The sequence below is a fragment of the Rosa rugosa genome, chromosome 2, assembly GCF_958449725.1.
Source record: "Rosa rugosa chromosome 2, drRosRugo1.1, whole genome shotgun sequence".
Lineage (NCBI taxonomy): Eukaryota > Viridiplantae > Streptophyta > Magnoliopsida > Rosales > Rosaceae > Rosa > Rosa rugosa.
The window spans coordinates 68,848,165-68,911,311 of NC_084821.1; the positions used below are offsets into that span (position 1 = coordinate 68,848,165).

General features: G+C 37.6%; 3 protein-coding genes, 1 long non-coding RNA gene and 3 pseudogenes across 4 annotated transcripts; 4 read left to right on the forward strand and 3 right to left on the reverse strand.

The window, feature by feature from the left end:
- Nucleotides 1-1,920: 1,920 nt before the first annotated feature.
- Nucleotides 1,921-2,412, reverse strand: LOC133729698 (uncharacterized). Its single transcript, XM_062157261.1, has 3 exons — nt 2,285-2,412; nt 2,113-2,200; nt 1,921-2,034 (listed from the first exon to the last, which is right to left on the reverse strand). Exons 1-3 carry the CDS (start codon nt 2,335-2,337, stop codon nt 1,921-1,923), a joined length of 255 nt encoding a protein of 84 aa, XP_062013245.1. The 5' UTR covers nt 2,338-2,412.
- A 14,037-nt stretch (nt 2,413-16,449) lies between these two features.
- LOC133729695 (UDP-rhamnose/UDP-galactose transporter 2-like) lies at nt 16,450-18,403 on the forward strand (annotated as a pseudogene).
- Nucleotides 18,343-19,246, reverse strand: LOC133729697 (uncharacterized). The gene is made up of 3 exons (XM_062157260.1): nt 18,853-19,246; nt 18,628-18,725; nt 18,343-18,477 (listed from the first exon to the last, which is right to left on the reverse strand). Exons 1-3 carry the CDS (start codon nt 19,057-19,059, stop codon nt 18,441-18,443), a joined length of 342 nt encoding a protein of 113 aa, XP_062013244.1. The 5' UTR covers nt 19,060-19,246; the 3' UTR covers nt 18,343-18,440.
- Nucleotides 19,247-21,000: 1,754 nt separating this feature from the next.
- Nucleotides 21,001-24,339, forward strand: LOC133729700 (uncharacterized). Its single transcript, XR_009856475.1, has 4 exons — nt 21,001-21,125; nt 21,281-21,348; nt 22,044-22,067; nt 22,338-24,339. It is a non-coding gene; the product is annotated as an uncharacterized LOC133729700 (long non-coding RNA).
- An 8,729-nt stretch (nt 24,340-33,068) lies between these two features.
- On the forward strand, nt 33,069-36,459 carry LOC133734139 (nuclear pore complex protein NUP205-like). Its single transcript, XM_062161775.1, has 6 exons — nt 33,069-34,236; nt 34,453-34,619; nt 34,799-34,915; nt 35,008-35,194; nt 35,433-35,601; nt 35,742-36,459. The coding sequence occupies exons 1-4, from the start codon at nt 34,164-34,166 to the stop codon at nt 35,122-35,124; spliced, it is 474 nt and encodes a 157-aa protein (XP_062017759.1). The 5' UTR covers nt 33,069-34,163; the 3' UTR covers nt 35,125-35,194; nt 35,433-35,601; nt 35,742-36,459.
- A 6,032-nt stretch (nt 36,460-42,491) lies between these two features.
- LOC133729694 (UDP-rhamnose/UDP-galactose transporter 2-like) lies at nt 42,492-45,838 on the forward strand (annotated as a pseudogene).
- A 6,099-nt stretch (nt 45,839-51,937) lies between these two features.
- On the reverse strand, nt 51,938-55,501 carry LOC133731385 (uncharacterized; annotated as a pseudogene).
- Nucleotides 55,502-63,147: the final 7,646 nt, after the last annotated feature.

The window sequence follows — 63,147 nt, forward strand, 5'->3', positions numbered from 1 at the left end:
TGAAGAAAAATGACTAATTACAACCACATCAACTTGAAAGGTATCAAGATTTTGTTACTTTGATGAATATTTTGACATAATTTAGCATCTAGTTCAATATGATAGCCCGCAATATCTATCTAGTTCGATCATCTTGTTATTTTGATCGATATTTTGACATAATTTAGCATTGAGGAGTGGATCGAGATTCATATAGAGGTTTGTTTGTATGTGTAACAAGATTTCAGTTGCATGCTTTTAGATTCATTGAAATAATCTGGGTACTGGGTGAAATGGGCTTCTAAAATGCAGTGATTGCTGAAGAAATGTGTGCATAGAGGTAGATAATTGAGTGTGTCGGATGTTGTTCCTTAGGGGTTGGATACTTTTGTTGGACATTAATTAAGATAATTGATAAAACATAGAACTATATATATGATGGGATGTGCCCTAAGCTATACACCGGGATTTTATCTTATATGTTCAGGGCGGTTACCAGAATTCAATTTTCAATCCCAAACATACAAGTTCGTGTTACTGTTGAGATTCTATTTTCAGCAGGGACATATACGAACTTATCCTTACCGAGAACAATCTATAAAGGACCCTGCATTTTAATGATAGCAAACTTGGGCATCTCGTTGTATGGATTCATTCTTTTCATGCATATTCTTTTCCTAGTGTTGGATTTCCTGCACCGAAGGCAGACTTTTGTTAGTTAAACAGATATGTCGTCTACTTTTTTGTTTCTCCAACTGTGCTTTTTATGGGTCTATGATTCTCTACTTTGGTCGGTTCCTAGAATTTTAACTGGATTCACGTTTCTTATCTTGTGCATCCATTAGAACTATCTGTGTTTGAGTCTTTAGCTGGATCTGTGAGCCCAGAAATCTGGGTATCAGTTTGCATGGAGGGTGAGGGTAGAAGACTCTGTTCAAAGAAGATTTCCACCGTGGTCATTATAGATGTGTTTTGGTTTTGTTGCATTGTGGGCGTTTGTGTAATTGAAGCTCATTACTATATAATATTTTTCAGAGATAAGAGGCAAATTTGGGACCAATTGGTCAGGATAATTCATGAAAAAAACAGGACTTTATCCGTTGCTATATGCAGGGATTTTAATTTGATGATGTCCATGATGGTTACCAGAATTCAATGTTCAGTCCAAAATATTGAAGGTTCTGTCACTGTTTAAAATTCTATCTTCAGATGCGCTGAACGACCTTATCCTGGCATAGAATACATGCATGTTTACATGATAACGGTATTTTAGCAAACTTGGGTAAATCATGTTTCTTTGCTAGAAAAACTTGTGTAAATCATTGTATGGAGTTATAATGCATTTTCTGTTTTCCCACCATGCTTTTTTTGGGATTCTTGCCGTCTACTTTGGTCCATTGGAACAGTATGTAATTATGTATATCTGTTGTCTTTGGTCCATTCGAACATTATGTATATTTGTTGTATCATAATTAGATTGAAACTTACTCAGAACTCTTAAAGTATATGTCAAGGCTGGCTCATTTGGCCCATTGGCTGATTTCCTGCTGTCCTGATACAGATATGATATACTTCTTGCAAAAAACAGAAAAACAAAATGCTACTAGACGGGAAATAAACCGAACAGCAGTATTCGACGGATAATATAAAACACATCTGACGCAATTTTACAGCAGAAATGCAAGTTTGTTGAAACTATTTGAGAAGTGTCGATAGAATATGAGCTTTAGTTGCTGGTTGTGTCGTCAATATTTGACCCCAACATACACACTTCAGAAGTGAATAATCACATATTAGAGATCATACCCCAAAAAGGTTAATATCACATCTTCATTCCTATCCAATACATCTAGGATGCAAACACCAGTGGCCCTCTATAAATCTCAAAACACACCCTGCCCAACATGTCTATATCCATCCCTGAATGCCGTCTGGTACTGTTCACTTCCCCGCTATTCTTGTAACCGTCACCTGTAATCTGCTTGGCTTCTTGCAAAACTTGATAGAACTCAGATCTCTCATGTATGGCATCTTATGTTTCCTCTTCTTCTCATTCTGCAGGTGGCTGAAAACAAACTTAAAAGATTTTATTAAAATTTATGGAAAACAAACGTAACTGAAAACAAACCTAACCTGAGAGGCACACACCACCTCCGCAACCATGTCACTGAAATCCTCTCGCTGACTTCGCAGCTTCTTCTCCCCCCTTGATTGTTCATACCTGTGGAAAACATTACAAATCACAAACTGGTTCTCTCCTGCTAAAAGGCAAAGTGGAAAAATTTGAACCTCAAGTTACACTTACTTTTCAGGCAAGACGTTCTCCATAGCTTCTAACTCTTCAGGTTGTAGTGACATCCACTTTATATGCTTTCTGACCTCTCAGAAGATCCATCCTTTTAGAGTGCTACCGACAACACGTGTGAGTCGTTCCCATCAATGTCCCTGAAACAATCCTTTCTTCTTTCTCTTCAACTACCTTTGCAAAACAAGTCCGAACAACAACTAAAGAGAAGAAAAATTGTGCTGGAAGAGAAAGTGTCCATCATTGTACTTACTTGGTATAAAGGTCTTTCAGGCTCCTTTCTCTGCTGATGGTGAAGGTCAAATGACATCAGGTTTCTCATTGCCAGTGGGAGTACTGAGAAGGAAGTGTGGAAGTTTGTTAGAAAAATAGAACTCAGAAAATTAACTTTAAGTGCAAAAAGACCCAAGGAAAAAAGAGTTCTCTCAAAACTACCAGCATATTAAACTACAAAGGGAACTACAAATTAAATAAGGAACCTTACAAGGATATTAAAACAAACTGAATTGAAAATGGGAAATAAACAAAGATATACCCTTGAAAGGCTATCTACAGATTCAATACCATCCTCTAGATGTTCGTCCTCCATCGGTTCTTCCTCTCACTCTCTCCAAATCACCCTAATGATTTGTCTTATCAACTGGCTCTTCCTAAATTTTAGAAGGAACAGAAATGTTACGTTAATGATAGATCTAATGACAATTACAACTTCGTAGGCGGCATTCTACAAGTGAAACCTGATTGTTCGAATCGCAAGCCATACCTCATATAATTAGGCTGATCTTGTTGCTGAACACCAAACACGTCGCCATACAACTGTTGGCCATAGTATTAAGAAACCAAAGAAAAGTGGTTAGTAGAATTAATTGAGTAAAAGAACCAATAATTGAATAAAAGAAGTTTAAAACATTGGTTACCAACACCAGAGGTATATTCTTGAGCAAGATTAATACTATTGAAGCACGAATAATACCTCAAACTCTTTCCCTTTATGGTACAGATCACCAAGTGTTGTACGTGAGCTCTGGCATGGTTCGGTACTTAAAAAAGGCATCATGAAGAACCTAAAACACAGATAGCCATAGTCTCATTAATAAAACATTACATAATGCTCTAAAATAAGAGACCATGATGCCAAATATATATATTAAAGGCAAACCTGATAATCAATATCTGTTTTGCCCATCTTTGGCTGCATATATACATTCTCGTTGCTTTTGCTTCGACTTCTTACTATCTTCCTTTTCTGTTAATGTGTATGCCTACAAACAAATATCGAAGTTAGCGTCCTTAAAAAGTTCAACCCTACCAGACAAAGAAAGGAAAAGCACAAAAGAAACCACAATTATATTCTAGCATGTATGCCAAAGTTGCCTAGTTGTTGAATTCACAACCTAGTAGCAGCTTCCAGAAAATTCTTTAAAAAGTGAACCCCATCAGCAAAAATAAAACCATTTTACATTTCAGTACCCTCATAATAACAATTGTTACGTGGCATGCCAATTCATCCAAATAATTGAAGACTTTAACGGAGCAGTTTATTTTTTATTTTTTTATGCCACTTTAACGGATTAGTTGTAGATTTGGGCATAATAAGGAAGAGAGAATCTTGCGTAGGGCACCCGCATGGGACACGTGTTAGGGAGGACCAATCACTACCCAACAGGGGGGTGTTTTGGATATTTCACTTTAGAGAACAGGGACAGTTTCGAAAAAGATGGAAAATTTGCTTGCTTCTGATTGGATAGCCGTAAGGCCGCGTGGTGGGGAAACCCCACCTAAGTATTTGTCAATAAGGAAAGGCCCAAGTACATCTAAGGTATGTGGGGGCATCTATATATAAATGTTTAAAATCCCAATAGATGCTGGCAAGAATGACAATGTGGTCAAAAATTTTCTCTCTCTCAGAGGCCCGTGCGGTGGCGGATCCCTCCTTTCAGGCAAAGGTGCAACTCGCTGTGAAAGCCGCAACTTGTGCATCTTTTGCCTACTTCTTTTGTGGGACGGTCCCGTTGATCGTACGCGTCGTCAAAACGGAAAGGGAGATCACCAAATATGAATATCTTCTTTATCATTCATTCATTCTAGATCTAAATCTCTTTCCTTTAGAATTTCTGATAATTATTATCAGTGTTTTTTCAATTTTATCGTTTCTTACTGCTGAATTGATCTATTTTTGTGTAATCACACGCAATCTTTAGTTTTCTCTCTTCAGCGGTGGCCTCTTGTTGTTGTTGTTGTTGTTCTGTATTCATATATTTTGGCTGTTGATGACATTGAAATTGGGTTACTGTTTTACTTAGCTTCCATCAAGATTAATACTGAACAAAAAAGTTTAAGAGAAAATAGGAATGATTAAAGGAATGGACAACCCTAGGACCAATCGATCTTCAATCCGAGTAGGTTGCTAAGGCTCATATAAGAATCCATTTACTATGTTGAAAATTTAATCATGTCAATTGATAAATGAGACACCTTGAGTACAAAATATCTATAATTTTCATATGATGAATGAGAGACACCTTATGCGATGTAACTCTTGCTCTCAATCCTTAGCAACTGTATCAATTCTGTTGATTTTTAAACTGTTGCTCTCTCTCTCACCCTCCCTCCCCCCTTCTTACCATTGTTTCTGGTTTTATTGCAGGTCCGGGCCAGCCTTTTATTTGAAATGGAAACTGAGTGAAGAGGAGGAAACTGAGTGAAGAGAAACAGAGGCCTTAAGCATCCAAGTGAATTTTATTTTGCTGCTTATATAAACTTTAATTTAAGGGTGCCCTTAATCTAATGTAATATGTGAGTAGTTGTAATTGTTCACGTATGTATGTTAACTGTCTAATGTAATATGCGAGTAGTTGTAATTATTCGCATATGTATGTAACCGTATGTCTTTAATGGTCTTATTTTGAGACTCTCAAAAGTATCACTATTTATATACTACTGAATGTTTAAGCATTAGTCCCATATGGAGGTCCTGCACCTATTTCTTTGCAAAATGTTTTGTGTGAATGGAAGTTCCTGCAAGTCTCACCAGATCAAAAAAACATCACTATTCATGTCACAAAAGAAAGAAAAAAGAGAGGTAAACTGGAAAAGCAAATAAAATGAGGAGTACAAGAAAAGAACATTCTCATTAAATCAAGTATGGTTGTTGCAAACCAATCTGTAACTGAATCAATAGAGGGTTGTTCAATCTGCTAAGTAGCAGTGCTGTTGTTCAACTATCGATCAAGGTAGAAAAGAGAACAGGAGCACCACACTGCCAATATTACCATTTATCATGTTATAGTCCAGAGGTATTTCTGCACAATTAATCGATCCATTCCTAGTTGGAAGAGAGCGGGTACAAGTGTTGCTCTGCTACACTGAGAGAAGAGGTCTCTATACACTTTTAAGGGTATCTCCCCTGATCCTACCTATCCTTTTACCTATTACTTTGATCTCTTCATTCTATTGCTAACATACTATTGTTTTCACAGGCTGTTGTGCTTGGTCAGGGACTTGAACCTGATGGTTGTATCTGACATTCAAATATATTTGGAAAATCTTATAATCGTGGGCTTAGACAGAGGTTAATATTAGAGATATAAGGTTTGGAATGGTTTTCCCTCTGTCTTGGGTTTTGGATATTCTGTCGAGAATTTGTTCGAGAGTGTCTTACTTGTGTCTGTGATTTAGTCCAATCTGCTTGCACTGGGATGTCAAAATATTGAAATTAGCATAAGATCTAGAATTACTCTAGTTTTATTAGAGTTAAGGTCTTAAGGAAAATGTTGACAACGTACTGATGTCTCTTGTCATGTCTTTTCTTTAACATTTTGTTTTCCCAATTGAGATGATGATTATGCTACCAATTGCTTCTGACGTTTATGTATTGCATGCTGAGATTATCAAAGGCATCTTATTGTTACTCTTCTGCCAGTCTTCTTCCATGACTTCACAAAAATATTTATCATTTTTCAAAAGGAATCTTCTTCTATCATTGATATGGTACTATGGAAGCAACTCTAAATTTGTCTCAAATGTCACCGTGATTAGTTTCTTTTGATAAAGTTCACAATTACTGTCATTGTTTGATGCACTTTTAAGGAATTTTATTGGTTTTCATTGTAGGAAAATTGCTGCTCATCATTTCAGCTTCAGGTAATGGCAGCCGGAAATGATCCAAATGTTATGGGCTTTATCATTACCATAAGGCCTGCTTGGGCTGCACACTTGATGTTAATACAAGATGCTCTTATTGGAAGGGATTCTATTTCAAGTGGTTCAACAAGTGATTTGGGTTATCTACAGTTGTGCTTTTGGAAGTGGTTTTTTCAAAGAACGTTTTCCAGTTTATATTAGATAAAATTCTTAAAACTGCAGCATATGAAGCTGGTTCTTATGCTCTGAATACTGTTTTTTTTTTTTATAGTTGCGTACTTGCGTCAAGTGCTTAACCTGTTGCTTCTTCTTCGTATCACCTAAATCCTAACCCCGGTGCTCCAGTTGCAATGTCATAATGTTACTCAAGTAGCCTTCCATCTAGTCCCATTGAATAAGTCGGTTTTCTATGCTTGGTTAATTGGCTGTTTGAGGCCTTTTAGGGGATTGCTACTCTTTCTGCTCGTGGATGGTGTCAAATGGATTAATCTACAGTATTGCATTTTCTACATTGTTTTCCTTTTGAATAGAAACAACCCTCTATTGTTTTTCATTGGCATTCCTGTAAGGATTGGTGTAACATGTGCAGAATGATGATGAGGATATAAGCTATATGTACAACGCCAATTGAGATGATGATTATGTTACCAATTGCTTATGACGTTTATGTATTGCTGAGATTATCAAAGGCAACTTATTGTTACTCTTCTGCCAATCTTCTTCCATGACTTCACAAAAGTATTTATCAATTTTCAAAAAGGAATCTTCTTCTATCATTGATATGGTAATATGGAAGCAACTCTGAATTTGTCTCAAATGTCACCGTGATTAGTTTCTTTTGATTAAATTCACAATTACTGTCATTGTTTGATGTACTTTTAAGGAACTTTATTGGTTTTCATTGTAGGAACTTAATCGAGAAGAACCAGCTGGCATGGCCTGGGTGGGCCTCATTCTGAACGTTATGTTCTTGATTCTAGAGGTGCTCTTGTTGTACGACAAGCTGTGATTTCCCGGGAAAGGCTCATACTTGGACATTGCCTCGTTTTTTCTGTTCTGGTTGTGCAGACAAGTAAGCAACATGTTTATGGGTTTGTTATTACAGTATAGCATTGCTTTTTTACAACATTCGAAGAGTTGACTCCACAGATGGGATGTTCCAATTTTATGCTTAATGCTGCCTAATTGATGGCTACAGTGCTAGATCTTGACCTTTTTTAGATTACATATTGCATAGAGGACTTTGGATGCATTTTGATTGACTCGATGTGTGTGTGTGTCTATATATATATTGTGTTAAAGTAGTTTTCTGTTGTATTGGCTATATATAGCTTTTGTTGGAATCATATGTATTATATGCTTGTTTGAACAAAACCAAGGATAGTGACGGTACTAAGCAATGACTTTCCCATGCTGTCTTTTGTTGAGACAGTTCATGTTAATATCCTTTTGTTATATCTTGTTTGCAGGTCCAAAGAATGTAAAGGATAAATTTCTCGTTTATAAATATAGTGCTTCTGAACTTAGTGGGACTAATGACACCATAAAATGGCAGGGATGTTTCATCCTTTATGTTGAATGATTTACTTCTGCTTCTCTTCTCGCAAACACGATTTTATGTGTATCCATTTATCAAGTAGTATGTTTTTGTCTATTTGTGTTTGCTATTCATATATTTCACGTTTTTTGCAGATTACATTGTCTTCTTTTTTCTTTCGTGATCACTTTCGTACCAGACACTCAGAGTGCAGCACCTGATAAAGCATCTGTCCTGTCCCGGGTGCCTCCATTCGACATAAATTTCATGAAATTGTTAAAAAAAAAAAAGATTGTAGTTTTTCCTTCTTGTTGTTTATGAATTTTGTGTTTGGAAATTGCTGCTCATCATTTCAGCTTCAGGTAATGGCAGCCGGAAATGATCCAAATCTTGAGGGCTTTGTCATTACCATAAGGCCGGCTTGGGATGTACACTTGATGTTAATAGAAGATGCTCTTACTGGAAGGGATTCTATTTCAAGTGGTTCGTCGAGTGATTTGGGTTATCTACAGTTGTGCTTGGAAGTGTTTTTTTTTCTTCAAAGAACGTCTTCCAGTTTATATTAGCTAGATAGAGTTCTTAAAAACTGCAGCATATGAGGTTGGTTCTTATGCTCTGAATTCTGTTTTTTTAATAGTTGCGTCAAATGCTTAACACGTTGCTTCGTCTTCGTGTCACCTAAATCCTAACCCCGGTGCTCCAGTTGCAATGTCATAATGTTAGTATGTTACCCAAGTAGCCTTACATCTAGTCCCATTGAATAAGTCGGTTTTCTATGATTGGTTAATTGGCTGTTTGAGGCCTTTGAAGGGATTGCTACTTTTTCTAGTGGATGGTGTCAAATGGGGTTAATCTACAGTATTGCATTTCCTACATTGTTTTCCTTTTGAATAGAAACAACCCTTTATTGTTTTTCATTGGCATTCCTGTAAGGATGGTGTAACATGTGCAGAATGATGAAGAGGATATAAGCTATATGTACGACGCCTATCTTCAGAAGTTGATCACCTATTCACCCGCTTCTTACTCACCCACTTGCCAGAGACAAGGTCAGTTGATATTTTTCATTCAGTATAAAGTCAATCTAGTTTGTATTAATTTGTTCTACCTGTGTATTTGGATTATTTTGTTCTACCCCCTCCTTTCCATAATTTAGTTTTCTGTTTCAACTCCTTTCAGATCAAAGAATCAAAGAATTAAAGGCGTGCTTAGTCCATACCGCCTGGTTGGGTCACATGAGTTTTCGCATAGTAACCAAACTGCACAAGCCTCTGAAAGTGGTCCTCTACCGTTTGTCTCTCTTTTGGAGTTTGTGAATGGAATTATCAGGTAAGTTTGAACTAAAAATTAAATACCTGAGGGCTGAGGAACTGTCTAGTTTTGTATAGTTTAGTTCAAGTTAATATTTTATATGCTCTTTTATTTTTTATTTATTACCATCCATGGCTCTGCTTTTGCTAATCCGTTGGACCTCATATTTACTTTCTTTTGTAAATAATTTTTTCCAGAAGGAGCCAGAGCAGTTGTCTGGCAATGACGTCTTGTGGACATTTGTGAACTTTGCTGGAGAGGACGATACAAATTTTCAAACTCACAAGGCTCTCTTGAATATGCTGAGTACCTTGGTGTGTGAAGACGTACATGTTTGAGCTGGTTAATACTTTTAAGCATGCTTTGTCACGAAATAGTTTGATGTCCATGATCGTACTTTGATTTCAGGCTTCTAGTCAAGAAGGTGCTGCAATGGTTTTGGAGTTACTTGAGGGCATGCAAAGTGTTTCGTTCTGTTGGGTGGAGCACCTTGTTTGATAGCTTGTCAATTTATAAAGAGAAATTTTAAACAGTCCCTTGCTGGTGCCATGTTACTGGAGTAGTAAAATTATATGCTTTTTTATTTTTTATTTTTTTGATCATGAAGCATCTGTTTTCTAATTGATTCGTTGATTATATAGGAGGTATATCACGATGGTGGAAATGTGCCGGGGAATAGAGATCAGTTAATAACCATGTTACTTCCACTAGTGGAACATGTGCTGAATGTCTTCCAAAGCCATTTTCAGTATAGGTATGTAGGTATGGATCTTATATATCTTCTTCGATTCCCCCCTTTCCCTGCCTTATTTTTTCAATAGAAGGGTTTCTGGTGGCAGTATATGTTGAGCCTTGTAAGAGATTGTATCATTGTCAGACCAAAAATGAAAAAAGAGATCATATTTATGTAGATATATATTCCCATATGGACTTCAGTTCCGACCTCTAATTATTTGTGATTAGGAAAGGCTGCTGCCTGCTGGTACTAATGATTCATGACTATTTGATTTCATTTTGTCCTTGAAGTATTGTTGGTATTGATTGGCAACTTTCTTTGGTTAATCTTACTTTTTCTTTGCAGCTCTTTGGCATCTGATCCCCCTCGTTCTTTGAAGACAATTACAAATGGTGCCAACTGTGGCCCGGTACAATACATATCTTTGTAATCTTATTTAGACTTTAGAAAGACTCTGAGTTACTTAGTGAGGTCTACTAAGTATTATCTTTGTAATTTATTTACCAATGGATATTTCGCCTAGTTTTAGTCTTTTATACTATCTTCTTGGGAGAATTTGTTCTTGATGATATATTATAAATACCATTTTGAAATCTTCCAACTGCCTGTTAGGAGTTTCCAACTTGTTCTGAAAAATAAGATACCGTTGGCCGTTGAATCTGAAACTTTCAGCAGTATGACGAGTAATTGGATGGTGCAGTGGGTCTCAGTTCTCAAATCAAACCTGTATCAGAAGATAGTGATAGAGAGGCCTGTAAGGAAAAACATTCAGCAGTCAAGAGTGTAGAAGAGAAATTTGAAGCAGTATTATCACTGAAGAGGCCCTCTGATCAGGAAACCAGTAAGTTATGGTTCTTTTATAAAGTCATCTATTTAGAAACAAAACTTAAATATCTTAATCTGTTCTTGCTTATCAAAGCCTTTAGCTGACGTGATCCTCAACTTCGGAGGAGAGAGAGGCTCTCGCTTCTCTCTTCCTTTTCCTCAAATCCCTCCGTAGTCTTCTACCCTTCCCGACCCGCTTTCGTGGTCGCTCTCTGCCCCGGCGGTGGCAGGTTTGTTTCTCCTTCGCTTTCCTTCCTTTCTCCCATCACCCATATCTTCCTACCCTTTCGATCTCAGATTACCTATCCCTATCTCTCTCCTAATTTTCAAATCTCTGATTCCTCACACTTTAGGTGCACATCTTCCTCACCAATCAGTATTTTCAACAAAAGTTCGTCGATTCGGTACTCCGAAATCGGTGTCGTATCGTATGTCTTACAAAGGCACGTCGGCGATCCCGCTGCTGCCTTTCTCGATTCCTTTCTTTTTTATTTTTTCTTTGGTTACTATTCTGTCTGGCAAGGATTTGCTGGGCAATCTGCTGATGGTGTTAAAGGATGTTTTGTATGGTTTTGAGATTTGGTTGTCGGAGTCTGAATGGGATCTGGTTTGTTCAAAGCTATTGGTTGCAGTTTTCGTGACGTCTCTGTGTCACGCGGTGGATCAGTTTGTGGCGGTGTCGGCACAAGCTCTTTCCTTCTCCGTTGGGTCTGCAATTGAGCTGAACTTAATTGCTGTGGTGTTCTTGCGTTGGGCAGTTTTGGGCGTTCTTCGGGATTCCGACAAACTGGGTGACGTCTCTGTGTCACCTGAAGTTTAGACGTGTGGCAGTTTTGGCACGTGTTGTGCTTTCCTCCCTTGGAGGGTTTGCTGCCTTGTTGGATTATGATAGGCTGTTAGTCTTTAGAGCAAGTTCACACGTAGTCAAGAAAAGTCGAGGTTGAAAAGTAGAGGCGTCGACCAGTCAAGTTACTGTTCACTGTCACTGGACATGGGTTTCCACTCGTTTTCTTTCTTGACCAGTCAAGACGGTCACTGTTCATCCAATTTCACTGTTCAATTTTACTGTTCAATTTCACTGGAAATTATTAAAGGAAAATAGAAAATTACGTGTAGCGATCTGAGCCATCCAATCCTCCACCGCTAAATCCCAGCCCTTGAAGCAAATTAAGCTTTGTGTATAAATAGCCCTTGATCTGATCAAGGCTCCAGATCACTCCAGAAGCAACCTGAAGCCTCGACCCGTGAATGGGGAGACTGCGACCCGACTCCGCGATCCGGCCGGTGCTCCACCATCAGGCCACCTCCGGCTGGCGCACGGCCACCGATCTTTTCCTATGGTCGTCGCCGTCACGTTTCCGGTCACTGTACGCTCAATCGTCGGCTGTGGAGGGAGAATCGACGGTGAGAACATTGAAACTTTGCCGGGGGGTTCAGCGAATTCCGGCGACTCCGGCCACCGTTTGGGTTGCATGTGGTATGAAAATCGATCTTCTCGTCATCCTCTACATGTCTGTATGATTAGTTTTCGAATTCGATCAGGTTTTAATGATTTCCGTTTCTGGGTTGGTTTCGGCTCCACCGTGTTCTTCAACGCCGGCGACTTCTCTGGCCTTTCTGGGCTTTGTTTCTTGCTGGGCTGCACACATAGACCAACAATTGAGAAGCTTGTTGAGCTGCTGGCGTGAGAATCACCAGTTCATCATCATCCTGGTCTCGGCAAGGAATTCTGGGAAGCAGAATGAGTTGCAGTCGATTCTGGAAGGTAGATTTCTGGGTTGTCTATCGCTGACGTCGGCCACGTCCGGCTTTGGGCCAAGCTGGCGTCTCCTTCGACTGGTCGTAATTTTAGTCAGGGCTTTGCCTTTTTTCTTGGCCTCGGTCAAGGAAAGCCAAACCTTGGCTGGGCAAAACTACACCGGTGGAGGGATGATTTTCCCCTTGCCCGGTCAACACATCATCAATCCTTGCTGGTGCCCGGTCAAAACTACACCGGTGGACTTGCTCTTATGTCTATATTGTTTTGTTTGGTGTTTATCTTGTTCTTTTTCTTTTTGTCTTGTATTTCTGTTTGTAAAGTTTTGCTTATTCAATAAAGGTTATCCTTCCACTGCCAAAAAAAAAAAAAAAAAAAAAGCCTTTAGCTGACAATTCGCTCATTGCCTACTCGAGCTATACTCATTTTAACAATCTAGATCGAACAATATATTATGCAATTGGCCTCAGGAAGTTTGTTTTGCTATCGGAGCCTTTATTCTCCTAAGGTCCTTAGTGAGGTCATCTTTCTCTGTAAATTTCCCCAATTTTATGTGTGAAGTCCGGTTACTATTTCATTCATTCTTTTTTTAATTTTTTATTCTTTATTTTTTGAATAAAGAATAAAAAATAGGGTCCTTGACCCAATGCCCAAATTTAGTTCAAGATACTCCCACTTAACCCAGTAAGAAATTTTTGTTCTCATTCACCCATTTAGAGACAAAAAGTCGATTTTGGGCTCCAATTAATTAAAAAATTACACACTGCCATTCGCTCTCTCTTTTCTTACTCCCAGATCTCTCTCTCTCCTCTCTCTCAGCAACGGTGCGTCTCCTCTTCGAGCGACGCCGACGAGGACAACGTCGACGAGGTCCGAACCCTGACGTCCACGACCTTGACCTCTTCGTCTTAATCCTCCGATCTCCGCCCTGCATTTGACGTTTGAGACGCTGACCTCCGCGCCTTCTACGCTGGATTTATCTAGCTCCGGCGCCCACTTTGAGCTCCGGCGAGTTCGGTAACAATGACATTGATGCGTCAGTGTGTTCCTTGGTTTGGGTCAGCCGCCGAAACGGGTAGCCTAATCTAAAGTTTGCTACTATTCTTAGGTAAAATTCACTTTATGATGGTATTTTCTGGTGATCTGTTATTGTTAATTGCTCCTTGCTTGTTAGATTTGAGCAATTTGAGTCAAATTGCATGCATGGTTGTCATGGTGCAGACAAATTCAGATGGGTGTAGAGGCTGCAGGTCATGAGATGCCCACACTTGTCCAGATGCAAGCAATTCCGGCTGCTTTGGGTGGCAATGCTATTAATGCGGAGGTCCACCACATTGGTAGGCATCTAAATTGGGAGAAGAGGATAGAGCAATTGTGTTTGTATGTCAAGAGAATAAGAACTTGTTTCCAAAATTGATTGAAATTTTAAGATTTTCTGTGCAGCTATACCTAGGTAGCTTGTTAGATCATGGTATACGACATGCCCATAGTCCATTGGCCGAGGCAAGAAGAAAAGAAAGTATGATTAAATGAGTAATGAACTAATGGGGTAATAGTCGTCTATCTTCCTCGAAACGTCTATTGCCTCCCAATAGACGTTTTAAAATTGATATAATTTCTTCATTTTTTTCTTTAATCAAAGTTTTATCTGTTTAATTTTAGGAAGATTAGTTCCTATTCCGGCTACCGAAAGTTCTATTGGGGGGCAATACATGGCTGATAGTTGTCTATTAGGGGGCAATAGACGTCTATTAGGGGGCAATAGACGTCTATTGGGGGCAATAGATGTCTATTGGGTGCAAAAAAAACTTTCCAGTGAGATTTTCAGCAAATTCCGGTGAGCGGTAGCCTGTGACCGGACTCCGGCGGCCGGTGACCGGAATCCGGTTAACGTTGACTGGAATCCGGCGAACATTGACCGGATTCCGGCAAAAGTTGACCGGATTCCGGCGGCCGGTGACTGAACTCAGGCGAAGTCTCCCATGGTTTTTCTCTCTTCCATTTTCTCTCTCTCTCTAAGTAACAAAGGGGTAAGGGTAAAATGGAATTAAAAAACAAAAAAAAAATCTTAATGGGGTATTAGGGAAGACCTCCTTAGAGTGTTTTGGGTAAGAGAGAATTAAAAAAACTTAATGGGGTAAGTGGGAAAAAAATCTCTAAAAATGGGGTAAATAGACAAAAACCCTAAAAAATAAAGTGGTGGTGCTTACGAAAGAGTTTGCTTATAGCTACTGTTGTCCGTCTGAAATCTGATCTCTTATGTTGTTTTCTTGTGCCAGATTGGGAACGGCTATAATGCACGTCCAATAGGCAATGCAGTTTGTTAAGTCTGAATCATCAATTGAGTCGGATCCCAATCCCCTAGATTAATCACCCATAAATTAATCCCCTAAATTAATTCCTTAGATTAATATCCTAGATTAATCTGTTCATAATTGTAATTATTTTTCACCTTAGCTTCAAGCATTCTTGTGCCCTATATATTTGTTCATCGTAAACCTTATCAGATCAAGGAGAATAATTTTCTACACAGTTTCTTACTTGACATCGAAGTACAAATTATTAAAAGTAGCTGGTGTGCGTGCTTGAAATTTTTCATAAGACCTGGTTGATTAATGGTTTATGTTGTGTATGAGACCTTTCATGAAAGCGATGAAACTATGATAAATTTACGCCCACGGGGCCGGTGTTGGTCGTGGCGGCCTGCGATGGGAACAGATCTGGGAGCAATATCTGGCCCCCACTTCGGGCAAGTGGTATGGTCGTATAGATAGAGAGAATCAATCTTGCATCCCCTTAAAAAAATTGATTTGAAATAGTGTCCACACTCCACTCTCTGTGTGCAGTAACAACTAATTAGTGTAGCCACCCTAGTGTTAAAGAAATTGGAGAGAAAACTTTAAAAGTAGAAGGCCTTTGATCCCATTTGTCTAACCTTATATCGCCCTCCCTGGCCTCCATCTCGTTCACAGGTCAAACGGACACTTCTTATCCCCACAATAAATTTCTCTAAATTAGTGACGCACCAATGCAAAGCCATGAATTCATCTTTTTTTTTTTTTTTAAATTATTATTATTATTATTATTTATTTTGCTTTTTTGTTGTTTTTTTTTTTTGGCTAGAGCCTCCAATTTGTTCCTGGTAGATGTTTTGCTTTGATCAACCCGCTGACGAGAGTGGGGAAAAACATTACAAGCCAAAAAGTCTTGGCTAGCATATATAGCTTTATTGAACATCTCAAAATCTCTAAAACTCAAAGCCCAATTTCTCCCATATGCACCAATGCATCCCCTTTTTTATCTCCACCCGTTCTCCACCAAAACCTGGTAATTTTGGCAATCCAAAGACACTCATCGTATACTTACCAAAAAAAAAAAAAAAAAAAGACACTCATTGTATGAGGGGTATTGCCCGGGCCACTGCTTTCACTAAAATCATCTTCCCTGCTATTGAGGGAAATTTTGCTATGCCAATTCTCCAAGTGGTGATCTAATCTTCTTCTTTATTCCTCTTTGTCAGTCTGTCACTGTCACAGTCGCCTCTCATTAGGTTCAATTTAAATGTACTTAAATTATTATGCATGAAACTAAGAGAAGAAAAAGAAGAAGAAGGGTGAGCTACATATTATATTATACGTGTACTAAGTTTCACTCCAAAGTTACATACCAAAAGAAAAAGAAAAAAGTTTCACTCCAAGCGGAGCTGAGCTTCTAAAAATATAATACACCCCCGGCCCACTTCCTTCTCTATGATGGGACTAGGACTCCCTAAAAAATTAGGCCATAAACCCCTAGGAAACTAAAAGGGCCCAACCCAAGACCGTGTGTCCCAGTATATAAATAAAGGCATCGTTCTCTTATTGTCGCAATCATGGCATGGTCCAACGCGGTCTTTGCTCTCCAAGGCTCCGTTATCGCACTCGGGATTTTAGCCAACGCTGTACTCTGGACACAATTCAGTCGAAACGTGCTAAAAGGCTGGGTAGATATGAACGAGCAAGTCGTTAAAAGGATTGGTAGATATGAACGAGCAAGATCTGAGAGGAGGAGGTCGGTTAGAGAAAGATTGATGAGATAAGATCTCAGATATCTTGTATTTCCTTGTTATTTTTTTTTTCCTTTTCTTTTTTTCCAGATTACTGTAATGATATAATTCCTTTTGAGTCTTTCATCGTTAGCAATCTTCTTTGATTCTTCTTTTGGTCCGATTAATTTTGTGTAAAAAAAGTCTTTACATATTCATTTGTTAATCAACTGTTTTTATTTTCATTTTTTTTTATCTCTTCAACCTGTTTCTATTTCAACATTGAGGATAGGATTCTTATGTGACATTAACTTCTTCGTCTTACATATGGTTTTTGATTGATTTGCAGGCATGGATATCCGTAAGCTTCGCAAATGAACCCGAGTACTTCTGGCTTGATGTAATTATAACTACCTAAGTGTTGTGGGGATATCTCATGGCTTAGTTTAGACTGTTCTGTTTTGTACCTTAATTTTATGGGAATGTTGTGTAAGACAGTAAACTTGTCTGGATAAGTATCAAAATCTATCTGATGTTTGGTTTAATTTAGTTTATTTTTTTTCTTTTCCTTTTCTTTTTGGTTTGGTGTATTTTTACATATGCAAAAGATATTTACAATCGATATTAATATGAAGGGGTATATATCTCTCTTTCTGGGCCGGAGGTGAGAGCATAGCCTGCACTCTCTCTGTCTCTACCTCCCTTTATTTTATAGATTGGGAAAAAAGGCGAGAGGGAGGGAGGTTTTTGTTGATCAGCTTGTTTTGAGAGTGGAGGCTATCCCGTCCTATGTAGTGCTATGCAATGAGATGCATGGATTGATGGCCCATTATCATGGCCAACAATCAGCTTATGCCTCCCGCTCGCTTTGCTTTTGGTTTTGCTACAATTTTGACTGGCTTCCACTTCTCTGTTACTGCATTGGTTGGTTTCATATCAAATGCATCTGGGTACTCAGCATCAAAACATGTTCCTCTTTGGGAACTTATTTGGTTCTCACTTGTGGCCAATGCCTCAATTACGGGGATGAACTTGAGTCTCATGCTTAACTCTGTCGGCTTTTATCAGATATCGAAGTTGAGCATGATTCCGGTGGTCTCTGATTTCTCAAGGGAAGTCAAGATTGCTGTGGCAGTGGTGATAATAGGTGTGGGCATATGTACCGTCACCGATGTTAAAGTTAATGCCAAAGGTTTTCTCTGTGCTTGTGTGGCCATCTTGTGTACATCATTACAACAAATTTCAATAGGTTCATTACAGAAGTCAGAAGATGAGAAGAAATACTCAGTAGGCTCTTTTGAATTGCTCAGAAAGACAGCTCCAATTCAAGCTATCTCCCTTCTCATTCTTGGTCCATTTGTTGTTTACTTTCTTACTGGAAAACTTTTAACAGATTACAAGATGACGTCTGGTGCATTTGCTTTCACAATGCTCTCTTGCTCCCTAGCAGTATTCTGCAACATCAGTCGGTACCTCTGCATCGGAAGATTCTCAGCCGTGTCATTCCAGGTTTTATTCATTTTAGGCCACATGAACACTGTCTTGTGTCTTGACATTGGGGTGGCTTCTCTTTGATTCAGCGCTCACATTTAAGAACTTGATGGGAATGGCTCTTGCAGTTGTCGGCATTATAGTTTACAGTTGGGTTGGAGGCTGAGAAGCAAACTAGGACATACCTGCTAAGCACTCTCACAAAAGATCTGAAACCATTGAATGAGGGAATTGCGGAAATCCCATTGAATGAGGGAATTATCCCTGATCACGAATCAACACTAGCAGATACATAAAAAGATGAATCAATCAAGGGTGCCTTTTGCCAAACACCTACAAGTACAGCCTCCACAGTAGCCACATCGCTCTCCTGCAATAACCACGTATATAAATATAAAAGAAACCTCATCGACGTGATCTTCCCATACCCTATTTACTAATCCTATCAGGTTAACCATACCCAATTAATCATGCATCCACGTTTTAATAAATAGTTTTAACATGGCAGCGAATCACTAACCTGTAGAAATTTCCTTTTCTGGCACCAAGGACCAATGCCTTGGCACCAGTACAGTATTCCGAAACAATTTCAGAAAGAAAAGCAGTTGCATCCCACACCTGGAAAGTACATATTAACAGTAAAAACAATCTTAATATCAAAGGTATACAAATGGACAGAAAACAACGGACAGAAACAAAAGGCTAACCAGAAATGGAAACAGAATCAGCGGAACAGCATTCATACCTCAACAACATCAGGCAGCCTTTTCAATTCTGCAATCTTCATTCGCCGTTGAAGCTGAAAGAATGACCACATTGGCATTAGCCTGAACAGAAAACTACAAAAACCCTCTTTCTTTTTGTTTGAAACGCCTTTCTCTTTTAGGTTGTTATCCTCTTCAGAATCTGAATCAGCCTTCTTCTTTGAGGCTCCTTCGTTCGTGAGACTCATCTTTCTTTTCCTCCTGAATGCATAAAAGAAATAATGAATCACAGAATGTCATAGAGATACATATGACAGATACATAAAAACGTGACGCACACGAAAGCTGTTAAACCAATCGAGAAGGATCAACGTACTGATCAGGTGATCGAATCGAAGTAGTAACCGGCCATAACAATCCAGCCAGCATGATTAAAACCCTTGGACATTCGTTTTCATTACTTCACTAGCAGCTTCATACAGAGTATAGACCACACAAAGCAAGCGAACGACGGTGACGTCGCCGGCGGTGGCCTGAGAAGCTTTCCGGTTTTTCTCCTCCCCTCCAACAGTCAACTGGGGAAGAAGAAGGAATCGAAAGAGAGAATCATTAGTAATGGAGAGCCTGCGAAATTAAATGATGCCATGGAGAAATGGGCCTTTTAATCTCAGAATTGGGATTTTTATGGACTTGTGTTGGGCCCTTTAACGGAGTAGTTGTAGATTTGGATATATATATAAAGGTTGTGGAACCCTAAAATCCCAGTAGATATCATGTTGGCAAGAATGACGATGTGGTCAAAAGTTTTCTCTCTCAGAGAGGGCTATGCGATGGCGGATCCCTCCTTTCGTGCAAAGGTGCAACTCGCTGTGAAAGCCGCAAGTTGTGCATCTTTTGCCATCTTTTTTTTGGGGACGACCCCCTTGCTCGTACGCGTCGTCAAAACGGAAAGGGAGGTCACCAAGTAAGAATTTCTTCTTTATCATTCATTCATTCATTCATTCTAGATCTAAATCTCTTTCCTTTAGAATTTCTGATAATTATTATCATTCATTCATTCTATATCTAAATCTGCTTCCTTTAGAATTTCTGATATTATTATCATTCATTCATTCTAGATCTAAATCTCCTTCCTTTAGAATTTCTGATATTATTATTGTTTTTTTTTTCTTCAATTTTATCGTTTCTTACTGCTGAATTGATCTATTTTTGTGTAATCACACGCAATCTTTAGTTTTCTCTCTTCGGCGGTGGCCTCTTGTTCTTGTTGTTGTTGTTGTTCTGTATTCATATATTTTGGCTGTTGATGACATTGAAATTGGGTTACTGTTTTACTCAGCTTCCATCAAGATTAATACTGAACAAAAAAGTTAGAGAAAATAGGAATGATTAAAGGAAGGACCAATCGATCTTCAATCCGAGTAGGTTGCTAAGGCTCATATAAGAATCCATTTACTATGTTGAAAATCTAATCATGTCAATTGATAAATGAGACACCTTATGATTAGTCTTGGAAACAGTACAAAACATCTATGATTTTCATATGATGAATGAGACACCTTATGCGTTGTAACTCTTGCTCTCAATCCAGATTTTTAAACTCTTGCTCTCCCTTACACCATTATTGTTTCTGGTTTTATAGCAGGTTTGAGGCAGCGCTCTTCTCTGGAGAAGAGGAAACAGAGTGAAGAGAAACAGAGGCCTTAAGCATCCAAGTGAATTTATTTTGCTGCTTATATAGACTTTAATTTAAGGGTGCCCTTAGTCTAATGTAATATGCGGGTAGTTGTTATTATTCACGTATGTATGTTAACTGTCTAATGTAATATGCGAGTAGTTGTAATTATTCGCATATCTTTACTATTAGAAATGGAAGCGTAGAGTTTGGTGTCAAAGGCTTCACTAAAAATGAAATTGCCTAAAAAACCAGGCCAAGTACATACCACGTAATAAATTAAAAAAAGGTTTCAATGGGCACTATTGTAAAAGCCATACAAGAAAAATCACGGAATATAAACATCGCCATAGAGAGAGAGAGAGAGAGAACCACCAGATGCACGAACGATTAACTGCCAGACGCACGAACGATGAACTGCCATGTGCACGACGACTTTGGAGATCGTGGTGATCGGAGTAAAATGGCTTCAACTAACATATAAAGGAGAGACATGGCCAAGAAGAGGAAAAGAGTAAAATAAGTCTAAAATTTAAATACGTTAAAATCCTTACTCCGTTCAGAATTTGTTCTTTGGATGATTTTTAGGGTTTCTTTTTCCATAGATTTCGGATTTTCCTTCGGATAATTTTGGTTCAGGTATCAAGTAATTTCTCATCTATTCTCCATTGAACTAATTTGTTTTTCCAATTGCACCAATTTTCTTATGGTTTGTTTCCTTTTTTTTTTTTTTTGCTTAATTGAGTATATCGTTTCTGATTTAGTAATTGATTCTATAATTTGTGCTCTTCAAGGGCTGCAGAAAGTGCTTCGTTTTGGTTATTTGTGTGGTGAATTGGGTTCGGCAATCTGGACAACAAAGGTTGGACCTAAATCTATTATCCGGGTTTTAACTACTCTCTTCATTCGTGGTTATTTTCTCCATATTCTCTGTCATGGAAATTGCTACTTCTGAATTCTTTTTCCTTTGTCATAAGGTCTTTTTGATATATCATAGTATTGTTGAGGGTACCTCAATGCTATTGAGGGTGACAACTTTTACCCAAAAATGTGAAAAGTAAATACAACCATAGTTTTCTTCCTTTGTTTTTGTTGTTGAAAGTTTATTAACCGCTGGGGTTGAATATGGCTTATAGGCTTTGGGTTGAGATTTCAGTCTATTCCTCAGTTAAGATGTTCTTCATTAGCTTGCAGATTGCTTGGATGTAGATTTTGTTTTATGAGGTGACACCACAAAAATATTAAGAATTGATGAAATTTCAACAAGTGTGTCAAGTTCTGCTGCATTTAGAACTGCAAGGGAAGAATCAGAAGAAACCTCATTTCTGTTTAACATGTTTATCATATCTTCTTCCTTTGATATTCAATTAACTCCCCTGTCATTTGATTTGGACATTACTCTACCTATGGTTTCTTTCGTACAAAACTAAATACTTATGGTATTATTATTTTTGCACACCATTTGTTCTTTGGAAACTTTGGGGGTTTCGTTTTCAAAAGATTTTGGAGTTTCCCACCTAATAGGTTTTTTCCTGTGGTTTTCTTTAAATCTTGCAGGTATCTGACTAATTATGGTTCCAGGTAACCCCTCTGTACTTCTCCATTGAACTAAATTTGGTTTCCCAAAGACCTGTAGTTTCTTTTTTCAATTGATCTCAATTCCTGAACAATTTGAACAAATCCTGACCCATTTTAGCTTAGTCTTTCCCTTCTTATGTCAGTGTTTGGTTAAGCTTTTACATTATACTGTTTGGTTTAGTATGCAATTCATCGTCTGTATTTGCAGGGGTCCATTCACTTACAATTGACATGATTGAAGGTTTAACATTTTTTTTTCTTTTTTTTTTTTAGGTCTTGAAGATTTTGAATTTATACAAGGGGTTCAAACCAGGTGAATGGACAATATATATCACTGCAAGAAAGAAATTGGTTTAGCAATTGATTTGGATTTGCTTACTGAATGATTTTGATTCCATGTGTAGCAATGGATCCAAGGGAAAAACAAGGTTATCTGATGAATGTGTATGTAATTGCTTAGTGTTGCTGATTTGAGTCTCCTTTTTTTTTTTTTTTGCTTATTAATTTATATTTTTAAGCTATGGGAGGGGAGAAACATGGGATCTCTTCATGTCCTTAATATTCAATATCCATTGTTCGCAATATCTGGGTTTGTTGTTCATGATGTACAGTTTATGGGTTCGTGCATCATTGAAAATTCAATGTCCTTGGACGGAAAAGAAAGAAGAACCGAAAACGAACGGTATATTCCTTTGCTTCCTCAAATTCTGCAAGTAGTGATTTGCCTTAGCTAGCACCTAATTTGCCTTAATTCTTTGCTTCCTAATTGTTCGTTTTACTATTTAGTAAGTAATTCAGATATAAAGGTTTCAGCTCTTGGTTCTTGGTTTTCAAAGACCTTTTGCTTATTACGATGCTGCAGGGAAGGAACAAAGATTCTGAATACCAGAAAAAAAAAAAAAAAAAAAAAAAAGGGAAGAAGAACCATAAACTGATACAGTGATAAAACTTGCTCCCTTCTTTTCATTTTGAGTCTGTAAGTCTGTTCTTTTATTTGTCTTGGCTCAAATAGCTTCTTCTTCTTCTTTTTTTTTAATTTTTTTTTATCAAACATCAATTAGTGTTTGATTCAGTTGAACAGTCACTTCAGATACTGTACTACTGTAGTGTCTTTTATGACAATCCCTGTCAGATACCGTAGTAATTTAATTATCTACAGTGATTCCAGTTTTTCCTTCTCTCTTCTCAATAGCAGCTTCACAAATTTAGAGAAGATTGATAGTTTGGTCATAGTTTTTCCTTTTTCCATATTCATGATCTCTCTAGCTAAGAGGATTTGTCCCAATCAGGTTCTCTTAAGAAAAGCTATAGAGTCCTCTTTTCTTTTCTTTTTTTGTATTTTTTCGGGACCATGGCATTACTGTAATGCTTAGGTTTTACAGCAGCCGCGCAGTTTTTCCTTCTCTCTTCTCAATAGCAGCTTCACAAATTTAGAGAAGATTGATAGTTTGGTCATAGTTTTTCCTTTTTCCATATTCATGATCTCTCTAGCTAAGAGGATTTGTCCCAATCAGGTTCTCTTAAGAAAAGCTATAGAGTCCTCTTTTCTTTTCTTTTTTTTTTTGTATTTTTTTGGGACCATGGCATTACTGTAATGCTTAGGTTTTACAGCAGCCGCGCAGTGAATGGAGACGTCGTGCCACAGGTTTGGTTCTATTATTTGAAGAACTATTTCCTGTCGCAGATTACATTATTTGGGCTGTATATACTGTATATTTAGTCCAAATTGTCTCTTAGATTTCTGTTAGTAGATTTTTTAGCATACTACCTATTGTATCTGTCAAGATATGGTTTGGAACCATTTGATATCATATTTTTATAATCAACTCAAGGAGCCTTCTTGCTTGCTTCACATACCCATTCTTCACTTTCGGACACAGAAAAGATTGTTTGTGTGTTTTTTTACTCTCACTTTTAACACTCTTTGTTAGACTAACTGTTTCGTGCATCCAGTACTTATTATAGACTACAATACCATTTTCTTTTTTGGTGAAGGACAATGATACTCTTTAGACTAGCAAGAAACATGGGACAACTGCATTCTTTATGTCATCCTCGATCAGTTGGTAATCTGTGCACAGTAATGGTAACGCTATTAAGCCTGGAATATTCCTTCCCAAGGGAAAAGGTTTCAAGCAGTCATTAGAGATGGGAACTAGAGAAAGACTCGCCCCTCAACTTGCTACTGCCTAAACTGTTAAAGCAATGTATTGGTAGTTAAACTTATAAGATATTTATGCTGTTTGCGGTAAATGGTACTAGGCAATCAATTGTATTTTTTTTATTTTGTTACTTATGTATACGTAAATGAAATTTTTTTCTTTTTTTGGTTACATAATACTTTATATGAATGGAAAGATTTGTCCAACTTATGTAATACCATTAACATACACAATAGGATAAATTTTTCAAACTTACACAAATTTAACAAATACAACTCAAAATTGGATGGAAACAGTAATACGCACGCGCGAGCGCAGTCCTTCCGCACGCGCAATGCGCGTGCAGGAAGGCTAGTGTATGTAATATGCTTTTAATATTACCTGGGGAATTCGAAACCACAGTGATTTGGCTTAAATATACGTTTAATTGGTATATACTAAGCTATTAATATAAAGTATGGTAATATTTATAACTTATATTACCATACTAAGGTAATATGAAAGAGATTGCGAATGACTAATTAACGAAGGCAAAAAAATTATTGATATTTAATTTTATCAATCAAAGCTATTGTCCTTTTATCTTATTTGTATAATTTTTTTGGTGATTTACCCTTACGCGACTTAATATTTACAATGTTATAAATTAATATTACCATACTAAAAATATTACCTTAGTAAACTAAGGTAATATGAAAGAGATTATGGTAATACAAGATATCTACAATTTTTCGTGCTAGATATATTAATAGCAAATAAATACAAACGTATATTTAAGTCTTTAATTAAGAATTCCCAAGTATGTTTTACTAATGCATATCTAGACTTAATATTAGTATACCACTAGGGAATCTCTAGCCAAAGCTATAGTTTACTTGCATTATATATACTAATCTAGACTAGGTAATATTAATAGCATTAATATTATATAGTTTATATATAATGCAAGTGCTATGATTTACTAATGCATACCTGAGTACGTCCACAATTTAAGTCTTATACTAATCATTTTGGGAATGCTTATACAGAAGACTTGGTGAAGCTATTGGGAGAAATTAGCTTATACAGAAATTGAGTCTAGATATGCATTAGTATGTCTACATATACCATCAAAACTCTTAATTATTCCAATATGTAGTTGTAATTATTCGCATATGTATGTAACCGTATGTCTTTAATGGTCTTATTTTGAGACTCAAAAGTATCAGTATTTATATGCTACTGAATGTTTAAGCATTAGTCCCATATGGAGGTCCTGGCACCTATTTCTTTGCAAAATGTTTTGTATGAATGGAAGTTCCTGCAAGTATCACCAGATCAAAAAAAAAAACATCACTATTCATGTCACAAAAGAAAGAAAAAGAGAGGTAAACTGGAAAAGCAAATAAAATGAGGAGTACAAGAAAAGAACATTCTCATTAGATCATGTATGGTTGTTGAAAACCAATCTGTAACTGAATCAATGGAGGTAGAAAAGAGAACAGGAGCACCACACTCTGCCAATATTATAATTTATCATGTTATAGTCCAGACGAAATAGTGGGAAGAGAGCCGGTACAAGTGTTTTGTTGCTCTGGTACACAGAGAAGAGGTGTCTATACACTTTTAAGGGTATCTCTGTCCTGATCCTACCTCATCCTTTTACCTATTACTTTGATCTCTTCATTCTCTTGCTAACATACCATTGGTTTCACAGGCTTTTGTGCTTGATCGGGGACTTGAACCTGACGGTTGTATCTGACATTCAAATATATTTGGAAAAGACTATCAATCATGGCTTAGACAGAGGTTCATATCAGAGATATAAGGTTTGGAATGGTTTTCCCATTGTCTAGGGTTTTGGATATTCTGTCGAGAATTTGTTCGAGAGTGTCTTACTTGTGTCTGTGATTTAGTCCAATCTGGTTGCACTGGGATGTCAAAATATTGAAATTAGCATAAGATCTAGAATACTTCACTCTTGTTTTATTGGAGTTTAAGAAAAATGTTGACAACTGATGTCTCTTGTCGTGTCTTTTCTTTAACATTGGGTTTTCCCAATTGAGATGATGATTATGCTACCAATTGCTTCTGACGTTTATGTATTGCTGAGATTACCAAAGGCAACTTATTGTTACTCTTCTGCCAATCTTCTTCCATGACTTCACAAAAGTATTTATCAATTTTCAAAAAGGAATCTTCTTCTATCATTGATATGGTAATATGGAAGCAACACTAAATTTGTCTCAAATGTCACCTTGATTAGTTTCTTTTGATTAAATTCACAATTACTGTCATAGTTTGATGTACTTTTAAGGAACTTTATTGGTTTTCATTGTAGGAACTTAATCGAGAAGAACCAGCTGGCATGGCCTGGGTGGGCCTCATTCTGGACGTTATGTTCTCGATTCTAGAGGTGCTCTTGTTTCCCGGGAAGGGCTTATACTTGGACATTGCCTCGTTTTTTCTATTCTGGTTGTGCGGACAAGTAAGCAACATGTTTATGGGTTTGTTATTACAGTATAGCATTGCTTTCTTACAACATTTGAAGAGTTGACTCCACAGATGGGATGTTCCATTTTTATGCTTAATGCTGCCCAATTGATGGCTACAGTGCTAGATCTTGACCTTTTTTAGATTACATATTGCATAGAGGACTTTGGATGCATTTTGATTGACTCGATGTGTGTGTGTGTGTGTGTATACATACATACATATATATATATATATATATATATATATATATATATATATATATATATATATGTTATAAAGTAAGAAGAAGATGAAGAGAGAATAATTGGGAGGAAATAGAAGTGTTCTCATTCAGTCTCATTAGCCTCCTTTATATAGAGGTAGAGTTTACATCAAAGTACATAACTAATGAGTATTTACATGGACATCCACATAGATAATAATATTTACAACACTCCCCCTTGGATGTCCACCAATGAATGATAGTATTGGACGCGCTTATTGTTGCCTAGTTAAAAACCTTGCCAGGTAACAAAAACCCAGTGGGAGAAAAATAACCTTGGTCGAAGGACAAAAAGAGCACAACGCGCATATGTCCTAGGTGGCATACTTCTGGATGCTCCCCCTGATGAGAGTCTCCCCCTGATTGTTGCAAGCCTCAATTATGTATGCGATAAGCTACATGTATCATGTATAGTGGTTTGATGTGTCTAGCTATCACTGAGGTGAGACCATGTGTGCCTTGCATATAGGAGCTCATCACAAATTTTCATACCTGCAAAGTTAAAGCAATACTAACAAAGGTAGACAATATAATGAAATTGACACATTTAACTTTGAATAGTTTAAAACATTGAAAAATCATCATGGCATACCTAGCCATACATATCAATATCTTTATGTATTGATACGTCTCATCTAAGCTCTTCAAGAGCTCTAAATAATTCATAACTTTGCGAAAGTTAGATTAGAATATGTTGCAACACTATAATCATAATTCGAATTCGATTTCGTAGTCTTGTCATAGTACTCATCGAGGCAATTTGGGTCGCATTAGCTATAACGGAATGAGTACATATGAGCTAACTTAAGACTCTTTGATTCCATGAGTGAGCTTCAGGCTCTTTCAACCATTCATGGTCTTGCATTTTGAATCCTTCAAGGATTTGATAAGCAAAACGCTTATAATGACACTTTACTTTTGAGATTTTGCTTTTAGTAATGTGTCTTTAAGATCTTCATAATATACGATGACAATGTGCCATAAATCTCTCGTCAATACAATAACTATATGCAACACTGTACTTATAGAAAATTGTCATTCATATAAGGGAAGATATTCATAATCTCATGTCTCTATAAATAGACATTGTGTCATAGTGATTTATCTTCACTTTTGACAAATACCCTTTTATACCATGTAGGGTTAAAGGTCCAAGTATTTCATCACGTTTCAAATATTCAATTTCATTGAAATTGCCTCTTTCCAATTTGGCCAATAATATACTTTGTCGACATTCATAATGAAATGTGTCAATACAGCCCTTAATGATTTTTGGTAGCTACCAAATGTAAATTATCATCGATGATCATTAATCATAGATCCCACACATTCTTATATGCATGCATTAGCTATAATAAGCTTATTGATATTGGGTACCCATGCCACTTCTGGGGCATACATTGTCGCTTCTAGGACAATCATCTCTCATAGATGAATCACGTAGTGAATGTGGATCTTTTTACTTATAATCTCGTGTATGAGCATTTATAGGGCTTGTATAATCTTCCCTGTTTTGGGAGCTTAAAACTTTAGACTTGGTGGATATAATCCACACAAATTCATGCCGTTATTCAAATGATAGTAGTATTTCCTCCCCCTAACGGCGGGAAGACTGTCTTATTTTGACCATGCTCAAAAGATGCGTTCAAAAATCTATCACTTTCTTTGGAGTGAAGATGCTCATTGGTTGGTGGCGAACCCAAACCAAGATTTAGGTCAAAACATGCTTTATTCATCAGCATCAACCATATTGATTTATTATTGTATCACTAAGACACCATTTCCTAATGGCGTACCTACATCCTCTGTATGTGTAGCCATATTAGGAGCTGTGATATTGTTTAATGACATTCTCTTCAGGAGAACCATGTCAATTGGATACACTTGCTTCCCACAAATCAAATGGAGTCTACATTGTTTGTATTAATATGGTTGGTCTCAGGGACTTTAACCCAAGCAGATGGTCTTTGCATTTAGCATATAATTTTGTCACTAGCTTAGATATTTCCCAGAATCAAAATGAGACAGTGGATAAATATCTCACACCAATTCATATCGTTCTTCAGGAACAATCTTTCTCCCCCTCATTGCAGGAGGATTGTCTCATTAAAGTGACAACTTGCAAATATGCGGTAAATAAACAATCTGCTTATGAGTAAGATTAGCAGTCATCAAACTTGTAAGTGATTCCACGCAACATGGTAGACAAAAGATGATGTAATCGATCATGCCAAATAGTGTATTTGGTTCAATAGACTTCTAGTTTATGACATTACATATATGCCTCAATTTACTGTGAAAATTCGATACAGTATATATCTGATGGCATAAAGTCTTCTCCAACCATATAGGAAGCAATTAATGCAACAATATTTCAAATTCGGTAACATGATAGTAGCTCATTTGGAGCCATAAATCAAGATCTACAACTCATGATATGAGTGTTACCGTAGCTTGAGTAAACATCAATTGTGAAATATTGACAATTGGAATGGACCAAATTCATTTTGAACTGGTGGCCAAAATGATATACTCGAAATTTCGAGTTTAAACTTCAATCCATAATAAAAAGTAACTTTATCACGTGGAGAACCTCAAGTTCTATATCACATATAAATGTGTAGTCATAAAGAGGAGGGACTTCAGGCCCTCATATAATTGGAGATCCAAGAAACTTGAGGTTTCAATTTTTTTTCATTTTATAACAACCTCTTAAGGAACATCAGGTTCCTAGATAATCGGATTAAGACACATTTAGTTTCAATGGGAACTCAAGAGGTTACAATAAATCTAAGGAATAACACAATAGTGCTTTCAACTTTGCTTATTGTAAGCAAAAGACATAAGACATATGTGATGAATCACAATGTTCTTATTAGTCAATGCAATTTAATCTGAACAATGCCTTTTTGAAAGTGGCTTGAGAAAAATCCACCATATAGTATACCATAGACACACACCCATTTCTCAATTTCCTCACATGTGTGAATGCTAGGGCAGTATTTGCATTGACTCATGATTTCTCTCTTGCCATGATCCACTTCTGGTGGCATTTCATGGTGTAGCCATGTCAATAAGCTTTCTCACCATACAATGAGGCTATGATAGTGCGAGATTGTACATCTATGGTAATAATGTTATGTGCTCTTCTGGAGCCATTTGTTAAGGTCTTTAGGATCAGAAAAGCTTGTTACATAAGCTTAATTGTACAAAATATCAATAATTTCAGCGAATCATGAACATCTATTTGGTCACATCCAAGCCTTGATTTTTACTCAATTATATATGACACTTCAGGGTCTTGAGCAATTTACATATATCCAAAACTTCTAGTTTGGCATTTTATACTAGTCTTGGGAGGACCAATTTATAATGAACTTTAGGTTCATTTCAAATTCATTTTGAGCTTCTGGCCAAAGAAAAAGATGTACTCGAAATGTCGAGTTTAACTTCATGATCATAACTTTTAAGTGAGAAACTTCAGGTGCTCATCTAGTCGGTATGATCATTGAGGAACTTCAGGTCCTCATGTAATTAAGGATCAAGGAACTACAGGTTCTGATCTCTTTTAATTACAAAAGTCACGATCACAAATTTTGGGGTATACTCATACTCATTCGTCATATACCAACGGTTAAATATCTGCTTACTTTTAAATTGGTGTCAAAATAATCCCCTCAAAGCTTCAGGTTTGAGGTTGACCCAGATTAAAACTTTATGATAAATTGTCTATATATTCACTCGAGACTTATGGCTCGAGTCTGCACAATTAGAACTCCAAGTTCTAAGGTGGAGTGAACTTCTTGTACACTTATAAGATAACAATAAGAAAGTTTTAGGTAAGCATAAAAAGAAACGTATCAATTGACATACGAAAATTCACTCGAAATTTCTGGTTCGAATGTTTTTTATTATTAGAACTGCAGGTTCTAAGATTTCGTATGCTCAACTTCAAGTTCAAATAAATTTGATGCTCGAAACTTCAGGCTCGAGGTAATTAAATTGAAGTTTTGATTTCACTTTTTAACTAATTTTTATTTTGTACTCGAAGCTTCGGGTTCGAGTTTTTACTGTTCGAACTTCGGGTTCTACCATGGTACTTTGAACTTCTGGTTCAAATAATGTACACTCGAAATGTGGAGGTTCGAAATATCAGACTGCTGGTCCGTATATAAAAAAAATTACTTTAATGAAAGAAAAGAAATTAATAGAATGTGAGCAAATAAATAAAATAATAATGGAAACTTCTGGTTCCATTAATGAAGAGAATACACAGAACTTCTGGTCTGGTTCATGATAATCTTCTATCTCTCTTCAAATTGCACAAGAACGTAATATTGTCTTCTGGACAAATTCTCTTTATATAAAAAAAATGTATAGTCAAGAGGCTTCTGGCATTGACTTGGTGTCCATCCTCGAACTACAGCTTCTGGAATTTGAACCCCATTATCGAAAAAAAAAAAAAATTAGAGGAACTTCAGGCCCTCTTATAATTGGGGATTAAGATGAGTTTATATATTCGATTGTATAGCTCTGAGGATCTTCTGGCCCTCGTAATTGTATAAACTCTGAAGAGCTTCATGTCACAATTTTCCAATTTTCATTTCATGACCCTAGAGGAACTTCAGGTCCCCATATGATCATGCATCAAGCAACATGCGATTTTGATCATTGTATAATTCTGAGGAACTTCTGGCCATCGTTAAGCTTTGAGAAATTTCATGTCACAATTATCTATTATGCAACTCTTGAGGAACTTCAGGCCCTCAAATAATCAGATCCAGAAACGTGTAGTGTTGATCTCAAAGGATAACAAAATTCACAACGATAATAAATGTGAAAATATTATATTAATTCATAAGGTAAATGAGATCCATGTAGTCAATGAAAAACAAACTGACATACCTGGATTAGAGGGATTCATTGTTCAACCATGATATGATTAAATCATTAATTAAGGTAACACACTGATTGAATACCTTGATACACAATCAATACGTCATATGTGAATACAGGTAACACCATAATTGGTATGTGGCTTAAACATCCAAAATTCGCAGGTCAATTGTCCCTTCATACTCAACATCTGTGACATGCTCTATATACACAGATTCACATCAGCACATGAACAATTAATCTAATATTAAATTTGAAGGCATAAAGCCCATGAAAACAAGAGTTAGAGATCAAGTATTAATCATGCACAAATTCGAATGTATATATAAAATTGTAAAATTATAAAGATACAACAACATTCGTTAAAGCTTTCGATTGAGAAAGCTTTATATATATAGTCTGCATACCAACAATAATATTAGCAAATAAAAAATAAAAAAAAATTGTAATGGGCATAATTAAGTATAAGAAACAGTAGCCATCGATGCCCATGATTAATAGCTAGTGATGGTATGTAAAGGAAACATAGGTAATTATGAAAACCTAATGAGGTATGGCGGAACCTCAGTAATCAAGGACGTTTCATTGAACATGAACGCTAACGGGTCATCATGGTATCATGTATATCCAAGCAATTCGATATATAGACACACATATATATATAAGATCTACGGGTATACTCATATACTAGATAAAGAAGAACATGTAGATGATAAACCCAATAAAACAAATCATATGTATCATGCACTGAGCTATCGTTATTGATAATCCGAAGTTTTGATCAAACGAGTTTGCGATAAATAAAATCAATATACAAGATAAAACTCATAGATCAAAGTTATTGGTCAAAGCAATAGAATTGCACCATTAACCCCATGGATCATCATAGAGTTAAATAAAAACAAAATAGAGCAAAGCGTGCTGATAACGTGTTATAAAGTAAGAAGAAGATGAAGAGAGAATAATTGGGAGGAAATAGAAGTGTTCTCATTCAGTCTCATTAGCCTCCTTTATATAGAGGTAGAGTTTACATCAAAGTACATAACTAATGAGTATTTACATGGACATCCACATAGATAATAATATTTACAACAATATATATATATTTTGTGTTAAAGTAGTTTTCTGTTGTATTGGCTATATATAGCTTTTGTTGGAATCATATGTATTATATGCTTGTTTGAACAAAACCAAGGATAGTGACGGTACTAAGCAATGACTTTCCCATGCTGTCTTTTATTGAGACAGTTCATGTTAATATCCTTTTGTTATAGACTTATATCCTGTTTGCAGGTCCAAAGAATGTAAAGGATAAATTTCTCGTTTATAAATATAGTGCTTCTGAACTTAGTGGGACTAATGACACCATAAAATGGCAGGGATGTTCCATCCTTTATGTTGAATGATTTACTTCTGCTTCTCTTCTCGCAAACACGATTTTATGTGTATCCATTTATTAAGTAGTATGTTTTTGTCCATTTGTGTTTGCTATTCATATATTTCACGTTTTTTGCAGATTACATTCAGTCTTCTTTTTTCTTTCGTGATCGCTTTCGTACCAGACACTTTGAGTGTAGCACCTGATAAAGCATGTGTCGCGTCCCGGGTGCCTCCATTCGACATAAATTTCATGAAATTGTAAAAAAAAAAAAAAGATTGTGGTTTTTCCTTCTTATTGTTTATGAATTTTGTGTTTGGAAATTGCTGCTCATCATTTGAGCTTCAGGTAATGGCAGCCGGAATGATCCAAATCTTGAGGGCTTTGTCATTACCATAAGGCCGGCTTGGGATGTACACTTGATGTTAATACAAGATGCTCTTACCGGAAGGGATTCTATTTCAAGTGGTTCATCGAGTGATTTGGGTTATCTACAGTTGTGCTTGGAAGTGTTTTTTTTTTTTCAAAGAACGTCTTCCAGTTTATATTAGATAAAGTTCTTAAAACTGCAGCATTTGAGGTTGGTTCTTATGCTCTGTATTCCGTTTTTTTAATAGTTGCGTCAAATGCTTAACACGTTGCTTCATCTTCATGTCACCTAAATCCTAACCCCGGTGTATCGTATGTTACCCAAGTAGCCTTACATCTAGTCCCATTGAATAAGTCGGTTTTCTATGATTGGTTAATTGGCTGTTTGAGGCCATTTAGGGGATTGCTACTTTTTCTAGTGGATGGTGTCAAACGGGGTTAATCTACAGTATTGCATTTCCTACATTGTTTTCCTTTTGAATAGAAACAACCCTTTATTGTTTTTCATTGGCATTCCTGTAAGGATGGTGTAACATGTGCAGAATGATGAAGAGGATATGTGCAACGCCTATCTTCAAAAGTTGATCACCTATTCACCTGCTTCTTACTCACCCACTTGCCAGAGACAAGGTCAGTTGATATTTTTCATTCAGTATAAAGTCAATCTAGTTTGTATATTTTATGGTAAAAAAATTCATTCATCTCAGTTATTTCACAAGAAGAAAAAGAAGAAAACAGGGGTTCTGTTGAATTTCAAATATTTAGTTTCACCTACCTGTGTATTTGGATTATTTTGTTCTACCCCCTCCTTTCCAAAATTTAGTTTTCTGTTTCAACTCCTTTCAGGTCAAAGAATCAAAGAATTAAAGGAGAGGGCTACGAGCGTGCTTAGTCCATGCTGCCTGGTTGGGTCACATGAGCTTTCGCATGATAGTAACCAAACTGCACAAGCCTCTGAAAGTGGTCCTCTACCATTTGTCTCTCTTTTGGAGTTTGTGAGTGGAATTTATCGGGTAAGTTTGAACTAAAAATTAAATACCTGAGGGCTGAGGAACTGTCTAGTTTTGTATACTTTAGTTCAAGTTAATAGTTTATATGCTCTTTTATTTTATTTATTTTACCATCCATGGCTCTGCTTTTGCTTATCCATTGGACCTCATATTTACTTTCTTTTGTAAATAATTTTTTCCAGAAGGAGCCAGAGCAATTGTCTGGCAATGACGCCTTGTGGACATTTGTGAACTTTGCTGGAGAGGACGATACAAATTTTCAAACTCTTGTGGCTCTCTTGAATATGCTGAGTACCTTGGTATGAAGACGTACATGTTTGAGCTGTTTAATACTTGTAAGCATGCTTTGTCACGAAATAGTTTGATGTCCATGATCGTACTTTCATTTCAGGCTTCTAGTCAAGAAGGTGCTGCAACGGTTTGGGAGTTACTTCAGGGCAAAGTGTTTCGTTCTGTTGGGTGGAGCACCTTGTTTGATAGCTTGTCAATTTATAAAGAGAAGTTTTAAACAGTCCCTTGCTGGTGCCATGTTACTGGAACTCCCAGAGGATGATGCTTATTTGAATCTCCTTCAAAAGGTTTGTGTGCAAAAGCTTTTCTGATTAGGTGAAAATCAGCAGCAGACAAAGTCCATGACTTGTTTCAAACTTGTCTCTTTGGTCATGTTCAGTTTACTTCTACCTGTAGCCTTACCAACATGAACCTGCCATTGTTAGGTTGATACCTTTTAGCACTCTTCGCAGAGGATACAATGATACATCACAATCTTCTCATTGTTTTTATGTTGAAAGGAATAACTTTTTTTTATGTCTACAGGTTGTGGAAAATGGAAATCCCCTGGAACGAAATATTTGGAAGGATATAGTTTTCCAGACACTGTTTGTGCTTAGCTGTTAGAAATTTTGAGCATTAAGCTTTGCCAATTTTGTAAGGTCAGAAGAAGAACGACTTCATGGACTTTCCCCAGCAAAAGTAACGAGCTAATGTCAGTTAGAAGCCATATGTTCTATGTCTATCACCATTTAAATCACATACTCTCTGGAGTGGTGTTATTATATGCTTTTTTATTTTTTATTTTTTTGATCATGAAGCATCTGTTTTCTAATTGATTCATTGATTCTATAGGAGGTATATCACGATGGTGGAAATGTGCCGGGGAATAGAGATCAGTTAATAACCATGTTACTTCCACTAGTGGAACTTGTGCTGAATGTCTTCCTAAGCCATTTTCAGTATAGGTATGTAGGTATGGATCTTATATATCTTCTTCCTCCCCTTCCCCTGCCTTATTTTTTCAAGAGAAGGGTTGCTGGTGGCAGTATATGTAGAGCCTTGTAAGAGATTGTATCATATTTATGTAGATATTCCCATATGGACTTCAGTTCCGACCTCTAATTACTTGTGATTAGGAAAGGCTGCTGCCTGCTGGTACTAATGATTCATGACTATTTTGATTTCATTTTGTCCTTGAAGTATTGTTGGTATTGATTGGCAACTTTCTTTGGTTAATCTTACTTTTTCTTTGCAGTTCTTTGGCATCTTATCCCCCTGGTTCTTTGAAGACAATTACAAATGGTGCCAACTGTGGCCCGGTACAAGACATATCTTTGTAATCTCATTTAGACTTTAGAAAGACTGAGTTACTTAGTGAGGTCTACTAAGTATTATCTTTGTAATTTATTTACTAATGGATATTTAGTATAGTTTTATTTACTTCTGTTACAAAACTTACAGAATGATAATTACCTCTGTTCAAGATTCAAATGTAAGCTCCTTTAACCAGTGTAGCCCATCTTGCAGTTCAACTCATTTGATTCTAGCTAAACTAGATCCTACACTTTTGTTTTCTGACTTTTTCAATATATATATATATATATATATATTTTTTTTTTTTTTCCATACACACACACATATTAGTCTGTTTACTCACCTTACTAGCTGACATCATCATTTGGCTATTCAGGTTTAAAGCCGGCAGGAACATGGGAAGTTGATGGAACAGGATCGATAACTCGGGTTCCTTTTTCTATGTATCTTCTTTCTGGTAGTATCCTATTTCCATTCGTACCTTATTTTTCTTTTCTGAAAATCAGTTAACTTCTGTTATTACTGTCAGTTTTCTGTTAACTGTTACAACTTACAATACCCATGTATTTTCTTCTGCATTTTCTACAGCTTCTAATTGACAATATCAGTCGGACAGCTCCCAATATCACCCATTTGCCACTCAAATTTGATCTTGTCAGTCCTATTTCCAATTTATTATATCCTTCTAACATTTTATGGATGCATGTTTCAACTACTTTTTAAACATAACTGAACCCTCAAATGACTATCCTTTTTCTAATGTTTTTTGAGTGCATCTCCAAACTGTTCCTTACTAAACACTAATTGACTGCTTGCTTATCTATTTCATCGGCTTCACGTGTATTATACACTTCAGAAAACCATGCACACCAAAGTAAAACTCTTTTCGCTTTCCAAGATCTTTCATTACAATCAATTTGAATTTTACAATGAAAATGCTCCCTTCTTATGACTTATATTTTTTCCTCTATTTGTGAATCTTCAGGTAATAATAGATGCTACTCAAGGAAGTGAACTTGGGAAGATAATATTACTCTATGTTTTGGATGCAATCATCTGTGTAGATCATGAGAGATATTTCCTGGACCAACTTCAAAGCAGGGGGTTTCCTATGATCATGTCCTATGAACATCAGCAGGTATCAGGTGCTTGTTTAATCAACTAAGTCAACTCTGATAGTTTGTTGGCTAGACATCAATAAAAATAAGAGAAAATTAGAAAAAAACCCAAAAAATGAGGCTCATTTTAAGAGAAACCCAATCATATGTTTTCTTTTAATCTACACCCATTCATATAATTAAACCTACCGTATAGGTTTTAAGTCTATAATTAAGTTTTTCTCTCATTTTTTTAGTTTGACTATTTTACCCTTCTCGTCGAAAAAGGAAAATATTCCTCAAATATAGGTGTTTTTTTAAATTTAAATATGGCATCAGTTATAAACACAAATTAGAATTTAATACCATCAATTTATTTTTCCTGATTTAAAAACGATTAATTGCCTTAATTATTGTATATCTCTTCCTTTCTGATTTGACCTATATATTTTCCATTTTTTAGTAGATATGTTTTTGTAGATAATCCTATTATTAAATATGTCAACGTGATTAATTGCCTTAATTATTGTATGTAACTAATGTCATATTTTAGGAGATATGTTTGTGTAGATATTCCTTATTTAAAAAGATTAATTGCCTTAATTATTGTATATCTCTTCCTTTCATATTTGATCTTTATATTTGCCATTTTTAAGTAGATGTGGTTGTGTAGATATTCCTATTAGATTTCGTAGATAATTTCTCAATCTGATTAAACATCCTTTTGTGGAGGTATTCTTATCATGTAGTGATTAAACATCCTCTCATCAAGGTATGTCATTTTGCTTTTCTTTTTTTCCCTTTTTTTGAATGAAATTTGATTCCCCATTCCAATAGGCGTAGGTATAGAATCAATATTCCATGTTCATTAATTTTCCATAATAGGGTCCATGTTATTCATCTAGAGCGACTCATGAACTTTCACCGTCCAGGCTTTTTAATCTTTTCTTTATTCCTCTACCATTTAATGGATAGCAAAATTGAGAGATAACTACTTAATGGATGAGGTACTCAAAGTGTACTAGGAATTTTTGGGGGAAGTGGTAAAAATCTGACACATAAGAATTGCTACTATCTATGGTTAATAGTGAGTACGACGGAGGAAAAAAATTACTCTGCTAACTGTTTCCAATAATTAAGGACGACTCCATTTTAATATGGGAGTCAGATTGTAGCTTCCTAACATTTTTAGATGATATGATTATAGGGAGATTACCATTGGAAGAAATTAATATTAACATGAGGCCGTTAGGAGTTTTAGTCTTTTATACTATTTCTTGGGAGAATTTGTTCTTGATGATATATTATAAATACCATTATGAAATCTTCTTGACCAATAAGAGTCATGCAGTTTAATACTTGAATTCGAGTATTAAACTGCATGACTCTTCTTTGACCTTTGTGGCTTTAATGAAATCCTCTTCTTTGACCAAAAAAAAAAAAGTTTAATACTAGAATTGAATCATGTGCATGTTGATATGGTCTTCATGATAAAAGGTCTTGTCAAATTCCTATAATAGTATTTTTGGTGCTGGATTGTGTTTCTTACAGAAATTTATAATTTTGCAAATGTATGGTGCCTTTTCTGTACAGAGCTCCACGATGGGCTAGCGTCAATCTCGGGATCTTTATATGCATGAAGTCTTCGGGTACACATATCAAAGGTGGCATATGTTCGTCCTATTTATATATGGAACTTCATTGCATATCCATAGTACTTCTATGTGCTTTCCCTCTAGCTGTGCTATATGCTCTATATAATTATTTTGATTTTGATTTTGATTTTGATGTTGATGCAGGTAAACCAAAAACATTCTTGATTTTGATGGCTTCTAGAGCAGATTGCATTTATCCAATATAAGTATTTATGTTATTCCATGGGCTCTTTAGTCTGATGGAAGTCGAGTTTAAAATTGTTATGCAATTACTGAAGAGTTATTTTGGTTCCTTATTGCTGCTAGCTGTGAGAAATGAGAAATCAAACAGTTACTGGAAGCAGAGTCGCCTCCTAATTATGACAGTTGGAATTGAGAATTTCATCCGTGCAAAGTATGAATTACATTGGTTTTTGGTTTACAGTATTGGTTTTTTTGTGTGTTATGCAATACTAGTTATTCATTATGGTTCATATTCTGGGCCTAGGTGTTTGGGTGCTCATGTCATCCATTAGGTATGAATCAAAGAAATGGGTTCCCAGGGATGGCAAACTAAAATCACCGCCGAGGGTGACTGAGCAGAAAACCTCTGTTTGTAGAGCAAGGCGTGAAATTAGAAGTAAGCATGCATTGTGATGTCAAAGATATTGAACGGTCTCATGAGGAGCAGAAAGGTGCATACAGCTGGTAGAATAAACAGCACACCTAAGCAGGTACATATTATTGTTCATTTGCCCATTTCTCAGTGCTTCTTGTTTTAGTGTGTCCTGATTTATGGTCTTGATGGACAGGTTAGTGATGATTTGAAACGGAAAAGCTTTGAGAAGAAATCACAATTGAAGCAAGTCAAAAACCACGAGAGCTGAACCAGCAAGTCAGGGAGCTAGTGCTACTTCAATTTGCGCACAGTGGATTATATATGCTACTGATTTGTTCAATATATATATATATATATATATATATATATATATATATATGCTCTCCATGGAGGACTCAAGATTGATTGATTTTGTCTGCAAGTTTACAACCTGCCCCCCAAGGTATTCAGTTGGCCACTCAAAAGGGGTGAAGCATTGGCCAACAAGTTCTTAGCAACCTGACGCCGCCTAATCTACAATATTAGAGTGGTGGTGCTTACGAAAGAGTTTGCTTATAGCTACTGTTGTCCGTCTGAAATCTTATCTCTTATGTTGTTTTCTTGTGCCAGATTGGGAACGGCTATAATGCACGTCCAATAGGCATGCAGTTTGTTAAGTCTGAATCATCAATTGAGTCAGATCCCCTAGATTAATCTGTTCATAACTTGTAATCCCCTAGATTAATCACCCATAAATTAATCCCCTAAATTAATTCCTTAGATTAATATCCTAGATTAATCTGTTCATAACTTGTAATCCCCTAGATTAATCACCCATAAATTAATCCCCTAAATTAATTCCTTAGATTAATATCCTAGATTAATCTGTTCATAATTGTAATTATTTTTCACCTTAGCTTCAAGCATTATTGTGCCCTATATATTTGTTCATCGTAAACCTTATCAGATCAAGGAGAATAATTTTCTACACAGTTTCTTACTTGACATCGAAGTACAAATTATTAAAAGTAGCTGGTGTGCGTGCTTGAAATTTTTCATAAGACCTGGTTGATCAATGGTTTATATTGTGTATGAGACCTTTCATGAAAGCGATGAAACTATGATAAATTTACGCTCACGGGGCTGGTGTTGGTCGTGGCAGCCTGCGATGGGAACAGATCTGGGAGCAATATCTGGCCCCCCACTTCGGGCAAGTGGTATCGTATAGATAGAGAGAATCAATCTTGCATCCCCTTAAAAAAATTGATTTGAAATAGTGTCCACAGTCCACTCTCTGTGTGCAGTAACAACTAATTAGTGTAGCCACCCTAGTGTTAGAAGGCAAAGAAAATTGGAGAGAAAACTTTAAAAGTAGAAGGCCTTTGATCCCATTTGTCTAACCTTATATCACCCTCCCTGGCCTCCATCTCGTTCACAGGTCAAACGGACACTTCTTATCCCCACAATAAATTTCTCTAAATTAGTGACGCACCATTGCAAAGCCATGAATTCATCCTTTTTTTTTAATTATTATTTATTTATTTATTTTGCTATTGTTTTTTTTTGTTTTGGCTAGAGCCTCCAATTTGTTCCTGGTAGATGTTTTGCTTTGATCAACCCGCTGACGAGTGTGGGGAAAAACATTAAAAGCCAAAAAGTTTTGGCTAGCAAATATAGCTTTATTGAACGTCTCCAAATCACTAAAACTCAAAGCGCAATTTCTCCCATATGCACCAATGCATCCCCTTTTTTATCTCCACCCGTTCCCCACCAAAACCTGGTAGTTTTGGCAATATAAAGACACTCATCGTATACTTACCAAAAAAAAAAAAGACAGTCATCGTATGAGGGGTATTGCCCGGGCCACTGCTTTCACTAAAAAATCATCTTCCCTGCTTTTGAGCCTTTGAGGGAAATTTTGCTATGCCAATTCTCCAAGTGGTGATCTAATCTTCTCCTTGGCAGTCTATCACTGTCACGGTCGCCTCTCATTAGGTTCAATTTAAATGTACTTAAATTATTATGCATGAAACTAAGGGAAGAAAAAGAAGAAGAATGGTGAGCTAGCTACTTATTATTATACGTGTACTAAGTTTCACTCCAAGGTTAAATACCAAAAGAAAAAGAGAAAAGTTTCACTCATCCTCTGTGATGATTCCTCACCCAAGTGGTGTTTTGTTTTCCTTGTTTTCCTCTTCTTTTGCCTCTGATTATTGTCCTTACTGTTCAAATCGGTTTTTAGATCTTAGATCTGAATCTCTAAGATCTAGTCTCAGATTTGTTCTCATGGTCATTTTCAGTTTTTGTTCTGCCTTTGCTCCTCAAGATGTCCAAACCGTGAACAAATCTCTTTCTTCTTGTCTACCTTGCCCTGCCATGGAAGAGTTCGCACTCCTCTTCAACCACCTCTTCAGATCTCAGGTTTGTTTGCTAAGATCTATTTTGGTTTGGTTGTTGTTATCCTTTTATGCGAGATCTTCTCGTAAGCGGTCAATTGGAGAATGCATTGCACCTCTGCCGACCACCCCTGGTTACCAACCGTCGCTCATGATTTCCGTCAGAGCTCCGGTGTCGAATCTGCTATGGCGGCTACAAGGTGGAGATGAAGAAGAAGCTTTGAATACGATTTGGGTTTTTTTGGACTGCTTAGGCCTTTATGTTTTCGGATGTTTCTTTTTTGTTTTTGGATTTCTCTAGTCTTGCTTGTTCTGGCTGTTGACTTGTGAATCATGCTTTGCAGACTTGTCTGTATTGGGCTGTGTCCCTTGTACTGTTGTTTGGCTTTGAGCCTTGTTAATTGATGCTACCTTTCGACCAAAAAAAAAAAAAGCGGAGCTAAGGTTCTAAAAATATAATACACCCCCGGCCCACTTCCTTCTCTATGATGGGACTAGGACTCCCCTAAGAAAACTAAAAGGGCCCAACCCAAGACCGTGTGTCCCAGTATATAAAGGCATCGTTAGCTATAACGAACCCTAAACTCCAGAAAAATTCCCAATTCTCTTATTGTCGCAATCATGGCATGGTCCAACAACGCGGTCTTTGCTCTCCAAGGCTCCTTTTTCGCATTCGGGATTTTAGCCAACGCTGTATTCTGCACACAATTCAGTCGAAACGTGCTAAAAGGCTGGCTAGATATGAACGAGCGAGATCTGAGAGGAGGAGGTCGGTTAGAGAAAGATAGATGAGATCAGATCTCAGATATCTTGTATTTCCTTGTTTTTTTTTTTTTTTCCAGATTACTGATATAATTCTTTTTGAGTCTTTCATCGTTAGCAATCTTCTTTGATTGCAGCGTTTGTTTCATCGGATACGGAGGGTAGATAGGAAAATTTAAATCTAATCTGGTAACTAATCATGTTTGGCCGTCTAGATAATTTGCAACCGGATTTTTCAAATCTTATCAGGTATGGATTAGCAATCTGGTTAGAAAGGTGAGATATCATATAATTTATCCAACTAGAAAAGCCTCCAAATATCCAGCTTCAACCACGATAGAACTGAACCTCTGCCTCCAGCTTCTCCCCTCTCACAATCTTCCTCCATCTTCATCTTCTTCTATTTTCTTCTTTTCTGGTATTCCACCGCCGTTATGAAACGTATTCCGATCATCGAATTCGTGAGCTGATGAGTTTGGATTCACCGCTCTACGTGGATTCTTCCTCTAGATCTAATTTTGTCGAAGCTTCATGTAGATTCATCTGATCTGATGGGTGTGGGTAGATCTTCAAGATCTCAGACTTGCAGTGGAATGGAGATGGCCGGTGATGAACGAAAGCTATGGTTCCGCACCGGCGAGCTGTGGATGCTAAGTGCGATGGAGGCCATGAGAGAGAGAGAGAGAGAGCAGTGGTGGTGGGATGTATGGTCTAGGTTGTTGACCGGCGATGAGAGAGCAGTGGTGACTAAGACGGCCGGCGGTGATGTCTGAGCTGATTTTATTTCTTTTATTATTTATTTTTAAATTTTGTCACATATCCTTATCCAATTTTTTATCAAACAACGATTAGCTATCTTAACCTCTTACAAATCCAATCCTATTCAAACAGGTTAACTAATCTAATCCTATCTTGTGTACCAAACGTGTTGGTCCGATTAATTTTGTGTTAAATGTCCCAAGTCTTTACATATTCATTTGTTAATCAACTGTTTCTATTTTCATTTTTTTTTTATTCTCTTCAACGTGTTTCTATTTCAACATTGAGGATATGACTCTTATGTGACATTAACTTCTTTGTCTTACATTTGGTTTTTGATTGATTTGCAGCGTTGGATATCCGTAAGCTTCGCAAATGAACCCGAGTACTTCTGGCTTGATGTAATTATAACTACCTAAGTGTTGTGGGGATATCTCATGGCTTAGTTTAGACTGTTCTGTTTTGTACCTTAATTTTATGGGAATGTTGTGTAAGACAGTAAACTTGTCTGGATAAGTATCAAAATCTATCTGATGTTTGGTTTAATTTAGTTTTTTTTTTTGTTCCTTTTCTTTTTGGTTTGGTGTATTTTTACATATGCAGAAGATATTTACAATCGATATTAATATGAAGGGTATATATCTCTCTTTCTGGGCCGGAGGTGAGAGCATAGCCTGCACTCTGTCTCTACCTCCCTTTATTTTATAGATAGATTGGGAAAAAAGGCGAGAGGGAGGGAGGGAGGTTTTTGTTGATCAGCTTGTTTTGAGAGTTCCCGATGTGGGAGCATGGGGTATGAAACTATGAATATTGTGAGCTCCATTGGCATTATCATGGCCAACAAGCAACATATGCCTCTTTGCTTTTGGTTTTGCTACAACTTTGACTGAGAGCCACTTCTCTGTTACTGCATTGGTTGGTTTCATATCGAATGCATCTGGGTACTCAGCATCGAAACATGTTCCTCTTTGGGAACTTATTTGGTTCTCACTTGTAGCCAATGCCTCAATTACAGGGATGAACTTGAGTCTCATGCTTAACTCTGTCGGCTTTTATCAGATATCGAAGTTGAGCATGATTCCGGTGGTCTCTGTGATGGAGTGGATTATCCACGGTAAAAATTTCTCAAGGGAAGTCAAGAACTCAAGATTGCTGTGGCAGTGGTGATAATAGGTGTGGGCATATGTACCGTCACCGATGTTAAAGTTAATGCCAAAGGTTTTCTCTGTGCTTCTGTGGCCATCTTGTGTACATCATTACAACAAATTTCAATAGTTTCATTACAGAAGAAATACTCAGTAGGCTCTTTTGATTGCTCAGAAAGACGGCTCCAATTCAAGCTATCTCCCTTCTCATTCTTGGTCCATTTGTTGTTTACTTTCTTACTGGAAAACTTTTAACAGATTACAAGATGACATCTGGTGCATTTGCATTCATAATGCTCTCTTGCTCCCTAGCAGTATTCTGCAACATCAGTCGGTACCTCTGCATCGGAAGATTCTCAGCCGTGTCATTCCAGGTTTTATTCATTTTAGGCCACATGAAGACTGTCTGTGTCTTGACATTGGGGTGGCTTCTCTTTGATTCAGCGCTCACATTTAAGAACTTGATGGGAATGGCTCTTGATTTGTCGGCATTATAGTTTACAGTTGGGTTGGAGGCTGAGAAGCAAACCAGGACATCCCTGCTAAGCACTCTCACAAAAGATCTGAAACCATTGAATGAGGGAATTGCGGAAATCCCATTGAATGGTGATGCATGATTCTATTAAAATGTCGGGCGTGGGGATGAGCCTCCCAGCTTGGCTAGGTTTCAAAAAAGTTACCATCATCTTAGAATCAATATTGATATGAAAAAGATATAACTCTATATTTTCCTTTGAAGAAAAATGACTAATTACAGCCAGGAGATGTAGAAACTAGAAACCACATCAACTGGAAAGGTTATGGAGAAAAAAAAAAAAAAAAAACACAAATTGCTACTATGCGGGAAATAAACTTAACAGCAGTACTGGACGGATGAAATATCACACACCTGCCGCAATTTTACAATAGAAATATAAGTTCGTTGAAACTATTTGAGTAGTGTCAATGGAATATGGGCTCTAGCTGCTGGTTATTAGATGGGCTTTAGCTGCTGGTTATTAGAGATCATACCCCAAAAAGGTTAATATTGTTGTAAAAGGAACATAGAAAGTGTTTCAGAAAATGGAGAGAGCTTTGCTTCTAAGAACTTGAGAGAGAGAGAGAGTTTAGATGCAGATAATAAGTGTAGTATTTTCTGTTTTTCATCTTCTTCCATGTATGAGAAATGGACTACATATGTAGTGGAAGACAAGGAACATATAGCCTAAAGTCCTCCATAAAACAAGGACCCTTAAAGTCCTCCTTAAAACATGGATCCCCTAAAACTAGGAGAGAGAAAAGCATCTTCTAATATACAACAATTTACATGATATAGCCATAATAGTTTACAACACTCCCCCTTGGATATTTCATGTCAATAGTGTTGCTTAGGTTGTGCGCTTCTAAGTTGCCTCATCAAAAACCTTGCCAAGTAATAAAAACCCTGTGGGAAAAAACAACCTTGGTCGAAGGAAAAAAAGAGCACAACGCGCATGAGTGTGGAGTAGTAATATCACAGCTTCGGAGATAAGTGGAGTCTTCTTATTAGCACCATAAGTAGGTAGTATGTCTACGAGAGGGATGCATTTAGATTTGCTACACCAAAACCTTGCCCGGTAAACCCAGTGGGAAAAACCCGTGGTCGAAGGGAAAAGATGAGCAAATGCATATATATTGAATCAAAACATCTTCAGGATGTAGTATAAGTGGAGCGACCATGCTAAAGATGTGCCTCGTTAAAACCTTGCCAGGTATAAAACCCAGTGGGACAAAATAACCCTGGACGAAGGACAAAAGAGTACACGATGGTCAAGTGGGTATGCTTCTGGATACTCCCCCTGATTTCAACTCCCCCTGAAAATACATGTTAGGTAATTCAGATAATTTACGTAGACCAATACCTTGTACATGCTTCTGGAATGTAGACTTTGGTAGTGACTTAGTGAAGAGGTCTGCACGATTGTCTTCAGATCGAATCTGCTTGACTTTAATTTTCTGATGCTTCTATTGTTGCTGATTGAAGAAGAACTTTGGTGCAATATGTTTGGTGTTGTCTCCTTTGATGAAACCCGTCTTCATTTGCTTGATGCAAGCAGCATTATCCTCGTGGATAGTGGTTGGTTCATCAATGGTGGAATGCAGCCCACATGTGCTTTGTGATGGCTCTCAACCATATACATTCACGTACTGCTTCGTGAAGAGCTAGAATCTCAACATGATTCAAAGAGATAGCAACAAGGGTCTGTTTTGTAGACCTCCAAGAAATTGCAGTATTCCCAATGGCAAAGACATAACCAGTTGGGGAACGCGCCTTGTGCGGGTTGATAGATAGTCTGTATCAGCATATACAACAAGGCGAGCATCATTCTGAGGATCAAGTGGGTTTGATCCATTCCTTGATGCATAGGGATAGAATAAGCCCATGTTCGCCGTACCTCTACGGTAGCGAAAAATGTCTTTTATGCCATTCCAGTGGCGGCGTGTTGGCGCAGAGCTATATCTAGCTAACAAGTTCATATCGAAAGAGATGTTCTGTCTAGGGCATTGAGCCAAGTATAATAATGCTCCTATTGCACTTAGATATGGGACTTCTGGCACCAATATCTCTTCGTTATCACCAGCAGAACGATACGGTTCTCTCTAGACTTCGGACGACCATGGGTGTGCTTGCTTTTATCCTTATTAAAGCATATTAACATCTTCTGGATGTAATTTGGTTGATGGACCAAAATTTCATCTGCACTTTGCTCGGGCTCCAGGTCGAGACAATAATTTGTTCTCCCAAGGGCTTTCATCTCAAATTCCGACTTCAGGTGCTTTGCAGTTTCCTTGATCTCTTCAGGAATATCAATCAAATTCATGTCTTTGAAAACATAGACCGCCATAATTGCAAACCCGGAATTTGTTTCCTTAATAAACACGCATGGGCGTAGTTTATTATTCACATATCCCATCCCGATCAAATATTCACTTAGACGGTTATACCACTTCCGTCTAGATTGTTTTAATCCATAAAGTGAACACCTCAAAACTAATAGAGAACACGTTCCGTGGTCTAGAACTATTTGCATTGGGTACCTTAAGTCCTTCAGGAACTTTCAGGTATATCTCTGTATTATGATCCCCCTAGAGATAAGTTATGACCACATTCATAAGCTGCATATTCAGTTTTTCAGAAACTACCGAACTGATAAGTTAGTGGAACGTTATGACGTTCATTACGGGAGAATACGCCTCCTCGTAATCAATCATAGGGCGTTGAGAAAATTCTTGCGCCACTAGACGAGCTTTGTGTATCACAATATCATTTTTCTCATTACGCTTCCTTATAAATACCCATTTAAATTCTACAGGTTTAACATGGGGAGGTGTAGGAACAACAGGTCCAAAACACCTTTCTCTTTGTCAAGGAATCTAATTTGACCTGGATTGCTTATTTCCTTTTTGGCCAGTCGTTTCTTCGTTGACATTCATCAACGGAGCAAGGTTCGATTTCATCTCTTGTTTTAGTTTCGGTGGCCACCGCAAATACAAACACATCATCGATGATAATCTCATTCCAATTCCAAATCTCACAAAATTTACCGAGATTTCTCTATTCTCGGGAGTGGGTTCAAATGTTGGAGCGTCCCCCAACGTCGTCTCTTCTAGGACGGACCCATAATCCGGATTTATCTCGTGAGATGAATCAGTTTGAGATTGCGATGTCAAGAAGATTTATTTGTGCCGAGTTTACCCTCTTCTGGGGATAAGAATCTTTCGAACCTAATGGTCTACCTCGCTTCTGGGCAGGGACATATGACTGGTTAGCCGCCATGTTTGTACCTCTTCCATCTGGGATGACATGTCATACGGGGACGTCTATCCTTACAGGCATATTTGCAGCAGGTATATGTGATCTGGTCACTTTAGCTAGATCAGAGAAAGCGTCTGGCATATTTTGGGCTATACTTTGTAGATCTAGAATTCTCCGCACTTCACTATCGCATTGTGCGGTTCGGGGATCAAGATGAGACATAGTGGGGACATTCCACGTCAATTCACGTCGTTCATTAGGAACGGTAATGTTCTTATCTCCCCCTAACGGCGGGAAGACTGTCTCATCAAAGTGACAATCTGTAAACTCTCCGGCATTATCAAGTCTTATGGACTTTATGGGATAATCCGAGTGGTGAGCCACAATTTCATGATCTGGGCGAGAGTTTAGCAAAAGTAGCATTTTCTTGTGGACAATAGTGTAACATGTGATCACTTTGTCGATACATCAACCACAACCATGAAATATTTAAATGGTCCGCATGGTGGTTAGAAAGGTCCACAAATTTTCCTTGCATTCTGTGCAGAAAAATGGTGTGTGTATATACTAGTCTTTGCACATGATGGTCTAGAGTTTAACATTCCTAACGATCGAGCAAGTTTGGCATAATGTGTTACTAAACACAAGACCCTTATTCAGAAGGGGATGCCCGTGTGATAAGTTGAGGATACAGTGCATCATACTTTGACCTGGGTGTCCCAAATGGTCATGTCATAGCAAGTAGTTGCTCAAATAAGTTAGCTTCTAGCTAACAGATTTCAATTTCTCCAATATACGCTTCTGGCTGCATATTGAAAGGTTATGCAAAGATATTACACTCATTTTTCTCAGTGGTTTCAACATGATAACCGTTGGCTCGAATATCCTTAAAATTCAATAACGTTCTTCTGGAACGTGGAGAATATAAGGCCTTATTAATGGTAAATTCAATACCATTGGACAACATAAAGTGGACTATGCCATAGCCCTCTATCAGGTTGGATCGTCCTGATGCAGTTGTCACAGAGGTATGAATAGGCAATAAGTTTGAAAATATCTCTGATCTGGGAGTATGGTGTGCATAATATCACTGTTAGCCAGACAACAAACTTCTCCATAGAATATGCCTATTCATTTATTTAATTCAATGGATCACATGTATAAATAAATTTATTGAATTAAATATATTCGAACATAACCACATTTCTATAATCCAAAATAATTGAAAACATAAATCACCAAAATCTGAAGATGTTTCATTCATTAAGATGAAAATATGGCACAAGGGGCCAATTATATCCATGTCTTCGAGTTCTAATTCTCGGTATGTTTAGTAACTTCCTGAAAATCCATGATCTCTAGTGTGGAATCGATGGAAAATGACTCTTCAATAAAGTTGGTATTTCGAGTTCCACGACTGGCGAAATACTCATCTACTGCTTCGGCTATCGCACAGCAGGTGCGGGACCAACAGTTAATTCCTCCACATTGATGACAAAGATTATGCTAATTTTGGTGGCGACGAGCCAGACTAGTGTTCCTTTCAACTCGGGCTTGCTGAGCTAGGGCATCACAATTCTCACCACATGGGCATTGGCCATGTGGAGCTGGATTACGTGCTCCTTGGCCTATTGGGCCTTGGCCACCTGACTGACGGTCATGTGGGTTATTTTCTTTCTGCCAATCATGTCTTGCTTCAGGCAAGAAAATGGTCATTTGATGGTTAAAACGCTTTTCCAGAGCGACCCAGAGAGTCTGTGCATCATCTTGATCGGATACTCAGCTTGGAGTGCTTTCTCCATATGTTTCTTTATGAAAATTATGGTACTCGCCTTAAAAGCCTCTCGGGCGACATTGTCAACATTGATTATTGATCTCATCTTCTTTGCAGTTAGATGAATTATCACATCTTGAGTCCACTTTAGATAGTTTCTTCTGGAAACCTCCAAAGCAACAAAGTCAAGTTTGTTGAGATTTGGCATTTCTTACAGGAAAGGAACAAATAATCTTAGTGCTTTGGGTAGTATCGTCCATAAGCAACTAATAGGAATTTCAGGTTCTATAACATGGTATGGAAAATCGGATTAAACATGTAAAATCTACTGGTTTTATCATGTGTGGTGAATTTATGAAGGAAACTTCAAGTTTCTTAAATGGCATTATCGAAACTACAGGTTCGATATGTGAATGAACTACTGGTTCATTTAGAACTTCTAGTTCATTAGGTACCTGCATTTTCTACACATATATTCTAGTGCGAAATTTAGACAAGTAACACAATAATATTGAATAGAGCAAATTTAAATAATATCTCACAAATTGAATAAATGGAAATCACAAATCAATTGAGATATTAATTGCATGCTAGTAATATAACATATTAATTATCACACAATTATGTGAATAAATGCTTCTGGCAATTAATTACACATATGAAATATGGTGAATTTATTTACAATAGCCATATGGTGAATTAATTACACATGTGAATTTATGACATGCACGTTGTCTGGGTTCAAATCTCAGTAGAATCAAATCATTTTTCCTTTTATTTGGTTCTGCTGGACCAAAGAAAGAGTGGGCTTGATAATAAACTCTACAGGGTTTAGCTGCGAGCTCGTGACCCAAGCTTTCATGCACTAGTCAAAGAGTGTGTGAGGCATGTTGGGCTGCTAGGTCCTGCAGAGGGAGAGTAGGCCTGCTGGGCTCAAATTGGTCTTTGTCATGGCAACACATGGCGAGCTTCTGTTATGGTCTTGTAGCTTGGGCCTGAGCTTCTGGCTCGGGTTTGATTTGAGTTTCTGACTCAACCACATTTAATATTCACAATTATAACATAACCAAATTTAATATATGTTATTACATCATAACGGAAACAAATTAATGCAGGGGTTATGTACCTAAGGAAATGGGTTCAAATCTCATTAATGCTTCTGACATTTCGTATAGGTAATAAATTGAGCAAATGCTTCTGGCATAACTTTATGTAATAATCGCGTAATAATTTAGCCCATAATGCTTCTAGCATAAGGAATTATAATGGCATAATTCAAATTAGTGTAACCAAAAAATTAAGTCCATAATGCTTCAACAAAAATCACAAAAACATGATTGCAGCTTCTACTGAATAACAGTCGAAAGACGAACTGAAACATTAAGCAAAACTACCCAGAAAAATACGAAAATTTACAGAGATGCACTAAACACATGAGGGCTCCAGCATACAAAATTTGGTGAGTTTTGGAGTTGATTTACTATTTCAAATAAATACTGGAACACAGAGAACAGAAGGTAAAATGAAACAGCAAAATCGGTTTTTGTTTGGAAAAAACCTACTTGGTTGTAGAGCTGGTAGAGTGAAGTTGATTGAAAGATGAACTGCCTCTTCTCTGCAACCCAAGTTATTCACCTCTCCTCTTGTCAATCTGCAATCCGAATCGTAGAGCTATTCGTGCTGATAACGTGTTGTAAAAGGAACATAGAAAGTGTTTCAGAAAATGGAGAGAGCTTTGCTTCTAAGAACTTGAGAGAGAGAGAGAGAGTTTAGATGCAGATAATAAGTGTAGTATTTTCTGTTTTTCATCTTCTTCCATGTATGAGAAATGGACTACATATGTAGTGGAAGACAAGGAACATATAGCCTAAAGTCCTCCATAAAACAAGGACCCTTAAAGTCCTCCTTAAAACATGGATCCCCTAAAACTAGGAAAGAGAAAAGCATCTTCTAATATACAACAATTTACATGATATAGCCATAATAGTTTACAACAAATATCACATTTTCGTTACTATCTAATACAACTAGACACCACTGGCCCTCTATAAATCTCAAAACACACCCTGCCCAAAACGTCTACATCTATCCCTGAATGTCGTCTGGTACCTGTTCACTTCCCCGCTATTCTTGTAACAGTCACCTGTAATCTGCTTGGCTTCTTGCAAAACTTGATAGAACTCAGATCTCTCATGTATGGCATCTTACGTTTCCTCTTCTTCGACTGAAAACAAACTTAAAAGATCTTATTATAATTTTATGGAAAACAAAGGTAACTGAAAACAAACCTCACCCGAGAGGCACACACCACCTCCGCAACCATGTCACTGAATTCCTCTCGCTGACTTCGCAGCTTCTTCTCCCCCCTTGCTTGTTCATACCTGTGGAAAACATTACAAGTCACAAACTAGTTCTCAAATTGGAAAAATTTGAAACTCAAAGTTACTTTTCAGGCAAGACGTTCTCCATAGCTTCTAACTCTTCAGGTTGTAGTAACATCCACTTTATATGCTTTCTGACCTCTCAGAAGATCCATCCTTTTAGATTGCTACCGACAACACGTGTTAGTCGTTAAAGAAAGTGTCTGCCATCGTACTTACTTGGTATAAAGGTCTTTCAGGCTCCTTTCTCTGCTGCTTGTGAAGGTCAATGACATCTGGTTTCTCATTGCCAGTGGGAGTACTGAGAAGGAAGTGCGGAAGTTTGTTAGAAAAATTGAACCAACTCAGAAAATTACCTCAAGTGCAAATGACCCAAGGAAAAAGGAGTTCTCTCAAAATTACCAGCATGTTAAACTACAAAGGGAACTACAAAATAAGGAACTTTACAAGGATATTAAAACAAAATGAAAATGGGAAATAAACAAGGATACCTTGAAAGGCTATCTACAGATTCAACACCATCTTCTAGATCTTTGCCCTCCATCGGTTCTTCCTCTTCTTCCTCTCTCTCCAAATCACCCCAATGCTTTGTCTTATCAACTGGCTCTTCCTAAATTTCAGAAGGAACAGAAATGTAACGTTATATAATATGCAAATGATACAGTCTAATGCCAATTACAACTTTGTAGGCGCCATTCTACTAGTGATCACCTGATTGTCCAAATCACAAGCCATACCTCATAATTAGGCTGATCTTGTTGCTGAACACCAAACACATCGCCATACAATGGTTGGCCATAGTATTAAGAAACCAAAGAAAAGCTGTTAGTAAAAAATCAATAATTGAATAAAGAAGTTTAGATCCCGTACATATGATAGCAATGCCGAGCACTTCAAAAAACTTCTTAAACAGAGGCTTTCCACAGCCACCTACATGATTACCAAAGCTAGCTCCGGTGGGGATGGGAGCATTCAGTCCAGGGATTTTCAAATGTGGATATAATGAGGGGGGACCATATCTCTGGAATAGAAATACAACAGTTAAGACAATACCAAGCATTAACATACAGTTCAAAAACCAGAGCTAAAGAGAACAAAGGATATTTGCTGTTTCACCTGCATATTTAATGAGACATGGCGGAGGAGCACCATCTGGCATACCAAGAGCTTCTTTCAGTTCATATGACAGCAATTCTGGCTTCATCTCTCTTAATTTTACCTGAAAAAAAAATGAAAAAAGGAAAAAGGAAACAACATCAACAACATGAAGTTGCACTTTCACAAGGAAAAATAGTACAATTATAGAAAAAGGAATTATTTGCTTGAAGTGTTTTCTTCATTTACTTGGCTATGCATGAGTACTCCATCATAAGAATGCAAAAAGACGAGTAATAAATTTTACCAACACCAGAGACATATTCTTGAGCAAGAATATTATTGAAGCACGGATAATACCTCAAACTCTTTCCCTTCATGGTACAGATCACCAAGTGTTGTGAGCTCTGGCATAGTTTGGTACTTGAAAAAGGCATCATGAAGAACCTAAAACACAGATAGCCATAATCTTATTAATAAAACATTACATAAGAGCATTAAAATAAGAGTCCAAAGACTTGATGCCAAATATATTAAAGGCAAACCTGATAATCAATATCTGTTTTGCCCATCTTTGGCTGCATACATTCTCGTTGCACTTGCTTTGTCTTCTTACTATCTTCTTTTTCAATGTATGCCTGCAGTAGACAAACAAATATCGAAGTGGGCATCTTTAAAAAGTTCAACCCTGCCAGATAAAGAAAGGAAGAGCACAAAAGAAACCACAATTATATTCTAGCATGTATGCCAAAGTTGCCTAGTTGTTGCATTCAAAAGGTAACTAGCGCAAGTATGGTACATCAGATCAATGTTATGCATGATTGCTTCAAATAATACAGAACAGAAATGCCGTTCATGACTATGGGAACTTTTAGAATGGATACTAGCAGCTGTACGAACCACGTGTGGATGACCTAATTATAACGAGTTACGTACACAGACAAATTACTTAAATATAACAAGCAAATAGGTGACCTAAATACGAATAATCAAAATAAAAAGCCCCATGACCAGTTTACCTGTCTAATTTTCTCAATTCCAGTTGCAGCAATGAAATCAGGAAGCTGAAACGGCTGTTTTCCGGTACCACATTTACCCTGCAAAATGAATCCAGTCTGTATGAGACACCAGTAATAGATCGACTCTCAAATCAGCAGTCTAAATATATTAAAATTATAGATGAGCGCCGACACTGAGCATTATGGGACGGCCTCTGAAAGTTCAAAGCAGATACACCAGCACCTTTAAAATAAATAAAAAATGTATATTATGCTAAGAATATCCCAAAATAGGGCCCTAATTATGCCTTGATCACGAATCAACACTAGCAGATACATAAAAAGATGAATCAATCAAGGGTGCCTTTTGCCAAACACCTACAAGTCCAGGCTCCACAGTAGCCACATGCCCACATTGCTCTCCTGCAATAACCACGTATAAAAATATAAAAGAAACCTCATCGACGTGATCTTCCCATGCCCTATTTCCTAATCCTATCAGGTTAACCATACCCAATTAATCATGCATCCACGTTTTAATAAATAGTTTTAACATGGCAGCGAATCACTGACCTGTAGAAATTTCCTGTTCTGGCACCAATGCCTTGGCACCAGTACAGTATTCCGATACAATTTCAGAAAGAAAAGCAGTTGCATCCCACACCTGGAAAGTACATATTAACAGTCAAAACAATCTTAATATCAAAGGTATACAAATGGACAGAAAACAACGGACAGAAACAAAAGGCTAACCAGAAATGGAAACAGAGTCAGCGGAACAGCATTCATACCTCAACAACATCTCAGGCCTTGCACGCACAGAGTTTTTTCAATTCTGCAATCTTCATTCGCCGTTGAAGCTGAAAGAATGACCACATTGGCATTAGCCTGAATAGTTTGTCGTCTTTCCCTTAAAAAAAAAAAACCTGAGAGATTAAAAAACTTTGAAAATAAATTAAATCACAAGGTAAATATGACAATTACAAAGTAGATTTTTATTAAGAAAATAAATAAAAAATCTCACAATCCCCATTTTTCTCTCCCACTATTTTCTCTCTATAATAACTGTTTTATTTTATTTTATTTATTCTTAAATAAAAAACTATTCACATGCAGAGCATGTATGAAAAAAGCTAGTATATATATAGGGTTAATGCTCATACACCCCGAATCTGTCAAAATACTTCCCATACACCCCAGCCATTTGTTTTTATTCCTCTTTACACAAACCTTTATTCATTTTCTTCCTATCTAAGGATATCAGTACCCCTCATCACTTTCTCTGTTAGTTTTCTGCATAATTAGTCTACATGTTTACTATTTTTACTTTTGATGAAATGTGGTGGGCCCATCTTGAATTTATCTGTTTAAATATAAGTACAAGTGCTGAAATTCATCCTCTATTTCAAAGGTAAACAGTACGTTTTACTATTCAGAATTTCGATCGTAGACAGACTTGAGTTAATCGCTTTCTGTAACATTACAAGCAAAGAATTGAAAAAAGAAAGAGAAAAGCTGAGAAAATTGAAAGACCTTAGAAATAACCTGAAAAGAGAAACTCCCGATTATTGGAATATCATCTTTAGAATTCAAACAAGAATTTATAAAGTTGAACAAGAGATTGAAAATCTCTTAGAAACTCTTAAAGATGAACAAAAACCTCTTCATTATCTAAGCATTGGTTAGATCCACAAATAACTGGTATCAGAGCTTACAAAGAGCTCAAAAGGGGAATCCCCAATGGGGACAATGTCTGAATTAATATTAGAGAAGTTGAATTCTCTATTGAAATCCTCTTATGAGAAACATCAGACCCTGTTACAAGAAATATCTAGATCTCAAGATCAGATATAATTTACCAGATATAATCGCTCAATTAGAAAAATTGGAGCAAAAAATGGATTATATCAAGGAACTTCCAAAAACGGAAGATGAAAAGCTAACAAGTGTTAGTAGAAAAATCAATGAACAGCAAAAAACGCTGGATTCTATGAAAAATATACTGAAGGACAAGAAAGTGCCTACAGTAAAACCAAAGAAAGCTAATGGATTCAAACCATTAGAAAGACCAGACAAGAATCCTATTCCAAACATGATTTTTCTGGAACCATCCACTAGTCAAACTAGTATTCGGTATGAAAACCCGAAAGAAACTAGAGATGTCAATATGTTGAGCATCTTCGGGAAAAAGAAAGGAGTACAGCTCTCATCATGAATCCTCAAAAATTTTGGGAAAAAGACCCAGTGATCTGTGAATTAAGATTACATGACATGAATGCTATCTGCCATGTCAAAGCTATTCCTCAGTACAAAGAGGAAGATCAAAAAGAATTCAGAAAAGATATTAAAGATCTCCTGAACAAGAGATTAATTCAACCTTCCACTAGCCATCATCATGCTCCAGCTTTCTACGTGAGAAATCATGCAGAAAACCTCAGAGGAAAAGCTAGAATGGTAATTGACTATAGAGATGTCAACAAGAAGACTGTCAAAGACGGTTATCAAATCGCTCAAGTAAGAGTATTGATCAACCAGCTCAGAGGAGCTAAAGTCTTTTCAAAATTCGATGCAAAGTCGGGTTTTTGGCAAGTCAAGATGCATCCTGAGAGTGTTCCTCTCACTGTATTTGGAACACCACAAGGTCATTACGAATGGTTAGTAATGTCTTTTGGTCTAAAACAAGCCCCTTCAATTTTCCAGAGAAAGATGGACAACATCTTCAAACATGTGGCTGAATTCTGCGTTGTCGACATTGATGGCATCCTTGTCTTCTCCAAAAACAGAGAAGAACATATGAAACACCTCCATGAGGTTGTAAAGCTGATAGTTCAGCATGGAATTATCCTAGGAGAAAAGAAAATCTTCTTTATCCTCGATGAAGTCGACTTCCTAGGAATAAACATCAAGAATGGAGTAATAAAACTCCAACCTCACATCCTTGAAAAGATCTGGAAATTCCCAGATAGAATTCCTGATGCTAAGAGTCTAAAGAGATTTTTAGGCGTCATAAATTATGGGAGAGATTTCATTCCCAAAATCTCGGGATTAACAGCAATGTTATCTCCTAAGACAAGTTCCAAAAGAAAATGGAACTTCACAGAAGATGATGAAAAAACTGTGAAGCAGATAAAAAATCTCTGCAGAAACCTCCCTCCTCTTCAACAACCAGAAGAAAATGATGAGATTATCCTCCAAACAGATGCGAGTGATAATTATTGGTCCGGTGTTGTTCTGGCAAAAACAACTGGAATTAACATTGAAAAAATATGCAAATTTTGTAGTGCCAAGTTCAGCCCTGCAGAACTAAATTATCCCACAGGGGAAAAGAAAATTTTGGCTGTCAAGAAAACAATTTTAAATTCTCCAGCTTTTCTTGGAAAACCCTTTACTATCCGCACCGATTGTGCTAGAGTAAAGAATTTTAAAAATTTTAAACTTGATAAAGCTGCTGATAGAGGAAGATTAGCAAACTGGCAATTGTTTCTTAACCAATATGATTATAATGTTGAATTAATTGCAGGAAACAAGAACTATCTTCCAGACGCCCTGACCAGAGAATTGACAATGTTCAGCCAAAGAGATGACGACGAAGGTCGCAATCCCAGAAATAAAAGAACTGGGAAAGAACATGAGCCAGCAGAGGATCCAAAAGCAACAAAAGACAAAATCCTCAAAAGGTTCCTGCTAGGTCCAAAAAGACTAGCCCCAACTGATCAATCCCAGGGTAAAGGATTGGCTAGCCCGTCTCAAACGGCAGACGGTAAAGGCTCATCAAGATCGTTGAAGGCTGTTGCTTTGCCAAAAAGCAAACATGCTCCAACTGGAGTAATAAATGTTTTTAATTATGAACTGCAAACGTTTGATACTCCTGTATTCAGAACTGGCAGAAGACTAGCTTACCACCAAAAGGCAATCCTTGACAACCTCTTATTTGCCTTTCAAGAAAGAAACAATGGTATCATGTTCCCAGCTTTGTTTGCTTTAGCTGAAGAACTTTATGAAAATGCTAGACCACAGAATGCAGAAATTCATACACAGCAGAATGTTGGAAGTGAAAAAATTCACTATCTTGAAGATCCAGAAAGTGCTAGAGTTCCTATCATAGCATTAACAGAAGCAGACTGGCTCGAATTCCATAATCTGATAGGAAGTCATAATTCTGAGGCATGTATTCCTCCAACTCTCTTCATTATTGCTGGACCTTATGTTGGAAGATATTTAGTCAATGTTCAGCGTGAACATCCTCAAGAACACAAGCTTTGGCTTGTTGAAAATGGTTTTGTCCATAATCTATGGACTAAAACAAATGATGAACCCAAAGGCCTACCCACCATCATTGTCAACACAGTCAAAAATGTCAAAAAAAATGACTGTATGCTTAGACTGAAGTTTAGATCCACTCTACCAGAATGGATACAGAAGGCCAATGGTGAAGTTGAGTATATTGCTCCATATCATTATGTGAGAATTATTCAAAGAATATATCTTCAGCCTGCCTGTGTTGGATACAATGGCCAGCCAAATTCAAGCATCCCATGGATGAAGGCCATGTCTCTGGAATACATCAAAAAGATCATCTCTGGAGATACAAAGAATACTTTCCTGGAAGCAGGAGAAAAAACCATTATCACTGTTTACGATCACCCTGACGTAGTCAGCAGATAGACTCGACACTGGCATGCTTACAGTGGGTTGAAAGACTTGAAACAGACAACCACTACAAGATGTATGTTGATACAGATGTCGAAGATAATGCAACAACTGCTTGAATGACCCAGGTAGACAACAACTCATTTGTCCTTGGCCACAATTCAGAAACTGACGAGAATATGTGAAGTACCAGGTAAAGAAAAGCACCAAAAATAGCAACTGTAGACTTTTAGACTTTTTCAAAAGGCAAGTGAAAAACATTTCACAAAGTAGGTTTCTGCTTTTCCCCATCCGACCTCCATCATCAGGAGCACTCAGGAAAGCAGAGAGTCACGGAGTTGTTCTGTACATTTTTATGTTTTGAATTCTAGTTTGAAGTCCGCTCCCTATATAAGGAGCTTTAAGTTCAGTTTGTGTAGATACCTCTACTAGTGAGACTAGTTTGCTATCTCACCAAGCATAAGTAACACCCTCTTTGGGACACCCACAAGCCATGATGAGGCCCAACCGCTATTTGCATCTTGTAGCCCTATGTTCAAACTACGCTACGGTATCCGGAAGTGGCAAATACGTTCCCGGGAAGCCACCTTCCCGGCCTTGCCAACATGCCCTCACAACTAGGCTTTCTACACTAGAATAGTTATCTTTGCTTGTCCCACATTGAAAACCATGTAAAGGAGATGTCTTCCTTCACCTATAAAAGGAATGCCTCCTCCCACTTAAACACCACTCTATTACACACTCATGTAGTCCACTTGGGCCGCAAGGCCCAACACACATAGTTAAGCTTTTAAGTGGACGTAGTCTCCCGCTAAGGCGGGACATAAACCACTATACTTCTCTCGTGTCACTCTCTCTCTCTCTCTCTCTAAAGCTAACTAGAGATCTCACGGATCACTAACGTTAACATTGGCGCTAGAAGAAGGGTAGAACTCAACCTTCCTTGCCTTGTATTCTCAATCAAGCCTTACATCCTCCGCTACCCATCTTAGCGGTAAAAAAAAAAAAAAAAAAAAAAAAAAACACAAGTTTGCATCAAAGTTCAAACTTGGGCTCGGTGCTTGCAAAGATCCAAGTCAACTCAGGGTCGACGCCCACAGGGAAAGCCAACGGTCAACAACCATAAAACTAGTCAACGCCGAACAAGGTTGGTCAAAAAAAAAAAAAAAACTTTTTGCCAATTTGCTCTGGACACCCAGCGGTCCAATTTGGCGTTTTTCAGTCATCACCAACCATCTCCGCTGACTACCATCACCGTCGGCTCTCTTCCGATCAACTTCATCAGCGGCAACTTCTGCCGCTCAGCTCCATTAACGATCACAAAGGCTGCCACTTACATAGCTCCATGTACACCCGGCCTGTCAAGGGCATCAACTGCAGCGCCATCCGCTAGTCTCCACCGCCAAACTTCTTCAGCGGTACCGCCGATCTCGGTCAGCGGTAATACCGATCTCGGTCAGCGGTAACACCGGCCATGTTCCGCTGGTCTCCACTGCTGGATTTCACCGCTGAACATCCCCCACGAGCTGCTCCGCCGGACTTCAACACTGGGCTTCACCGCTGGGCACCTTCCTTGGCAAGCCTCCGCTACCGCCAGCCAAGACACCGCTGGTCAAGGATCAGCTGCCCAAGCTCCGCCGCCCAACCTTCACTCCCGCTGGACTGGCCAAAGCTCCGATGAGCTTCACCGCCAAACTCCTCCGCTGGGCTTCACAGCTGGGTGGTCTCCGCCGAGCACCGAGCTCCGCTCCCCCGGACTGTCTCCGCTCCGCCGGACTATCTCCGCTAGCCTGCCTCCGCCGGCCATGGACAAAGTACCGCTGGCCATGCTCCACTAAGTTCACCGCCGGATAACTTCACCGCCGAGCTGCACCGCTGCAAGTTCACCGCTGAACTTCACTGCCGAGCTGCACCGCTGGAAGTTCACTGTCGAACTTCACCGTCGAGCTGCACTGCTGACAAAAGTTACCGCTGGGATTCACCACCGGTCTGCACCGCCGGACTGCACACCGCTAGCAAAACCATCCTCCGCTAGCAGTCTCCGCTGCACCGCTAGGAGCCTCCGTTGGCCAGGCACCGCTGAGCTCCACTCCGCTGACCAGGCCCCGCCAGCTCCACCGCCGCTGGACAACTCTCTCCACACCCAAAACTTCTCTGGGCACCATGGCAACTCCATCATCACCGCTGGACAATGATCATCAGCTCATCACCACACCTGAGTCTTCACTCGATCTGAGTTAAGACCGATCACTTGATGCTCGATGGATCTCAATGGCAGCGATTACCGCTGAAAAGTATCAACACCATCAACAATCCAAAACTGATTTGGACACCGAGTCACTTGGATACCCAAATCATCAAGCTACTTCTCTGGGCACCCATCAATCGTTTGATCTGAGTATATAGCTGCTCGCCCAGACACGAAGAACCGACTCGGTGCTCCAACATTCTATAAGCCAGTGAAGCCACACACTACCTCGGGCACTGAGATAAGTTTCCCTCTAACTTTACTCCCCGCTTTGTAAAAGTCAAAGCATGTTCCATATATGCTCACATTATTTCCTTACAAGCGACCTATCTAAAGTGCACTTGTCATGATCTAGGAACACATGGTCTGCTATGCTCCAAATGCAAGGCCACGTATAGGCAATATCATACACTAGTTTGCTTTTTGCCTCTTAGTTTATTTGCATGTGGATATATGGAAACCACGTGCCTACTCAGTGCGTGTCGTCAGTCATCAGGCACAACACATTTTCTTTTACTATTATCGAGATCCACCGTCAATTGTTGTAGCCTCACGTGGTTTACCTAGGCTATACGCACAAAGTTGTTAGCATGCCATTACCTCTACAACTTAATTAATTGATCTCATAACTAGTAACCGCACATAGCTGATGCATATATTTATATCCAGTGGCTATCCAATTAATGCTAAATGACAGACATGTGCATGAACATATAATGGATTACTTGTTGCCATGCAATACTCGTAGGGAAAATTTCTCAAATAGTACACCAAGTAAATGCCACTAATAATTTTTATGCATAAAGTTCCAAACCAAACATTTCGGTACACGAAATCTGAAACTCGACCCACTATCAGTACACGACGTCAATTTTTGACACCAAAATGTCCATTATGCCCTCAGTTTTTTTTTTAATAAATTTTTTTTTCTGTTATTTTTTTTTCCTTCGTTTTTTCTGTTATTTTTTTTCCTTCGTTTTTTCTGTTATTTTTTTTTCTTCGTTTTTATCTTTCTTTCTTTTCACATGACTAAATATTGGTTGAGTTACAAATATAAGTTGTAGGACCATAAATCTCACCAATTGGAGGGCAAGGGCGGCGTTGGAAGCGAGGGAGTGAGTCCGGAAGAAGGAAGAAGAAAGAGATAAAAACGAAGGAAAAAACATAACAGAAAAAACGAAGGAAAAAAAAATAACAGAAAAAACGAAGGAAAAAAAAAATAACAGAAAAAAAAAATTTATTAAAAATAAAAAGAACTGAGGGCATAATGGACATTTTGGTGTCAAAAATTAACGTCGTGTACTGATAGTGAGTTGAGTTTCAGATTTCGTGTACCAAAATGTTTGGTTTGGAATTTTATGTATAAGAATTATTAGTGGCATTTACTTGGTGTACTGTTTGCGAAATTTTCCCATACTCGTAATCATCTTTATCTCATGCATCTATGCCATGACAAATTCCTCTCAAATAGCATGAAGCACTTTAATACTTTGTCTGTGCACATGCTACACACATGTGTCGATGCCCTACACATAGGAAGAGCCATGCATGATCACAAACTTCTATCGGCTGCTTGCATATATAATCACAAAATATAGTACAAGCCTACATGTCTCCATGACCCTTAAGCAT

What these genes read in the sequence shown, in the direction of transcription:
- LOC133729698 (XM_062157261.1), bottom strand. Translation starts at nt 2,337, where the DNA reads ATGTCACTACAACCTGAAGAGTTAGAAGCTATGGAGAACGTCTTGCCT. An exon ending in GAGAACGTCTTGCCTGAAAA is followed by an intron (nt 2,201 to 2,284) that starts GTAAGTGTAACT and finishes TGTTTTCCACAG; the next exon opens with GTATGAACAATCAAGGGGGG. An exon ending in AGGTGGTGTGTGCCTCTCAG is followed by an intron (nt 2,035 to 2,112) that starts GTTAGGTTTGTT and finishes AGCCACCTGCAG; the next exon opens with AATGAGAAGAAGAGGAAACA.
- LOC133729697 (XM_062157260.1), bottom strand. Translation starts at nt 19,059, where the DNA reads ATGAGTCTCACGAACGAAGGAGCCTCAAAGAAGAAGGCTGATTCAGAT. An exon ending in GGCTGCCTGATGTTGTTGAG is followed by an intron (nt 18,726 to 18,852) that starts GTATGAATGCTG and finishes TGTACTTTCCAG; the next exon opens with GTGTGGGATGCAACTGCTTT. An exon ending in AGAAAAGGAAATTTCTACAG is followed by an intron (nt 18,478 to 18,627) that starts GTTAGTGATTCG and finishes TGGTTATTGCAG; the next exon opens with GAGAGCGATGTGGCTACTGT.
- LOC133734139 (XM_062161775.1), top strand. Translation starts at nt 34,164, where the DNA reads ATGTGCAACGCCTATCTTCAAAAGTTGATCACCTATTCACCTGCTTCT. An exon ending in ACCCACTTGCCAGAGACAAG is followed by an intron (nt 34,237 to 34,452) that starts GTCAGTTGATAT and finishes AACTCCTTTCAG; the next exon opens with GTCAAAGAATCAAAGAATTA. An exon ending in TGAATATGCTGAGTACCTTG is followed by an intron (nt 34,916 to 35,007) that starts GTATGAAGACGT and finishes CTTTCATTTCAG; the next exon opens with GCTTCTAGTCAAGAAGGTGC.